Source organism: Saimiri boliviensis, chromosome 2, assembly GCF_048565385.1.
Source record: "Saimiri boliviensis isolate mSaiBol1 chromosome 2, mSaiBol1.pri, whole genome shotgun sequence".
In the NCBI taxonomy this organism is placed as follows: Eukaryota; Metazoa; Chordata; class Mammalia; order Primates; family Cebidae; genus Saimiri; species Saimiri boliviensis.
The window spans coordinates 107,421,652-107,493,740 of NC_133450.1; the positions used below are offsets into that span (position 1 = coordinate 107,421,652).

The 72,089-nt window shown below is 33.7% G+C and overlaps 1 long non-coding RNA gene across 1 annotated transcript; it reads left to right on the forward strand.

The window, feature by feature from the left end:
- The first annotated feature begins 18,494 nt into the window (after positions 1–18,494).
- On the forward strand, positions 18,495–50,053 carry LOC141582731 (uncharacterized). The gene is made up of 4 exons (XR_012515607.1): positions 18,495–18,556; positions 22,170–22,239; positions 34,352–34,404; positions 49,918–50,053. It is a non-coding gene; the product is annotated as an uncharacterized LOC141582731 (long non-coding RNA).
- Positions 50,054–72,089: the final 22,036 nt, after the last annotated feature.

Here is a 72,089-nt window from a genome sequence, read left to right on the forward strand (position 1 = left end):
AATTAGGCATTTTCTGATTCTTTTAACCAAAATGTTAAGTATACAGCAATTCTACATTATCAAATAGTAGCGAACAACATAAGAATCATGAACAGACAGGTCAAATTCCCAAAGTATCTATTCCTGTTGCTTATAGTCTCCTTTCACTCACACCTATATCTTAAGAATATAACTTATAAATTCCCTGTGTCCAATTAGTAGAGGAAGAAAAACCTTGTTTTTGTTTATAGATGGTTTTGTGCTATATGCTGACACCAACAAGAAGGGTCCTTTTCAGAATTAGAGTATGCTTTGAGTTGGCGTTGGCCTTAAAAGATAGGGGAAAAAGAGAACACTTACCCTTCTCTATGTACATCCCATCCCATGCCCTCTTCTTTACCCTCCCATGGTCACCTTCTTTTAACCATGCATCTGTTTTCTAGTTTGCCTAGATGGAGACAGGGTCATAGGAACAAGTTTTCCCTGATTCATATATACTGTCCAAGAATTTGGCAGGATAAGCAAGGAGTGGGTAAGAACAAGTTTGGAGGAGTGGTGTCATGAAGGGTGGATAAAAAGAATAAGATGTATCTGTCAGAATGGGCACAGATTATATCAATATTGTGTGCTATGGGTGGCACACCATACATCTCTCAGGGCAAATAAAGTATTCAACTTTCTGATAGAAATAGTTTTTAAAACAATCTGCCTGCCATTATCATTTGGAAATAGTAACATCTCAAGATATTAATCAAGTCAGCAAGGTTTTGTTTGTAAATATAGATGTTCAAAATTGTTGTTCAGATTTCTAATATATATTATTTGTTGTTGATTTTCCTTTTCCTTCCTTTTATTTTTATTAGCTTTTCTTTTTTCATCCATTTTTCTTTATGTTTAACAATGTTATTATTTCTTTGTGATATAAATTTTAGTTCACAATTATATTGGATTTTTAACCATCTGATGTGATTTATTTCTGATTAGAATGTGTTAGTGTTAGAGGATAATTTTTTTTCCTGATACAGATTCTTTGGATTATGGCATAGTTTCATTTTTATTAATGTTTATTAATTATTAATACATGTATGGCATATTATAGTTCAACCAGAGAAGTGCTGGTAACAGATAATTATTAATAGAATTAGTGTAAGAACTTGACTTATGCAGTCATGGAGTCTGGCTAGGAAAGTTGGCAATCCCTAGAGCAGGCTACTAGGAAGGGCAGCCTGGAACCATGGGCAAAAGCTAAAGCTGCTGTCTACATGCAGCATTTCCTTTTCAGGAAGTCCTCATCTCTGTTTTCAACCGATTGTATCAGGCCCATCTGGCTTATCTAGCATAATTCCAATTTCTTGTGGATTTTAACCACATATGCACAATAGCTCTGCAGCAACATCCTTATTAACATTTAATTGAATAACTGGAGATTTGTAGCCTAAGTTGATATATCAAAGCCACCATCTCATATGCTAATAAAATGGTATATTCTATATTATTTGTGATCAAACTTTATTTTATGCCTCTTTATATAAGAAACACATAAACTGATGTGTACCAGTTAGAGACATCAATTTAGATATAAATGTGTCGTTTATACCAATTACAACCTCCTACTTGTGCCTATTATTTTTCATATCAAGTTTGGATTTGTCAGATATAAATATTACCATTTGAGATATCTTGATGTTGGTCCACGGTATCATTTTCTGCTCCTTACATCATCAACCAAAGAAATGAAAAAGAAACCAGAAATTGACAAAAATGTTGAATATTCTATTTATTGTCATCTTAAGTGGTTCTCTCATAAGCAATGTATTTCTTTTTTTAATTGTAATTTTTAATTTTTGATGATACATAGTAGGTGTACATATATATGTATGAGGTACATGAGATGTTTTGACACAGGCAGGCAATGTAAAATAAGCACATCATGGAGAATGGGGTATCCATCTCCTCAAACATTTATCCTTTGAATTACGAACAAGACAATTATACTCTTCAAGTTATTTTAAAATGTACAATTAAGTTATTATTTATCATATTCAACCTATTGTGCTATAAAGTACTAGATCTTATAGCAGTGTGGTCTGAATTTTGTTATATCTAAGAATCTTAAGATTTTGTTGATAGTCATGGTAATGAAAGTAAGTACTTAAGTTTTACAGAGCATAACTCACTGAAAGCCATCCCTGAGGTTAATGAGTTTGTGCAATGACAAACAGAGACTCAACCCTATAAAGTCAACACCCAGTTTACCATCAGAGCACCTACTTCACTTTATATGTACTGTAAGAACTGCTTTTTTAAAAAATATATTATTTATACTTTAAGTTCTGGGGTACATGAGCAGAACATGCAGGTTTGTTACATAGGTATACGCATACCATGGTGGCTTGCTGCATCCATCACCCTGTCATCTACATTAGGTATTTCCCCTAATGCTATCCTCTCCTAAACCCCAAGCCCCCAACAGGCCCCAATGTGTGATGTTCCCCTACGTGTGTCCATGTGTTCTCACTGTTCAACTCCCGCTTAGGAGTAAGAACATACAGTGTTTGGTTTTCTGTTCTTGTGTTAGTTTGCTGAGAATGATGGTTTCCAGCTTTATCCATTTCCCTGCAAAGGGCACAAACTCATCCTTTTTTATGGCTGCGTAATATTCCGTGGTGTATATGGCTAGCCATATGCAGAAAGCTAAACCTGGATTTCTTCCTTACACCTTGTGCAAAAATTAAGAACTGATTTTTACAAAAGACTGACACCTATTTATGCTGCTCAAAACATGAAGTGGAGGAGAATTGACAACAGTAGGCCATATAACCTGTCATTATTTGTAGTCTTCTGCTCCCCTGCCAAGCAAGTCATTGCAGTTATGATACTGCCCCACTGCCTTTGCTGCCTTAGCTGGCATCTGCTGCTTTTTGAAAAGCAAAGAGGAAAACACTGATCCATGCAAGCAATGTAGGAAAAAAGCAAGTGAAAAGTTAGAAGTTATTTGTCACTCTAGTTTATAGTTGTGGGATCTAACATCTCTAACCCTCTCCGTCTTTAGGGTCCTTCAGCTCTCCAGTGGATCAGATATCCCCTAGAATCACAAGCACATATTTTATTTTATTATATTATGAGTAAAGTTAAAAATAAACCATCTAGTTGTATAAGCTAGAACGTTAAAACCTGCATACCACTCTCCAGATTTATGTTTTTAGGACTATGAGTCATTCTGCTACTCTAATACTTCAGTGATATTTATGTACATGTCAAAATATTACATGGAGTGACAAGATGGATTAAAGTGGCTTTTTAAAATATATTTTTACTTGGCTGTACTGTGAAATATTGTATACTTCTAAAGGCATGCAGAAAATATATTCAATTCAAAATGAATCAAACAGAAACATGATATTCTAAGTTCTTCTCAAAAAGAAATAAATTTATTATCTTAGAATAACTGTATTTCAAATGTGTATATACTAAATTATTATTTATGGCTCTAGACTAAGAGAATGGCTCTGCAACAGATTGTATGAAACTGATCATCCTCCCTCAAAACCCACTCACATTCTTTTACCCTCTTCCTCCTTCTCCTCCCATTTCAAACCCCAGTACCACACACACCTAATTTGTTTTTTACCTTTGCCTTGGAGTCTCTTCTATGGTTCACCTTCCACTCTCAAATTTCTAGACCCTTTTCAGGATTTTGTCAGAGACCCGAACACATCAAAACCATCTCTTACTAATTTACAAATGGCTTTTAATATTAAATGTTGGTAAAATAATCTACATAATAGTTAAAATAATTTGTGTAAGCATTAGAATTTCTGGGATAAAAATTCTGGGAAGATTCACATGATTCTTTCTTGGAGATGCTCTCAATTATAGTAATACAGCAGCATGCTCTTTGTGGTAATGATAAATAGTTAATTATAATATAGATGGATTAGTAAAAGAGTAAGCATGTGGCACATGCAACATCACTGTTTCATTATAGTTATAAAGTATTCATGCTAATATTTTAGTGATTGTGTTTAATTTGATAGGTGCAATTTCTTCATAGCTAGCTACAAGTAATTGTGATTTCATAGATGTTTTACAGTGGCAGTAAATTTACTCACATGGTTAATGATTAACAATATATTTTTTACCTGTGGTATTCAAATGTGGCAAAAGTAGTTCCCTTGTTAAAACTATTTGCACTAGAGGAGATATATCATAATTCTTAATATGAATCTGTGAATATATGATTAACATAATATTTACTTACCAATTTCTATTGAAGTCATTTATAGACTTTAAAGAGTACTAAATTTTAATAATCATTCAATTTATTAAATTTTAATTACACAAGTACTAGATAGCTATGTTCTCATTATAACATTTGTATATTATTAATGAAATTTAAATCACTCCATTATCATCATATCACGCCCTAGTCACTTCCCTTCTAAAAAATGATTACTATTTTTTGTATCAATTTTTCTGATATTTGAACTTTTACACATGTTAAACATATCTTTAAAATAATAGACATTATTTTGTATAATTTTCCATATGTTTTCAAATAAATGCTATGTTACTCTAACATTGCTCAGAAGGGTACTTTTTCTTTACCAACTTTTTTGTTTTTTAGAATATTCAGATTAAAACATGTAGAGACAACATGCTTTTTAGATGTGCTTTTTTTAGATTGTATGTTTTACCATGTTTACTCTACACATTTAACAGTAGCTGTGATAACAGGTGCCCACCACTATGCCCGACTAAATTTAGTACTTTTTGTAGAGACAGGGTTTCACCATGTCGGCCAGGTTGGTCTCAAACTCCTGACCTCAAGTAATCTGTCCACCTTGGCCTCCCAAAGTGCTGGGATTACAAGCGTGAGCCACCACACCCAGCCTACACATTTATTTTTGATGAACATTTAGATTGTAACTTTTTTGTTATTAAATGATGGAATTAACATATAGGATATCTTGTATATAGTTAGAAGTGTTTCTCAAATTTACATACTTGAGCTAGAATTCTGGGCCAAGAGAAGAAACATCCTCAATTTTAAAAGTTGGTTCTAAGCTACCCAGTATATTGATGTGTAAATTCATACTCTAAAAAATTTTGCATTAAAATACAATTTCTCTGTAATGCTGCCAGATCAATCGTGTTTATTGCCAACATTGTATATATCTAAGAGTGAAAAAATTTTAAATATTAACATCAGGAACTTTAATTAATTCAGGATCTCACATGATACTGCACTGGTGAAGCGAGAAAAATTCAAAAATAGATGCCAAATCTTATGACATAGGTTTGACTGTCTCTCTTCAATGCCCTGGAAGAGTGACATGTGTGTTTGGATTTATGGAAACCATGTATTAGGCTATACAGTTAGCCATTTATGGTGGGGACAATGTCCCTTGGCTTCCATGCATGAGTACAGGATAGAAAATGTCTCTGATAAAAACAGGAACAGAAACAGGATGGAAGCAAACTAGAATTTGGATTTAGAACCCATTTAACAAGAATCTCTGCATAGTTTAGTAGAATGTGGCCATGAACAGGTCATTCCAATTTCTTATGAATGTAACTTCTAATTTAATGTTGTCGAAATTAATACTACATATTGTATCTGTTTCTTTGGGCTGTATCAAAAGGAGTATGTCCCTAAGTTTATTTTGTATAATGGAGAGATTCATAGAGATTCGACCTCCAAGAGAGAGCTAAAATAAAATCCCATCAACTGCTTTTTAATTGGAGAGAAAACATTATTTCTTCAGCATAGGAAACTTTGGTGAGAATGTTTTTCTCCAACAAAGCAAGTTCATGTAATGCCATTGGAAAAATGTTTTGATTTAACTACCTGATGGTACATTTGAGAGTCCTCAGAAATAGATTCTTTTGTTTATATTAAACATAAGAACATTTTAAATCCAAGGCCTCCATTTGGGATTTACACGTATACTGTCTGACTGTGGCTAATAAAAGCATTTTGCTTTATTCTTTCATTTTAATTATGTGTTTTCTTCCTTTGGCTTCCTCTAGGGAATTCATTACTTTTAATATTGTCTCTAATTGACATTTTGGATGGTGTTTTGTAGACAATGAGAAAAAAGTAGGGTATTCATTTGTAATTTGGAAAAATAATGAGCATGCCATCATCAACTACCAGTAGAAGAGAGCATGCCCTTAGGTTCAGGACACACAATTAGCTCTCAGACCCACTTCTCTTCTCTCCATTGATCATAGTCCCTTGTTAGAGTTCTCAAGTGATCAATACAAGATATGATGAGAAACAATTCACATAATTCCCATTTAGGAATGACAAATACATTCAGTACCAGGGTTTTATTAAAATTTTAAAAAATAGAAAAAATCTAAAACTTATAAAATGACCACTCAACCACTTGGAGTAAACTTTTAGAGCTCTTTACTTGATTTTAGGCAACTAAATCTGATTAGGAGGTAATAATTCTCTATTAAAGAAAATGTAATCAAAGGTAAAACTTCCTGAGAATTATTATTTTCTTTCACAGCTATTAACACCTGTGAACTAAATAAATGTATACATTACAAATTTTTAAGGGGAAAAACAATATTGTATAGCCATATTTTAAAAGAAAATGAAGGTTTTGCATAACAATCTAACTTCTAAAAATAATAACTTTTATAACTTTGCAGTTGGTACTGCAAAACATTCCCATTGATGTCTAATGCATCTAAAGAATTTGCCATATCAAAATGCAGGAAAATAGCAGAATGTTTTTATAAGAAGATAATAGAATAACAGAAGCAAAACATCCACAGTTCATAACAGTTCTTCAGTGTATATTAGAAATCAAGTAAGGTATGTATGTGTGTGTGTGTGTGTTCATATATATACATATCCACATATGGGTATGTGTGTGCACATGTATGTATGAAAAAGAGTGAGAACCAACAAATAACAGTGATAGAAATGACCTAAATAAAGTTTCAAATATCCTGTTAAATAGAACAAAGAAAAAAGAAGCTTAGCATCCTTAGTTTAGAAATGCAGATTAAATAACAATGACATGCCTCTACACATCAAGAACAATGGCTATAAACAAAAAAAGACTAAAAATAACAAGCTTTGGTGAGGACATACAGAAACGTGAATCCTCTACATTTTTGATAGTAATATAAAATGATAAAATGGTGTATCCCTTTTGAAAAACTAAATGGAAGGTTTTTTGTTTTCTTGTTTTTTTAATAAGTTAAACAGAAATGTACTACATAATCCCACAATTTTAGTTCTAGGTATCTATCCAAAGAAAAGATAAATATATGTCACAAAAATATTTGGATAAATATTCAAGCTATATCACTACAAGTCATTTAATTGTACATTCCAATGTAAAAATGTGTAAATTTTATGATAACTAAATTACAACTCAACAAATCTATTCAAAGACATATTCTCTTCTCTTCTCCAACCTGTTTGGTAGCCTGGAGCTTGCTCTTTTAGTTCACTATAAAATCTTATTCATTAAATTAGGAGTAAATGCTTTAGAAGGAACAACAAAGAAAAATGGCATGTACTTAAAGACATCTCTATCTGAAGGATGACAAAATATTTATAAACCCTTTGAAACTTCATGGGATTAGTATAATAGGTGTCGTGATCACATTGGATGGGTTTGCCAATCAAATGACACCCTCGGATGTACTTGGATATACTTAAAACTGGTTTCATCTGTGCAGTAAAGATTCTGACTCTCTGTTTTGATAATTAACTGCTGATAATGCCTAAGCATTAATCCTTCCTCTTCCCCTGGTGCCACACATCTGGGCCAACTCACATGAAAAACTGAGTGTGCCCTCCTTCAGCCCAGGCAGGTGAGTCAAACTAGGCAAGTCATTCCCTCTAAGCAGGAACAGTAACCCTGGCCCCACTTCTTAACCATAGTAAACAGCCAGGCCAATCTCCATTCCTTGCTCTCTCAAGCTGTTTCACACCTGCTAAATTATGTAAATGATGTATCTTTGCATACTCAGGTGTCATCACCCTTGATATCTAAACCTGAACATTGGATCAGAGTCTATCTGCTTCCGCAGGCAACCATAAAAATTATCTTCTGTCATATTGGAACCTGATTATTAAAATGTTAAGAGCGAAGACAAAATAGCTCTTAATGCTTTAACTTGGACTTTGATTTTGTGTGTGGCAGTGATAATTATTTTCTTGTTAAATACTGCTTCTTCATATTTATTAAAATAATTTTACTTTTTGTTCCTGTTAGCAATACATCTAGTTATAAAAGAAAAATAAAATCTACATTGCCACAGATTCTCTTACAATGAAAAGCGTTCTTTAACTATGTTTTGACCAATGAAATGTAAGCAGATTTGCAGAAGATAAGATTTCTAGAAAATCTGCTATATGCCTAATTAGCGAAAATGTGGTTTCTCAATTGGCATGTTTATTGTCCTGTGCCTCTCCTCTTCTTCATGCCTGGAGAGAAGATATGATGCCCAGAGGTGTTACAGTCATGCAGTAAGCATAAAATGAGAGTGCCATGCTAAGTCTGGTGAACAGGAAAATGAGGTTATTGTGGAATTTCAGTCATGAGGTGCCTGCCTCATGATGTGTTAATGAGAGAAAACAAACAAATAAACAAAACCTCAATGAATACATATTACATACGTGTGTGTATGTGTGTATATATATATATATATATATATATATATATATATAATATATAAAATATACAAAATTACCTGACCTTCACTTGAGTATGAACTTCATTTTATTTTTTAATGGTTATTCTCTTAATCACACTATTATTGTCACCTAGGTAATTATTCCAAATTACCTGACTTTCACTTGAGTGTGAACTTCATTTTGTTTTTTAATAATTATTCTCTTAATAACACTGTCTACTATTGCCACCTAGGTCATTTATCAGAAAGTATAATTATGATATAATGATAATTTGTCATTGTTGTTTTTATCCTCAACCTATAAAATTACATGAGATTAAAAACAGAATGTTCAATCCAAAAAATTTGGAGGATGTAGTTTGAAGAGAAAGACATTGCACAACTACCTTTTGTCATTTTTATTTATTTTTATTTTTATTTTTTATTATACTTTGGGTTCTGGAGTACATGTGCAGAACATGCAGAATTGTTGCATAGGTACATACATGGCAAGGTGGTTTGCTGCCTTCATCCCCCCATCATCTGTATCTGGTATTTCTCCCCTTATTATCCCTCCCCACCCCCACTGTCCCTCCCCTAGACACCCCGCTGCCAACTGACTGCAGTGCGTGATGCTCCCCTCCCTGTATCCACGTGTTCTAATTGTTCAACACCCACCTATGAGTGATTAACATATGGTGTTTGGTTGTTGCGTTAGTTTGCTGAGAATAATGGTTTCCAGATTTATCCATGTCCCTGTGAAAGACACAAAGTCATCGTCTTTTATGGTTGCATAGTATTCCATTGGTGTATATGTGCCACATTTTCTTTATCCAGTCTATCACTGATGGGCATTTGGGTTGGTTCCAGGTCTTTGCTATTGTAAACAGTGCTATTGTAAACAATGAACATATGTGTGCATGTGTCTTTATAATAGAACAATTTATAATTCTTTGGGTGTATACCCAGTAATATGACTGCAGGGTCAAATGGAATTTCTATTTCTAGGTTCTTGAGGAATTGCCACACTGTCTTCCACAATGGATGAACTAATTTACACTCCCACCAATAGCATAAAAGTGTTCCTATTTCTCCACATTCTCTCCAGCATCTGTTGTCTCCAGATTTTTTAACGATCGCCATTCTAACTGGTGTGAGATGGCATCTCAATATGGTTTTGATTTGCATTTCTCTGTTGACCAGCGATGATGAGCATTTTTTCATCTGTTTTTTGGCCTCACGTATGTCTTCTTTTGTAAAGTATCTGTTCATATCCTTTGCCCACTTTTGAATGGGCTTGTTTTTTTTCTTGTAAATCTGTTTTGGTTCTTTGTAGATTCTCTGTATTAGTCCTTTGTCGATTCTCTGTATTAGTCCTTTGTCAGTTGAGTTGATTGCAAATTTTTTTTTCCATTCTATTGGTTGCCGGTTCACTCTAATGATTGTTTTTTTGCTGTACAGAAGCTCTGGAGTTTAATTAGGTCCCATTTTTCTATTTTGGCTTTTGTTGCCAATGTTTTTGTTGTTTTAGTCATGAAGTCCTTGCCTATGCCTATGCCTACGTCCTGAATGGTTTTGCCTAGGTTTTCTTCTAGGGTTTTTATGGTGTTCAGTCTTATGTTTACATCTTTAATCCATCTGTAGTTAATTTAAGTGTAAGGTATCAGTAAGGGGTCCAGTTTCTACTTTCTGCACTTGGCTAGCCAGTTTTCACAACACCATTTATTAAACAGGGAATCCTTTCCCTGTTGCTTTTTTTTGTGAGGTTTGTCAAAGATCAAATAGTTATAGATGCGTGGCATTGCCTCTAAGGCCTCTATTCTGTTCCATTGGTCTATGTCTCTGTTTTGATACCAGTACCATGCTGTTTTGATTACTGTGGCCTTGTAGTATAGTTTGAAGTCAGGCAGTGTGATGCCTCCAGCTTTTTTCTTTTTGCCTAGGATTGTTTGTGCTATGTGAACTCTCTTTTGGTTCCATATGAAGTTTCACATGTTTTTTTTTTCCAGTTCTGTGAAGAAGGTCATTGGTAGCTTGATGGGGACAGCATTGAATCTACAAATTACTTTGGGCAGCATGGCCATTTTCACAATGTTGATTCTTCCCAACCAGGAGCATGGGATGTTTTTCCATTTCTTTTTGTCCTCTCTTATTTCATTGAGCAGTGGTTTGTAGTTCTTGAAGAGGGCCTTTACATCCTTTGTTAGTTGTATTCCAAGGTATTTTATTCTCTTTGTAGCAATTGCGAATGGGAGTTCACTTTTCATTTCGCTCTCTGTTTGTCTGTTATTGGTGTATAGAAATGCTTGTGATTTTTCTTTATGGCAAAACCAGGGTTGGCCATCATTTCCTTAAAGTTAAATGTCTCTGATTCCAAAATGGTCTTTTGTGTGCTCACTTTGGCAGCACATGTGCCAAAATGATCTTACACTTTCTCTGAATTAAAGGGTTTTATGAGAAAGAATCTTCATAATAAGACATTTTGGGGAAGTGGAATTCATATAACCCGTTATATGAGAGTATAGAAAAATAAAAGAGCCCATGATGTATAACGTAATTTTGTACACGTTATTTTTAACATAAAAGTGCTCAAGACTGGGCTAATACTTAAAGAAAATTAGTTGTGTAGTGATAAGTGTAGAGCTGTGTATGCTACCTGTTGTGCAAAAGAAAATCCCCAGATGTTCTCAAGAATCAGTCTTTAATTTCATGCTTTTCCATGATACAATGTCAACTCCTCAGAATTATGGGTACCATATATTACTTTACTCTTTTTCTTAAAATTTATTTGTACCTGATACTGTAAGTCATCATATTCATTGTTTCTCTTTCTCTTCCCATAAGATATCCACTCTGTGAGAATATGGTTCTTTTCTTATTCTCATCTGCATCTTTTTATTTTGTTTTCATAACAATAATGCAATAGAGAAAACAAAATAAATAAATACACCTGCAAAATTCAAATATCTAAAATTTCCTTTATTTCCAGTGATCAGTGAGCACGGAGGATTTCTCAGCCATAGACTGGATTAACTGGGAAGATTCTAGAAACAATATAAGATTTGAATATTACTATCGTAAGTTTAAAGAATATTTTATTATTTGCTAACACATGCATTGCTGGATGTCTATATACCTCACATTCATTATTTTAACTACGTTCTATTTATCAGTTACATTCTCATGTGAAATGTTTCTTTGAAAGTATAATAAGAAAATAAAAAAGAAGAGCTAGATGAGTTTTTGTTCACATAATATAGTAACTCAATTAGTGTCCACTCTATTAACACAGTAATGAGATGCTTTTGCTTATAACTAAGAAAATAAGGTTGTCATATTAAGCAATTTTCAAATTACTTGGTGGAGGATTTTATTTTTTATAAAAACCTATGCTTTCCCCTGAACATGTAATAAAATTTTTTACTTACTTGGAAGAATTCTTTAACAAATATTCTCAAGTGTTATTGTGAATATCAGAAGTAGGATTGTGCTATTGTGGTTACCAAGTTTCTTACACAAGTGAATTATTACATTTTACATATTTTTTTCAGTTTCTTATTTTAAATATGTCTAGACATATCACCACTAAGTTATTTATATAGAACTATGAATACATGTGGATATATTAATTTGCAGATGGTTTATGGTAGTCTATGCTTATCTCCAAAACACACTGGCCATTATACTGAACTTTGGACAAGACAGAGATGAAATGCACTAGCTAGAGATTTATTTTTCTCTTTAACCCCTTAACAACTTGATGTTTTTATTGAAAATTTGTAGATTATTGACCTGCACTTGATTTGTGGTATCTCTTCCTGTTTTTGGCTACATAACCAATTGGATATTAAAGATCCCTCAGTACATGTGCGCTTTGGGTTCCCTAAGACTAAAACAAGACTGATTTATCTTTGTACCTTTTGTTTTATAATCTAAAGTTTGTCCTATAAAACTGAAAGTGGGTCTTGGCAGCTTCTCCTTCATGGATGGCTTGTATGATTCCATGTTTGTCTATGTCTTAATTCTCCTCTTGTATTGTACTCTTTGTCTCTAACAACACATAATATAACAATTCTTTATGAAGTCTCATGAGTTATTTTAATTTTCTAACCCTGGAATTGCTGTAGTTGACACTGACAAAAAAAAATCATTGAAATGATTTTTCACTTAATAATTTATATAATCACCATTGCTTATTTTGGGAGAAAGATGAAGAATAGAGTGATGATTTAGAATAGTTGGAGCCAGGCTAGCTGGAGAAAAAACCTTGCGTGAAGTGGCTCAAGAGCTGCCACCACCACCAAGAAGAAGAAAAGCATATCAATGGAATTTGGAAGTGGTGGATCCACATATAGGAAATTTGTGGAAAAATAGTTCAAGGGTTTTAAAAGAAATTTAAAAGGGTCAGGGGGGTTGGGAAATTAAGCCAATAATTATGTTCCTTAGCTGTTTGTAAACATGATAGAACCCAAGACTTCGAAGTCAGCTGAATTATAGGCAAAAATGTCTATAAAGGAAAGGGACATGCTGTCAAAAAGCAAGTGTGTGTGTGTGTGTGTGTGTGTGTGTGTGCGCACGCACATGTAAAATATAATTTGACACGTCTCCCACCTCACTAAAAATATTATATAGGTTATAGGTTACAGAGGCCTGGCATGAAGGAAGGGGGTGAACATGCTATGCCATGTTCAAAGCAGCATTATTTACAATAGTCAAAAAGTAGAAGCAATCCAAGTATTTAACCATAGATGAATGGAGAAACAAAATATGGTGTACACATAAAATATTACTCATCCTTAAACAAGGAAATTTTGACACAAGCCACAACATTGATGAACCTTGAAGATACGAGAAATAAAATAATCTTGTTACAAAAAAACAAATGTGATATGACTTCTCTTATATGAGATTCCTACAGCAGTAGAATTCATAGAAGCATAAAGTGGGAATGATGGTTTCCAGGGGCTGAGGGTAGTGAGGAATAGAAAATTCGTGTTTATTGTATACAGAATTTCAGTTGGGGAAAATAAAAAACCATTGGGGATACATGGTGATAACTGCTGTGGAACACTATGTATTTAATACTGCATAATCGTATTTCAAAAATTGATAAATTATAAAACATGATATGTGTATTTTACTTCAATAATAAAAATAATAATATGCAAGAGAAGGAAGGTAACTATTGTCTGCATTAGATAGTGGAATCTATCACCTGCATCAACTCTCTGTCAGGAATTTATCTAACGTCAAATTTTGGCAGATTCGACAATATACTTGGTTACTGGAGGATGCCAAAGGACAAAGTAAATTATAGACAGTAACATAATCATGAGGAACAACACTTGAACTAGAAGGTAGTTGCATTGCATTCTTTTGATATCTAAACACTGACAGAATAAGGAAAAAATAGTAAGTTCAAAAAGTAAAATGATGAGTAGCACCCCTTGCAGTATCAGAGGATCTAAATGATAATAAAAATAATGCGGTATGGATTTATATTGATTCTTGGTCCATAGCCAGTAATTTGGCTACATGGTCAAGAAATGGTTTTACTATATTGGAATTTACATTACTGGAAAATAAAAGGTATTCTGATATGTGGAGCTATGTTATGAAAACTACGTAGACATAGAAAACACTACATAGACTTAAGTAGGACTTGTTGATACTCATAAGATAAACTCTGTTCTAAACTTAGGAATTGGAATCAACAAGTTATACTCTAGCCTGTGCCCTGGAGATGATTTATTTTGTGTCTAAAATAAGCAGATGAGAAGTGACAGGAACATCCAAATGATGTAATAATTCATAAGAAAAAGTTATATTTTGCTCTCTGAAGCTAAACATGTAATGAAAAAATTTTTTTCAACATCTGTGGGCCTTTTATAGAGAGTATCTGATGCTTCCAACATTCCTTCCATGTGTCTGACTCTGGCTCTGATACTTGCTGTGTCTTTTTATATATTTATTTTCTTTTATTTATTTTTTGAATCAGAGTCTGGCTCTGTTGCCCAGACTGGAACGAAGTGGTGCAATCTCAGCTGACTGCAACCTCTGCCTCCTGGGTTCAAGCAATTCTCCTGCCTCTGTGGAGGCAGGACTATAGCTGAGACTACAGGCTCATGCCTCCACACCAAACTAATTTTTGTATTTTTAGTAGAGACAGGGTTTCACCATATTGGCCAGGCTGGCCTCAAACTCCTGATCTCGTGATCCACCAGCCTCAGCCTCCCAAAATGCTGGGATTACAGATGTAAGCCAGCGTGCCCGACCTGCCATGTCTTAGTATAATGCTTTACATTTGTCTTTCAGTGTGTCTTTTAATTATTTCTTGATAGCTGAACATGAAATACTGGGTAAGAGGAATTGCTGGAAATAATCTTTTAGTAATGTGGCGAGGTTTTGGGGAGGGGAAGTGTTCTATAATCCTATGAGTAGGTCTTAGTCTCTTAGTGTGCCTGCACACCCGCACCCCTGCATTGAGAACTTTACTTGTGCTTCTCAGTTCATTGGCATGTCATCCATCATGACAATATTTCTAAATATAATAGCATGAATTCCTAAAGAATGGTGGGGTGAGTTCTTCTTTCTCCTCAGATAGGGTCCAATATTTCAGACTCTTGAAACCTAGTTAACATGTTAATGAGATAAATCTTTAAGGTTATACTTACACAACCTTACTCTGTCCAACTAGAATGAGCCAATGGGGAAACACTAGCCAGATTCATATTGCTGCCACTTTATGGGTTAGCACTCTTATTAAACCAGATGTTTGTACTCTCAGGCAACAGTAAGAGAGAGAAGAGGTGGGGATGAAATGTAATGATACATGAAAATGAGAGGAAGTGATTGCTGAAGGACAGAGGGCCAATAAAAGCATAACACAAAGAGGTAAATCTAATTTTTCTTTGACGCTTTGTGATAGTTTGAAAGCAGGAAAATAGTATCGTCTCTTAGCTATATTCTCAGAAAACAAGAAAAGTAAAGCTATTTGATTTCTAAAATCATCATTACTAAAAAGTTAAAGTGATAAATTAGAATCCAGTAGACCTTAGGAATATTTAAGCCCATATGACTCACATGAGACAGTTTAAATAATTAGAAAATACATTTCTAATACAGATTTTGAATGTTTTCAGTATGGCAATATAATTTGACTTAAATTTAACAGGTTATGTCTATTATTAAGGAAACCTCCTAGGAAGCACATGAATGAGTTTCTGCCACCAAAATAATCACAATGGGATTTATTCAGTATTAGACTTACTGACTACTATATAGTTATTAAACTGAGTAGTAACTTTTTGAGAAAACTGCATAATTATGATGAATGGAGACTGTTAGACATATGCTTTGACTGTCTTAGAATAATGTACTGTGATGCTGATAGGCCTTGTTTTTTTAGATGGAAAGCAAAGACCAAGATGCAAACTGTTTGGCACAGCAAGAGTAATATGTACCTAAGTGTTACATGGTAGGCTTGCATAACCATAATTGAAAGCTTTGACATTTACTCAAGGCAGTCATGGAAAGTGATTTGTTGCATTTAAACTAAAATGTGTGTAAGATTTGTTTACACTCAAATGCCTTTCTCTTAAGAAACAATATTTGTCTGAGACAAAATATATATCTGATTTAAATATAGAATACTAATACATAGTGAAAGCAATATATATGATCTATAAACCAATACTGGCCAAAACACATCAAGTGATCCTGGTGCTGGCCTATGACACATAAAACAAACCAAAATTATGTAAATTTGAGAAAATCCAATCAGGAAAAAAATGTTAGCTTGGATAGGCTTCTAAAAGGGATGCTATTTTAGGAGGATAATTATGGTGATAATTATGGTAATATTTACCTGGATAATTATGGTCATAATCGCCTGGATGGAGAACAACCTCTGCCTCCTAGGTTCAAGCAATTCTGCTACCTCAGCTTCCTGAGTAAGGAAATTTTTTTTTTATAAAGTACTTGTTATTCTAAATCTTAAAATATTTTTTTTATTTTTAAATGAATTCATAAGATGTTTAAATCTTTGTATTCTAGTTTTTTTTATTATATTTTAAGTTCTGGGGTACATGTGCAGATCGTGCAGGTTTCTTACATAGTTGTACATGTGCATGATGGTTTGCTGTACTCATCAACCTGTTATCTACATTAGATAATTCTCTTAATGCTACTTAATGCTATCTTTCCCCTTCCCCCCCCAACACCCTGACAGGCCCTGGTATGTGATGTTCCCCCAACTGTACCTATTTGTTCTAATTGTTCAAGTCCCACTTATTAGTGAGAACATGATGTGTTTGTTTTTCTGTTCCTGTGTTAGTTTGCTGAGAATGATGGTTTCCAGTTTCATCCATGTCCCTGGAAAGGACACGAACTTATTCTTGTTTTTTTTTTTTTTTTTTTTTTTTTTTTGAGACGGAGTTTCGCTCTTGTTACCCAGGCTGGAGTGCAATGGCACGGTCTCGGCTCACCGCAACCTCCGCCTCCTGGGCTCAGGCAATTCTCCTGCCTCAGCCTCCTGAGTAGCTGGGATTACAGGCACGCACCACCATGCCCCGCTAATTTTTTGTATTTTTAGTAGAGACGGGGTTTCACCATGTTGACCAGGATGGTCTCGATCTCTCGACCTCGTGATCCACCCGCCTCGGCCTCCCAAAGTGCTGGGATTACAGGCTTGAGCCACCGCGCCCGGCCTATTCTTGTTTTTTAATTGCATTTTAGGTTTTGGGGTACATGTGAAGAACATGCAAGATTGTTGCATAGATACACACATGGCAGTATGATTTGCTGCCTTCCTCCCCATCATCTATATCTGGCATTTCTCCCCATGCTATCTCTCCCTAACTCCCCACTCCCTGCTGTCCCTCCCCTATTTCCCCCTGACAGACCCCAGTGTGTGATGCTCCCCTCCCTGTGTCCATGTGTTCTCATTGTTCAACACCCACCTATGAGTGAGAACATGCAGTGTTTGGTTTTCTGTTCTTTTGTCAGTTTGCTGAGAATGATGTTTTCCAGGTTCATCCATGTCCCTACAAAGGACACGAACTCCTCATTTTTGATGGCTGCATAATATTCCATGGTATATATGTGCCACATTTTCCCTGTCCAGTCTATCATCGATGGGCATTTGGGTTGGTTCAGGTCTTTGCTATTGTAAACTGTGCTGCAGTGAACATTCGTGTGCATGTGTCCTTATAGTAGAACGATTTATAATCCTTTGGATATATACCCAGTAGTAAGATTGCTGGGTCAAATGGAATTTCTATTTCTAGGTCCTTGAGGAATCACTACACTGTCTTCCACAATGGTTGAACTAATTTACACTCCCACCATGGCCATGATTAAAAAATCTGGAGACAAAAGATGCTGGAGAGGATGTGGAGAAATAGGAACTTACTCTTTTCTATGGCTGCATAGTACTCCATGGTGTGTATGTACCACATTTTCTTTATCCATTCTATCATTGATGAGCATTTGGATTGGTTCCAAGTCTTTGCTATTGTGAATATTGCTGAAATAAACATATATATGCAAGTATCTTTACAGTAGAATGATTTATAATATTTGGGATATATACCCAGTAATGTTATTCCTGGGTCAAATTATATTTCTGGTTCTAGATCCTTGAGGAGTTGCCACACTATCTTCCGCAATGGTTGAACTAATTTATGATCCCACCAACAGTGTAGAAGCATTCTAATTTTAAGTATGGAAAATATCAACAACTCACTGAAACATCACACATTTGGCACCCTTACTAATTTATTACTTGTATAAAGAGAATTTCTGAGACCAAATCTTTTAAGAACCTTGTTTTCTATTTTTCAGGATGTCTGTTAGCTTGTATATAGGAGATTACGACAAGTAGACTATCTTCTTGAACATTTCCACACCCTCCCCAACAGGACAGGTAGGGATCACAATTAAGCTACTTAATTTCTTCTTTCTCAGTTATATAAACTACTTGATTCAGTCATCAGAAGAATATTTTACGGATACGTCATATATAACATTCTATAACACTTAGTTATATCACGGTTCTCTCACACAATGTATCTCATCCTCACTACATCCCAGTAAGATAGTAAAATTCCTCTGCATTAATGCAGCACTATTGTAAACATTGAAGGAGAATACAAAAGTGCAGAATGGAAGGCTCTATCTTCTAGGAATTGAAAATTTACTAAAAAGAAAATTTTAACACCCAGTTATGATACAAGTATTTAGTTAAATGTAATCATATGATAAATTGAAAAAATGAGTGTCACTAAATTTCAGAGACAGGGTGAAATGTTCTTTTACATGTCTAGGTTGTATTTCACTCAATAAGGAAGAATTAAGGTAAGATAAATAAGAGGAAGTATGTGTTGAAGTGTGTATGAGGAGTGGGATGGAAAACAATTGATTCTGTTTGAGATATATTTAGGTAAATTTATCTTATTGCATTCCAGTAAAGACACCTGATAGGCTGCTTCATAAACTTGTCTGAAGTTCAGAATATATGGGAATCTTGATCTAAAAATTATTTGGCTGTTAAAGTTATAGAAGATGATGAAAGGAAAACATGAAGAGTGGAAGAAAAACAATATATGAAATCTTGCAAATCACCAAAATTTTAAGAATAAGCAGATGTTAAGTAGAAGTCTACATTTTCATGTTCTGCAAACCTATATATATATACATATATATATATATATATATGTATATGTATACTCTGACCAGACTAAATTAAAATAGTGAATTTAGATTAAACATGATAAGCCTTTCTATATAGACATTTCATTGAACACTCCATGAAGTCCCTCTGGAACTTAGGTAAAGACAGAATTTTTTGGTCATGCTCCAAAATTTTTTTTCACAGCAATAATGAAACACATTTTTAAAATAAATTATTTTGCTCAACACAAGTACATCATATATTGACATGGGTCTGATACATAGAAACCTGCTAACAAATAATGTGAAATGCAAGATAATATTTTAAGTGAATGGTCAGAAAAATAAAAATAGAAAAAAAAAAACAAGTTTTGTCTTTTTCTAATTTTGGATGACATGTGAATACTGTGGAGAATTTCTGAAATTAATTATTTTTAAATTTGTTTTCAGGATATAATTTGTAAAGGTGACTCAGCTACCATAATATAAACTTAAATGCTTGAATCTATATCCCCTAAAGATATTGGATATGAGCCATAAATTGGGGAGAAATGACAAAGGTCTTTTCAATTTAAATCAGATAAGAATAGCACCATGCCTTTTTTTCTTTGCAAACTTCTAAAAATATGGTGAGATATGGGTATAATAAAACACATTTAGATGATTCTTGCACCTGTAAGTGAGGATAATTTGGTAAGAGAGATCTTTGAATTTGCAGTCAAAACAACTAAGTTATAATTCTGCATTATTCTTCTCTAGCGTATGCTCATGAGTGATATATGTATGTATGTATATTCATACATACAGACACATATATGTATATAAAAATAGAAATGCTTAACTTTTAGAGTGTTTTGAATCAGATAAAATTGCATATCTGTAATCACTTTTTAAGAAAATACAGTTATGGTATTTATTGACTACAACACAGACTTTTAATAAACAAAAACCCAGATTCCAAGAGAATGAGACATATTTCATTGTCCCTCCTGGTTGTCAGGGAGCTGTCTGCTTTTGGTCAGTGAGGAATGGAGAACATACTGTTCATGCTTTTATAGTCTTTGGAATTATGAAGTAAATAAAGGCAGAAGGAGTCATAGTAGTAACCATGGACTAAATTCAATAAATAGATTAGAAACACATATTTCTATTAGGTACTATACTATGGTTTCTGGAGAATATGAACATACAATTGAGTAAAACATGGCTTCTATACTTATGTTTCATAATTTTAATAACAGCATATTAACACCTAATCATAGTCAAGTTTAAATATAATAGTTGTACAGGTATGGACAATATGGTATGTTAGTAAAAGAGATACTTTGTAATTTGGGGGATTAAAAACAAAATTTTAAAAAATTTTTCTCTTAAATGTCTTTGACACACAGATAGTAGCAGTTCAAAGAAAGACATTTTAGGCAGAGACTGACAAAGCACAGATGTGTGAAACAGCCTGCCAAGGTCATGGCAAGTGGGCAGTTTGGTTGTGTTCCACCATTTCATTAGTGGAAGACGAGGACTGATTAAAAGTGCAGCTGGAAATATAGATTGAAACTGCATTGCATTATCCTGAATAACTTATTCTGGATATGGAAACAGGTCACTAAAAATTTTAGAAGATTATGGTAACATAATCAAATATATGGTGCAAAAATAATTTGGTCATCAGTGGGTAGGATGATACAAAAGAAGAAGAGGAAAGAGAAACTAGAGAAAATGATAATATTTGAACATTCCCCTTTTAGTTTAAATCAGGGTTTTCTGTTTATAAATTGTAAAAATTCAGGTGCAGGATTCATTTTTTACTTAATTGTTTTGTTCTGTTTTACTAAGACACTGTTATCAGGAATATTTTGTGTTCTGTGAAATATGATAACATACACTTGAGAAATACTGTATTCTTTCAGAGATTCTATAATAGAGAATTCTAAGTAGTGTTAAAAACTCAAAGAAATCCTAAAGTGAAATGTCTGGAAGACTTTTATTATGGTACATGTATTGATGTACTTGAGATCACCAGTTAGAAAATTGTCCTGTGCAAGACAATGAAAGAAACTAGGACATCGGGAGTAGGAAGAGAAAAAGGATATGAACACAGGCAATACTGTGAAAGTAAAATAGATGGGATTTAGCTACTGATTCACGGTGGAAGATAAAGAAAGGAAAGAATCAGAGGCAAATTGATATCCCTAGCAGAAGCCTTCCTAGCAGCACCTACCCCAGAGTTACTGGTATTTTGTTAAATTTCTTAGTTTGCTTTATAGTCCCTGAAATTTGCTCAGTCTTTGTAGATGTAAGGATAAGAAATATATTCCATGTTTTCTTCCTGATACAAAACACAGAACAGCTATTTCCTTAGAATATTTAAAAATAGAACAACTATTTCCTTAGAATATTTTAATGGAAAATTAGGTAACACTTAAGTATAGTAAAACCAATTATGTTCACTTGTAAAATAAACTACACATTATTATTATTTTTCAAGCTATTTATATATAGATAGATAAAAACATATACATATTTTGTAACATTTTGTAGTTACCACATATTTCTTATCCATATTTATTTTCTCCTTTTTTCTTACTAATAGAAACAAGATTTTGTTCCCAGATAAAATGTATGTCTTTTATTTCTAGCAGTGATTGGTATAACACATGATATGTTTCTGGCTATTATATATTTGCAGAAGTCATTGGTGCAATATGTGTATACACATACATCCATATGTATTATGCATGCATATAGGCATGCGTGTTTATATCTACCTATCTACTCATCCTATGAGAGATTTGCTAATACATTTTTCTCTTTATCTTTCTCCCTTTATCTCTTTTTCCAAATTGGAACTTGGTTACACGAACTAGAATTGAAATAGCCATCTTGAGACAATGAAGAAAAACGCCACAAGCTAAGAAAGATTCATGAGGAACACAGGTATTTTTGATTCTTTGAGTATTCTCTCCAGTTCTGTATGTTTAAGTCACAGATTTTTAAATAATGTATCTCTCACTAATAAATACTATATATGATTCTAATAATATTAGTCTAAAACTTGAAATGGTAGAATAATTATAATATGTATATACCACAAATAACCTTCTTATCACTAATGAGACACAGCATAGTTCAATAGTTCCAACACTAATTTAGGAGTCATAGCTTTAGTATCTTATGTAAGCTCAAGTTCTGGTCTGTCAGTCATGCAGCAGATGTAAAATGGAGATACAATCTAATAAAATAAGCTAAATGATTATATAAATTTATTACAATTAGGCTACAAGCAGTAAAAAGAAAGCATTCATTATTCAAATGTGACTGAGTGGATATTTTATTACATACTGTTTTCAATGTAATAATATCTTATGAATGTATATGGAAGATTTCACAGATCTCAGTAAAAAGTTCAAACCAATTTTAGAAATTAATAAATCTGGCCATGGGAAAACTAACACATCTTACAACCCTAAGCTTTTACGCATAATTCAGCAACTTGGTAGTTAACTGAATTTTAGCTGTTAAATCTATCTGAAAATCAACTCGTATACCCATTACAGTTGAGAGAATAAAATTAAATCAGAATTTAACATTTTTAAATGTTTTAGAGAATACAGTGTATGAATTTTGCTACATCTGAGTTAACTTTAAGAATACCTTTGTTTCATAATAGTAATAGTTATTTTAGGAGTCAACTTGACTGGGCTAAGGGATTCCCAGAGAGCTGGTAAAGTATTATTTCTGGGCATGTCTGTGAAGGTGTTTCTGGAAGAGATTGGCATTTGAGTCAGTGAATTGAGTAAGGATGACTTGCTCTCACCCAGTGTGGGTGAGCATCATCTAATCCACTGAGGGTCCAGATAAAACAAAAAGTTGGAGGAAAGGTAAATTTACTTCTGCCCATCCCTCCTCCTCCCCTTGTCTGGATCTAAGACACTGTTCTTCTTCTGACCTTGGACATCAGAACTCCAAGTTGTCCAATGTTTGGACTGCAGAACTTGCATCAGTGGCTTGCCAGATGCTTAGGCCTGCAGCCTTAGATAGAAAACTATACCATCAACTTGGTTTTGAGGTCTTCACTTGGACTGAGACATGTTACTGGCTCCCTGGTCCTACAATTTGCAAACAACCTATTATAGAACTTCTCAGCCTCCATAATTCTGTGAACCAGCTCCTCTAACAAATATTCTCTCATATGTCTCTATTGATCAATAGATCTATCTATCCATGTATCCATCCTATTGGTTTTGTTTCTCTGAAGAATCCTAATACAAAATCATTTTTAATTTTGCCTTTTTAAACTTTACTGAGGTATAATTGGTGTATAAAATTGCACATATTTAATATATTTATTTTGATGAACTTGGACATATGTATACATCCATGATACTAACACCATAATCAAAGTATTAAACATATCCATTACCTCCAAAAATGCCCTTATCTTCTTGTGTGTGCATGTGCATGTGTGTTTGTGGTAAAAGCACTCATGGTGAGACCTATGCTTTTAACTTATTTGAAAATGTACAATACCATATTGTTAATTACAGGTACAAGGTTTTACAGCAGATCTTTAGAACTCGTTCACCTTGCATAACTGAAGCTTCTGGATTATGTCTGTTACTGCAAGTGAAAAGCAATATAAAATCAAACATGGGAAATTTTATTCTATTTGTGGTATATAAAGTTTTTATTTTTAGAAGTTAATACTTTAGGTGACCACACTTTAATGAAGCACATTCAAATCGTAATGAAAATACAAGGCAATTCATAAAATTACTTTGTTCTATGAAATTTTATCTTAAAAGAAGAAACTATATTTTGTGACAAAACAGTGTGCTTCTTTAGCACTTTCTCTCCTACAGTGACTCATGAATTACATCTTTTAAAAAATATCTTTAGTATAGTTTTGCATTTAATTTGTGTGCATTTTAAGACTGTATTATAGTCTCATCAAGATTAATCATGTACATCATTTATTTGTCTATTTAAGCATTTTAAAATTGAAACGAATATTTTCCTCTTAACATGTTTTAGAATTTTTATACTGAATAGAGGATCTTAGAGATTCTCCACCATACCATGAGACGCATGCAGCTTCACCATCTCTGATGCCCATTTCATGAACATATAAATATGTAAGAATTTAGGACTGACTTACTATACTGACATTATATTATTTTCTGTTCATTCTTTTGAATATCAAATCAACACAGAGAATCAGAAGTAGTCTATATTTCATTTGCACAATAAAATATGACTGTTTAAAGTTTATTTCTTCTGGTATTTACCTCTGAAACTCTAAATGGATAGCAGTATAGTATCTTGAAATAGTAATTGTTTGCTTACTTTTTGGCATTTTGTGTAATTACTCAGAGGCACTTATTACACTGTCTGCAGGAGAAGGCCAGGTGCAGTGGCTCACATCTATAATCTTAGCACTTTGAGAGGCCGAGGTGGGTGGATCACTTGAGGTCGGGAGTTCGAGACCAGAATGGCCAATATGGTGAAACCCTGTTGCACACACACACACAAACACACTTGGACTGAACCATGTTATTGGCCTGCTGGATTTGTCTACAATTTGCAAGTAACCTATGATAAACCTTCTCAGCCTCCATAATCTAGGGAACTAGCTCTCCTCATAAATCTCTCATATATCTCTATCTATGCTATTACTTTGATTATTTTTCTGCAGAGAAAAAACTCCTTTGATTCTTGGATTCTTCTTCTCCTAGGAAAATTCTAAAGTTGGTTCTTTTTCTACAAAAGAATCCTAACTGTACATAGCTGGACATTGTTCTTTGCATTTTAAATGAACCTTGGATATTTCTAAAATAAGGACACAAAATTAATTTTACCATCACTCTGTGTCATGCCTTTATGTACATATACTTTCCTTAAAAATGTTACATATTTATTCTCATATTTACTACAATTTTTCTTTCTAAATTTATTTCAAAATATTTTTTAATTTTAATCATTATTCAGCAATAAAAATTATTTGTTTAAAAATTATTCAGGGATTTTAAGACATGATAAGTCAAAGACGGATACTTTTTTACAGTATTGAACTCAAAACTTGCAACAACTACCTGATTCAGAAAAAATACAGCTTTGTTTTATTGTTGGGAAAAGCAGCAAAGGATAAAGGACTTACAGAGTGTCTATATACATTGGTTATGAGTAACATATAAACAACGAACAGCAAACTGTGGAAGGCCACAGGAGGCCTCTGAGGAGGAAGGCCTCTCCATGCCTCATGTTCTGGTGCAGGGTGACCTAGACTGTTACCATAAACATTGTGCTCAAGGATATAAAACCCCCTCATAGCACTGTGACATAGCCAGACTTGTAGGCTCCTTGTAAGGTCATATTCCACCAGCTGTACATAGATAATAAGCTAAAGGCAACCACATGTTCTTGGTTTGTGAAACTCCCAAACCACCACTGTTATCAGCCCTTAGGATGAGACACCAATTGTGGTTCACTGATTCTCTTCTGGCTCACTGAGTCACTCCACCCCACCCTGTAGATCAAAGTTATTGTAACCAATGAATAGTGTGGATGATCAGAGCTTGGGGCCTTCACTGCCTCCGGTAATAAGTGATGGCCCCCTGGTCCCACTTTTCATCTGTCCTTTTCTCATTCCTTTGTCACCACCAAACTCGGGGTACCCATGGGTGATGTAGAGCTGGTTTCCTACATTCTGGTGCCCAACGTGTGGGGCTCATGGATCCCTACATTCTGGCGCCCAACATGGGGTGGGCTCGAGAATTTTAGTGAAGGCATGCCTGAGCATGGTAAACTGGAGGAACTACAGACAAAGAAACCCTGAGGACAAAACTAATCAGTGCTATGGGTGGGTAGACACGCTTGGGAAGTATACCAGAGTAACAATGGGAAGTACCTCTTAAGAAGAGGACAAGTTAATATTAGTTATTAGTTGCTTGTTCTGTCATTTATTTTCAATGAATCGGTGCTTTCTTACTTCGTTCTTCTGTTGCTTTCTTTGTTTTTCATTGCTTTATAAAGAAGGAGCTGAAAAAAAAGGAGTCTGTCTGTCAACTCCTCCTCAGTATTTTATCAAACATTTGTCAGATCCGCCTAACATTCCTTCCTTAGAGAAATCAGAGGTCGTTTCAAAAGTGAAACTTGCTGCTCCAGCAGCAGCATTCAAGTCAAACAGGCTTAGCTTAAGGACAGCTGCTGCTCAGGCAGGAGAGCAAGCAGCACAAGCAAAACGTAAACAGCAGGCAGCAGCTGGGCAGGGCCAGGTTCAGATACCTACACACTGCTCTCTGCAGGTGTCCCACAGTAAAGTTTTGTGTGTTCTTTGTCAACAAATAACATCCCAAATTGTAATTCTCTGATAAAATTTAAGTAAAATTTAAGGATTTGTAAAACCTTTAAATGTGGTTCTTTCAAAATCTGATTTAAGCAATAACCTCTGCAAAAAAAATTATAACTAGCCCATAAATTAGTAAGGAGCAATTAAAAGTGAGCCATATAGCTTTGCTCCTCAGTAGAAAAAAAGTCCTCATTAACTGATAAGTTGCAAAACCTGCTTAATATCTTTAAAGGCAAACTACTGGCACAAGCCTTATTTACCCTTAATTTTATAAATTTAGATAATAAATTTCAATCAGCTATAAGAGAAGGCCCATAAATTAGTTAAATAGCAATTAAAAGCTAAGCATGTAAAACCACACCCTTTAAAGAAGAACTTTAAACCAAATAAATATTAATGTTCAGACCCATGATACACAATACATTACTGACTTATGAATAGTCTGTATATGCATTTTTATAATAATGTTGTGACTATATTTTGTAATGGATGAAATTATGTGTAGATATGTCTTATATGCATCACTAGGAGACAATTGAAAAGGAAAATTATGTCATGGTAGAAATTACCTTCAAAATATGCACACACCTATTTTTTTCCTTAATTTTCTATATTGTGTTTTTTTATACTTATTAATTTAAAGAGAATTTTAAAATTTGTATCATAAATTATTCTAATTTTCTTTTTTATATACAAATAAGTTAAAATATGCTGACTACAATAGAATGATAGGTCAGGACTATTTGTCTCAATTTACGTTTCTGGAAAAAATGGCAATAAATTTAATTGCAGTGTACTGTAATTTAAATCATAAAATCATAAAGTTAACAATAACATCCCTATAATTTTTTTCTTGTTTGAAAATAACTATTATTATATATATATGTAGATATATGTATAATGGCTTATAATTTAATTTCATTCAATATGTGTGAATTTAATTTTACTAAAATTTGTAATCCAATTTTTTCCTGTTCTTATATGTATGTAATTTTATTTAAATATAAATTAGTTATTATAGACTTTCACTTCCCTAAACTTCTATTTTGGTCCAAAGACATCATTAAATAGCTAGCCTTTCCACTAGGGCTTCTAATAAAATAGATGGAAATGAAACCATTTATTTACTAGTAATTACAGAGCACTATGGTAATATGGATACCAAAATGTTTGCTCTGATGAGTAAGAGTAATGAGAAAGCTTTTTATTGCTTTGCTTATTTTTTTATGAAATGCAGTATAATAATAGTATTATCTATTTAAGTTGAGCTACCCTTTTTCATCTTAGACTGGTAAATGGCCCCCATGCTTTACATAATAAGTTTACCATGTGCACTGTAACAGAATCTATATTACCCCTGTATTCTAATAGACAAAAATAAGCAAGTACAGTACAAAGCCAGTTGGACTCAACGTCAAAATAACCTATGGAATAATGTCAAATGTAATGATATCTGTAAAATTACATAGCAATTATTAAATTATTTTATGTCTATTTTTATCAACCATAGTAACAATTTAAAAATATAAAAGTATTACAATGTGATAGATTGAAAGATCTCTAAATAATTTATATTTTATATAACTTTATGCATAAATTGACAAAGGTTAAAATAATTTGCATTGTTTTAATGTTGGAAACAATGTTCCACTTCCACAATGACATAAAAAATAATAAAGGACAGCAGTTTATGTCTCATTCAAAAATCATTTATTAAGTATTTAAAATATACAGCTGCTGTAAACACCATGGAATTGATAATGGATTTTGATCTCTACATTAAATGAGTTCACATTAGGGGGACAGTTGTAACCACTGGGTATAATTCAGTTTGACAATTTCTATGATAGACATTACTTTTGATACTAGCAAGGAATAACTCATTGGTGGATTTCCAAAAGCTTTCATGAGGATATGACTGATCTCCATATCTTATAAAATTAAAATTTAAAATATATATTAATTAGACAGTTTTGTTGCTCTCAGGGAAATGGTTTTTCAAGATAATCTAATTGAGCATGTTTCTGGAAAAAGACCAACTTTGGCTTTAACTCATTTTTTTTTTCACTTTTTATTTAAAAACATCATGCCATTTTTAAAAAATTCAGTTACCATCAGTACTTAACATGCTTACTATGTCCTGATTGGGAGCTTGAACAAACTAGAGTCTGATATTTATTCCTTAATTATAAGAGAAGCAAGTTGAGGTTACATTCCATTTGTCATATACAAACAAAAATTTATTTATTTTTATATTTTGCAATGGGAAACAATTTTTTAAAAGGAAAAAATGACCCTTAGTTTTTTTATGGAAACCATATTGCCATCTAATGAATTCTTCATATTAACCAATATTTCCTTAAAAACAAATCTGTCTACCTTTTCTACTTTTCAAATTTTTATAAATTAAATTTTTAGAGAGAGTTTTCCTATGTTCCAGACATTTATTTCTCTGAGCTAAACATTCCATTTTTTTTTAATAGTTCCCAAGAAACAAGTTTAAAAACCCTGGGCCCTCTTAACTAATACACTTATTAATTCATGGAATTTAAGAAGGTTACATTTTTTTCTTTGCTTACCTAAATTTACATAACACTTGAGATGTTATCAATATATCATAGAATTTTGAAAATCTACTTGGAATAGGTTGTCTCATCCATGTCCTATTATGATTTGTAATTGGATTACTAATTAATCTACAATTCCCATTAATAAGTCAACTAAACATATTAGGTGATTGTTCTATCAATATTAAGTACGTCATAAATACATAATAAATAATTAGATAGAAAATTAATAAAATATGGAATATATGATTTTCAGAGTGGATATTTTTCAGACATCTTCTCTGACAATTTTGAATTTATATTTGTGAATAAATAGTCAGATTTTTTGCATGCATTGGTACTAAATAAAATTTTGTAAAATTTATCCCATAGTGTAAATCTAAATTTTATCCTAGTTTTGTCATAAATTTTTATCACTAGCACCTTTTAGAAGTACATTGATATATCTTTATTCAGGTTATTAATCTAAGATTGTAGACTAGGTCAGGGAAAAGAGAAAACACTTTTTTTATTTTTAATTTTTTTTTATTTTACTTTAAGTTCTGGGGTACATGGGCAGATCTTGCAGGATTGTTACATAGGTATGCATATGCCACAGTGGTTTACTACCTCCATCCCCTCATCACCTACATTAGTTATTTCTCCTAATGTTAACTCTCCCCAATCTCCCCACCCTGTGCTGTCCCTCGCCTAGACCCTATCCCCCAACAGACCCCAGCATGTGGTGTTCCCCTCCCTGTGTCCCTGTTCTCATTGTTCAACACACTTATGAGTCAGAACATGCAGTGTTTGGTTTTCTGTTCTTGTGTCAGTTTGCTGAGAATGATGGTTTCCAGAATTATCCATGTCCCTGCAAAAAACATGAACTCATCCTTTTTTATTGCTGTATAGTATTCCATGGTTTATATGTGCCACATTTTCTTGATCCAGTTTGTCACTGATGGGCATTTGAGTTGGCTTCAAGTCTTTGCTATTGCAAACAGTGCCACAATGAGTATATGTGTGCATGTGTTTTTAGATTGATTTACCCAGTAATGGGATTCCTGGATCAACTGGTATTTCTATTTGTATTTCTAGATCTTTGAGGAATCGTCACACTGTCTTCCACAATGGATGAACTAATTTACACTCTGACCAACAGTGTAAAAGTGTTTCATTTCTCCACATCCTCTCCAGCATCTGTTGTCTCCAGCTTTTTTAATGATTGCCATTCTAATTGGTGTAAGATGGTATCTCAGTATTGTTTTGATTTGTATTTCTCTAATGACCAGGGATGATGAGCATTTTTTCATGTTTGTTGGCCTCATGTATGTCTTCTTTTGTAAATTGTCTACTCATATCCTTCTCCCACTTTTGAATGAGCTTGTTTGTTTTTTTCTTGTAAATCTGTTTTAGTTCTTTGTAGATTCTGGATATTAGCCCTTTGAAAGATGGGTAGATTGCAAAAAAATTTTTCCCATTCTGTTGGTTGCGGATTTACTCTAATGATTGTTTCTTTTCCTGTACAGAAGTTCTGGAGTTTAATTAGGTCCCATTTGTCTATTTTGGCTTTTGTTGCCAATGCTTTTGGTGTTTTACTCATGAAGTCCTTGCCTATGCCTATGTCCTGAGTGGTTTTGCCTAGGTTTTCTTCTAGGGTTTTTATGGTGTTAGGTCTTATGTTTAAGTCTTTAATCCATCTGGAGTTCATTTTAGTGTAAGGTGTCAGGAAGGGGTCCAGTTTCGGCTTTCTGCACATGGCTAGCCAGTTTTCCCAACACCATTTATTACACAGGGAATCCTTTCCCCATTGCTTGTTTTTGTCAGGTTTGTCAACGATCAGATGGTTGTAGATATGTTGTGTTGCCTCTGAGGCCTCTGTTCTGTTCCATTGGTCTATATCTCTGTTTTTGGTACCAGTACCATGCTGTTTTGATTACTGTAGCCTTGTAGTATAGTTTGAAGTCCGGTAGTGTGATGCCTCCTCCTTTGTTCTTTTTGCTTAGGATTGACTTGGCTATGCGGGCTCTCTTTTGGTTCCATATGAAGTTTAAGGTGGTTTTTTCCAGTTCTATGAAGAAGGTCATTGGTAGCTTGATGGGAATAACATTGAATCTGTAAATTACTTTTGGCAGTATGGCCATTTTAATGATATTGATTCTTCCTAACCATGAACATGGAATGTTTCTCCATCTGTTTGTGTCCTCTCTTATTTCATTGAGCAGTGGCTTGTGATGGGAGGGTCTCCCCTGAAAGTCTCTGACATGCCCTAGAAACATTTTCCCCATTGTCTTGGCAATTAACATTTGTCTTCTCATTACTTATACAAATTACTGCAGTGAACTTGAATTTCTCCTCATAAGTTTTTTTTTTCCTATCATATCATCAAGCTGCAAATTTCTGAACTTTTATGCTGTTTCTCTTTTAAAGCTGAATGCTTTCAACAGCACCAAAGTCACCTCTTGAACACTTTGCTGCTTAGAAGTTGCTTCTGCTAGATACCCTAAATCATCTCCACCAAGTTCAGCATTCCACAATTTTCAAGGGCAGGAGCAAAATGCTGCCAGGCTCTTTGCTAAAACATAGCAAGAGTCACTTTTACTCCAGTTCCAATCAAATTCCTCATCTCCATCAGAGACCACTTCAGTTTTGATTTAATTGTGCATATCATTATCAGCTACCTCAAAGCCATTCAGCAAGTGTCTAGGAAGTTCCAAAGTTTCTCACATTTTCTTGTCTTCTTCTGAGCCCTCCAAACTGTTCCAAACCCTGCCTGTTAACCAGTTCCAAAGTCACTTCCAAACTTATGGGTATCTTTGCAGTAGCACCTCACTCCTATTTCCACTTTATTGTTTTAGTCTGTTTTCATGCTGCTAAAAAATACATACCCCAGAATGGGTTATTTATCAATAAAAAGAGGTCTGATGGATTCACGGTTCCATTTGGATCAATCATGGCAGAAGGCAGAAGGCAAAAGGCACACCTTACATGATGGCAGTCAAGAGAGAATGAGAACCAAGTGAAAGGAGAAACCCTTTATAAAACCATCAGATTTTGTGGAACGTATTCAGTATCATGGAAAAAATATGGGGAACACCACCCACATGATTCAATGATTCTCCACTGGGTCCCTCCCACAACACATGAGAATTATGAGAGCTACAATTCAAAATAAGATTTGGGTGGGGACACAGCCAAGCCATATCATTTAGTGTTGTATCTTTTTGTTTTGTGGAAATTAATAAAAAGTATAAAATTTTTTTCTGGATTGACATGGCAGAAAATATAAATAGTATATATGGAATAGCACAAGGGTCTTAAGTTTGATTTATTAGAAACAAGATCTCTGAGATGAGCCTGACCATAGGATTCTAACTTCTTATCCTCTGCCACCATCACTTCTGTATTTAATGTAATGTTAAGGAAATTTAGAAACCATGAAAAGACACAAAAAGCTAGGTTTTAATGTAAACCTCAAATGCACATAAGGAAAATAAAGATACATGTTGGTATCTAGATCATAGGTTTTATCTTTGTACATATATACAGAGGAAAAAGTCTGACAAAATAGACATTGGACTCCTTCTTGAAAAGCAATATATTTATGTTGCTCAGAGAGGTATAAACATATATTAAAATTACCTTCAGAAACAATAAAAATAAGCTAAAATATAATTTTTTGCAAATCATATATCTGATGGAGAATTTTCATCCAGAATATATAAATAAACATTGCAACTCAAAAAAAAATAACAAAACAATTCAATTTAGAAAATAGACAAAACACTTCTGATCAAGGGAGACATACAAATTGTTATTAAACATTATAAAATGTTCTCAACATCATTAGTCATTAGGAAAATTAAAATTAAAATCACAATGATATCTTATTATACATGGACCAGAGGACCATAATATAAAAGATAGTCAATACCAAGTATTATAAGGATTTCAAGAAACTGGAACTCTTCTAAATTGCTGGTTCGAATAAAAATAGTACAACCTCTTTGCAAAAGTCCATCTGTTTCTTAAAAAGCTAAACATAAGTTTATCATATGACCAGCAATTTTTGTCCTAAAAATCTATCCAAGAGAATTAAAGTGGTAGATACACTCCCCACTGAAAACTTAGTATGCCAATGTACATAGATGCTTTGTTCACAATTGCCAAAAAGTAGAAACCCAACTGGTGAATAGATAAACAAATGTGATATATCCATGCAATGGAATACTATAAATAAATAAAAAGGAATAAATTATGTATATGGAAGATGATTTGACTCCAAAATCTTTATGAAAGAAGCAAGATACAAAATACATGTAGTATATGACTCCATTTATATAAAATATTCAGAACAAATTTACATAAATAGAAATCATAACTATATTTACCTGGGGATGTGGATGGATATGAGGATTGGCTTTAAGTAGGTTCAATGGAAATATCTAAATTAGACCATGGTAGTTGTACCACCACACAATGATATAAACTTACTAAATTGTAAATAACTAAAATGTATTGAATTGTAAATAACTATGTGTGAAAGTTATGTTTAAATCATACCTCAATAAAACTGTTGTGATACCTGAAAAAAAAAGTTAAAGAAAATTGGGCTAGATAGATACTCATAGTTATTTCTAAAACATTTTATGATATAATGCAATTGCAATATGGCTCATCATTTATGCAAATAAATTATAATATCATAACAAATATTGTAATTTGATAAAATCGTTATCAGATAGAGATAACTGTTGTGCCGCTTAGTTTTATATGACAAGTACTGATCATTTCTGTGAATAGAAGCACTATAAAGATGCAACCATGAATTTTCCAATCATTGTATTTTGAATATGACATACTTAAAAGAAAAAATATTGTATCTGTGAATACATTTGCTGAAATAACTACTTTATGGAGTGATCCCTTGCCAGAACTCTTAAAAATATATAGAATGAATAATGGCTGCTAACACATTTTCTGTTAGCATTTTTTACAGAATTATGATATATAATGTTATTTTCAGGAGCTAAGTTTCAGAAATAGTTATTACTGGTTTATGTTACTATCAACATAAGAAACACCATACTGTTAAAATAATTTAATGATTCATCATTTGCATCAACATATTCATGATCACATTTTATTTTTCCAGGTTTTGTATTGTTTTTATAGAGCTGCTCTCACATGCTTCAGCAACATTAGATGGTAAGTATGACTTGCAGGAAAATTATATGACATTTGCAATACAATTTTAATATTTATAATAGGGTGAAATATGATGAACATATAGAACTTACTTCATTTTCCTCCTGAGTAAATAGAAAGAACATATTTCCTAATTCCAGCTGTGTCTGGTTCTGACTAACAAATTGCTAGATAAAAAAGTAATATAACCCAGATCCATGTCTCGTTTATAAGTATATTCCATACAGAATCCTGCCCTATGCCTTTCCCTTCTGGTATAATCTTGGAGGAGAAAGTAAAAAATGGTGGTAATTCCAGGTTGAAAGAAACTGTAACCCTTGGTGATTTCATGAAAACCCTCTACCATAACTTCCAATCTCATTAGACTATGTGGTGATTAGTAGTAAAATTTATTATGTTAAGCCATTGAGATTGATAAGGCAGATTTTCTGTTACCCTGTTTGCAGAATTCTAACGTATTATTAGTTTCAACTTCTAATAAAATATTATATTGGAAATGCCTGCACATTACCATATTTCTGGCTAATAAGTTTATAATTCTTCTTTAGAGCCTCTAAAATGATATTAAAATATCCTCAAATATTTTATAAATACACATACACATTCAAAAATTATTTTGGAGTCTTGAACATTAGCTGTGTGCCAGATAGTGTCCACTATACTTTATATGCACTAACTTATTTAATCCCATCAGCAATCCAGTGAGGTTGGTGCTATTAACATCATTTAACATGTGAGGAACTTCTACATTAACATTAGACTATATTTTTAGTAAATGACATGGTTGAGACTCAAGTAAGGGTACTCTGATTTGAAAACATAAGCTCTTAATTACTAGGAAAACCAGAGGGGACATACATGCAAACATGAAACTAGCTTTGAACATTTCATTCTTTTATAATTCCAGTATGTATATAATCATCTTAAAGTCCCCTAAATAGATACAGCCATACACATAATTTTTCTGGTATCAATAAAATTATTAATAGCCTATGGTAGTAAAAATCACATAATTAACATAAAAATGCTTAAATATCATATGCACAGTTTTTTAAGTGTTTTCAACGTTAATATTCATAAAGTATCACTGTAAATAATTACACATTTTCAGATCAATAAATAGAGGCAGAATCGGATGTGGTAACTTGTTGACACATAAGTGCAGATCCAGATGGTGTAACTCCATACTCACTACAATATTCTTTCTCCCTGGTTAATTCAGTGTTTTTCGCCATCAAGTAGGGAACACAATTGTGAATAAAATGGCAACTAAAACAAAATTTCTGTAAGAGAATTCTATTTTGTGCAGTAGATAAAAATCTATGCCTATGTTTTACACATAGGTTGTTTTATCTTTACAACAAAATGGGAACAACAGGCTTTCCAAAATGACATTCACAATTCTTTTTTTAATCAAAATAGTTATCATGGGTAAAAATGGCATCTAAAATCCTAAACCACAAAACAAATCACTTTATTACTTTATGTGCTATACACCTTTAAAATAGTTTTAAATTAGAAACAAAAGTTTCTTTTACTAGTAAAGTTGCTGACTACGTAGGAAATACCTGATGCGTGTATCAGACAACTAGCTACATGTTGCCATTTGAGGACTGGTAGGACTTTTGAGTCCTCAAATATGTTCTTACTGATTTAATACCTAAATTCTAGGCCTAATGCCTTAATGTTGACAGTTAAAATTTATGTATGGTTTCTGGAAATGATAACACTGTAAGCTATTTTCAGCCACTTATCAATTAAATTATTAATGCATGTATTATATTATTTATAAAAGGAAATAGTATCTTTACAATATAATGGATAAACTTACTCTTCCTTTCATCATGATGTGTCTTTTATCTTTCACATCTACCAAAATAGATGCCCACAAAACAATAATAGATAGTTACTTTTACAGAACTTATATAGAGTAAGTCACTTACAATAAAGGTAGACTATATCAGAATCATGTAAGAAAGGCATGTAAAAATAGCTGAAGCACTTGTAAAGAAAGGCAGACTCAGATTCAATACCACAGTGAGCAGCTCCATGACAGGTGAAGAAACAGCAGAAAGAAACTGATTGGAGCCACATGTTTAAGAGTAGGGATTAATAACAAAGATGAAGATTAAACTAATTGAGAAGAGAAATGGGCATAATAATAAATGGTATTTACATCCAAATTTTGTTTAGGGATGATCTTCATGGGGTCATTCTAATGAATTTCAGAAATGTAAATACAAATGCCCATCAATGATAGACTGGACAAAGGAAATGTGGCACATATACACCATGGAATACTATTCAGCCATAAAAAACAATGAGTTTGTGTCCTTTGTAGGGACTTGGATGAATCTGGAAACCATCATTCTCAGCAAACTGACACAAGAACAGAAAACCAAATACTGAATGTTCTCACTCATAGGCAGGTGTTGAACAATAAGAACACATGGACACAGGGAGAGGAGCATCACACACTGGGGTCAGTTGCGGGGGTGGCTAAGGGAGGGATAGCAGGAGGTGGGAAGGGTGGGGAGGGATAACGCTGGGAGAAATGCCAGATGTAGATGAAGGGGGAATGGAGGCAGCAAACCAGCTTGTTATGTATGTACCTAGGCAACAACCCTGCATGATCTATACATGTACCCCAGAACCTATAGTACAATAAAAAAGAAGGGGAAAAAAGATGCAGAATTTTTAATAAGATATTTAGCAAATACTCAAAGAACAGGTATTTTCAATCAAGAACAATATTTTCAATTTTTTCCATTAGAACTAAGAAAAAAAGGAGTGTCACAACTCATTTTGTCAGGATAGTAAAACCTTTAACAAAATGACAGAGTAGATTTAAAAAAAAAAAAAAATCGTAGGTTAATCTCAGCATTGAGGATAGATTTAAGGTTCACCTACTAAGTATTTACACAAAAAGGAAAGCACCTAACACTGGAAATTAAATGCAGCTTATTTTAAAGTTTATTAACGAAACAAGTAGCATTTCAGACGTGAGGAGAACTGAAGATTACAAAGATATGGTGCTGGGAAAATTGATTAGTTATGTTGTAACTGAGCGAGTTAGAAGGAAAGCTCCATACTCTGAGTTCCAAATTGAGTCCTTTATTTGCTGGCAGCCTAGAGTCAACTTGAGCTCAAAATCTGTCGGCCCCAGAGAAGGGACTTGATTCTTTTTTATACCTTTATTTAGGTAGGGGAGGGGGAGCCTAGCTGAAGCAGAATTTTACAGAAGCAGAATAAGCAGGTTAGAGGAAGTTGCTGCAGGCCAGGATATTTCCATACTATCACAAAAAAGGGTTTGTTTTGTTTTGTTTTGTTTTTTTCACAACAGCCAGTGGGCTTGTTTACTGAGAACACTGTTAACCAAACTCAATAGTTCAAAGCTTTGAGTACAGCTTGACCCAGTAATGCATCTGAGGGGGCCAAGGCAGGGAGGGAGAGGCTAAGATGGAGCACCTCAGGCTCAAAGCTAAGATGGAGTCAGTTAGGCTAGCACAAGTTAGGCTATCACACTTACATGTTTACAAAAGAAAGTTGATTCTTTCCTGACATCTTACATAAATTTAATTCCACATTGATTAAACACTTAAACCACCTAATTGTGATTGGAAAGTAATTTCTAAACAAGACATAAAATAAAACCCAAAACCATAGAGTAAAAGATTGATTTGTTCAACTACATTAATATTGAAAATAGTAAATATGGATATCACAAAGATATATTTAAAATTCCAAAATCTCCTAAGATGTGTATTTTTAATATAATGTAATTATTTTAAAGTTACAAGAATAACAGATTCAACAGGATAATGGACAAACAACATCATCTGTTATTTGATACAAGAAACACAATGTTACAAAATATATGATAAAATTAATTTGACTAGAAATTGAGACAAGCAAAATAACAGGAGATAAATTTTCATACCCACTCAGCTGGAAAAATGAAAAAAAGGTAACTTAAAATGTTAGTGAAATATGATTTTCTTTCACAAGTAGACACACTTTCAATTGGTAAGCATATGTAGAAATACAATCTTTTCTTACTAAAGGTATTTGCAAATGCATACATCAGGTGATCTAGGAATTACAGTCATAGTATATCAATACAAAAAATCTTATGTGATCTAGAAGATATATACATGATTATTCCTAGCAACATTATAACAATAAAAAATCTTGACATAACCCAAATTTCCATCAACAATAAAATGGGTAAAGTGTTCAAAAACAAAAGATAATTTCACATAGCAGTGGAAATTAGTACTAATTTCTACATCCATCTCAAAATATCAATATGCAGTGATTAAATGAACCACAAAAGTCTCTTTACCTTATGATTTCATTTACATATGCATGAAAACACATAAAAATTAATTTGCATAAATTTACAGTGTACAAATGCAATTTTCTTAAAGAAGATTACATGTAGTGGTCAAGTCAGGCCTTTCAGGGTATGAATCACCCAAATAATGTACATTGTATTCATCAAGTAATTTTTAATTATTCATAACTTCTCACTTTATTACCCTTTTGAAGTCTCCATTTTCTGTTATTCCATTCTCTGTGTCTATGTGTAGATAAATATAATGAGGAACATCAGCTAAGATTTGCATTAAACTAATAGAAATCTTCTATTAACTCAAATAACCTAGAATCTTACTTTTTAATTATAGCCTGGAGATTCTTAATCCTGGCATAGCAGAGAGATTTCACTAAAATTTTTTTTTATGCTGGTTTATACTTAGCATTGTCACTTATATTCAAGTTCAGAGAATGAATATTGAAGATCAGACATCAGGAACACATTTCAGACAGTAATAATAATAATAATAATAAGTTAAAAAAATAGGAAAGGGATTCTTCTAAGAATCCTACCCAGTGGAGTTTTCTTAGATCTTTCATCTCAGAAACCGCCATTGTCAGCCAGGCGCAGGGGCTCATGCCTGTAATCCCAACACTTTGGAAGGCCGAGGTGGGAGGATCACCTGAAGTCAGGAGTTGGAGATCAACCTGACCAACATGGTGAAATTCCATCCCTACTGAAAATACAAAATTATCTTCGTATGTTGGTCGGCGCCTGTAATTCCACCTACTCGGGAGGCTGAGGCAGGAGAATCCCTTGAACCCGGGAGGTGGAGGTTGCAGCGAGCCAGAATTGTGCCACTACACTCCAGCCTGGGGAACAGAGAGAGACTCTGTCTCCAAACACACACACACACACACACACACACACACACACACACACACACACACAGAGAGAGAGAGAGAGAGAGAGAGAGAGAGAAACTGCCACTGTCTTCAGATGAAGCTAGAAAAGCTAGAAAATGTGGTATTTTAGCCGGCTATATTGCCACCTCAAATAAAATCAGGCCTCTGTATTAGGAAAAAATAGTTGGGGGAAGTGTATGAGGTAAGTAACCATTGGACATATAGCAAAATGGCAAGGGCATGCAAGAGGAAAGTTAATGAAAAAATAGAGGATTTTTGCAAACTGGAAAAGGGATGCTTTGTACTTGGAATACAAATCAATTTGTATAATTAAGTAAAGCTTGATAATAGGTACCTGGATGCTCATTTTTAGTATGATTTTAGCACAAGTTTAGGTATACAACAAACCTGCACATGTACCCCTGAACCTAAAATGAAAGTTTAGATGAAAAGAACTAAAAACAAAATGAAACAAATGAAAACGTTTTCCCAATTAATGTTTCAATTTCAATGTGAGAAATGTAAATTTTTTTTCAATGGCTGCCAAAAATAATGCTATACGCCCACTAAGACTTTGACTATCTTCTAGGAACAGAGCCAACGTATGTAGTCCTGACCATGGCCAAATTACATGGAACAGTTCCACTGTCAGGTTCTTAATGTACACTTTATGTTCCTTATGTAAAAATAATAATAACCTATTTTCCTTTTATTAGCCGTAGATAATCTGTCTATTTTTGGAAGAAAGCAGAGGCTTGCTCATCTCAAATTAGCAGAAAATTGTTTTATCTATTTTCTTCAAAGAAACAAGAATGAAAACAAACTTAGCTTTAGATTATCTCCCATAAGTTATCTGCATTTACTCAAAGGACAGAGAAGGAAATGACAGTGAGAAAACTAGCATGTATGAAACACTTTTATGTGCCAGCCAGTGTGTTAGGTAACTAGCATTCAGAGTGGTTCCTTTCAGCATCACCACATCTCATATAACGGCTCTCACAACAAATTCTACAATAACATTGTAGAATTTCATAAAAATTTTGTGTGTGTGCTAAGACCTCTTAAAATCTACCCTCACCATTTTTCAAGAATATATTTTTACTAACTATATTCACTGTCATACAATAGATCTCTTGAACTTATTCCTTTTAAAAGAAACAATAGGCTTCATAAGATCGTCAAGGGAAGAGGGCTTTTAGATTCCCAGTCTGTGTTTTGTCCAAATAGAGGCATGCTGGAGCTAAGGCGCCCTGTTTGATATGTGGTGTATTTATGCATTCCCTAGAGGAACCCTGTCTCTCCTTATTGTTGTATCTTCCTGTATGATAAGTATGATAAAGCAAACTTATCTGAGGAGCGATACGTAAGCTTCCGGGACCCAGATAACCTGGATTCACTGCCGTAGGTTTAGAGGAGTCATGTGAGAAAATCAACTGTCTTGTAATAGTGGATCATGGTAACTGTATTGTTTGTTATATTTAAAACCTTGCATTGTACTTGAGGAATCTGAGTTCAGAGATGTTAACATGTCTGAGGTCACACATGTAGCACATTTCACAGTCATGCTTATGATTTCAAAGTCCATAGTGTCATATCAGGCTATACTGTTTTCCAAACTGAATATGATTGAGACAGCAACAGAGCTCCGTCAAATTCTATTTACTCTAAATTGTTTTCTTTTTTTTCCAGAATTCGAGTATTTATTTTTGAACAGAGCTTTATTCACACATACACATACCCACATATCTCTATATATGATTCTAATACGTATTTCGCACGTGCACACACACACACACACATCTATATATCTATTTATATATAGATATATAACCTGCTGTTATACATAATATTGTGTTATAATATTGGTTGTAAGATTCATTATTACTTTGGCAAATTTTTTTGTAATGACAGTTATACTACAAAGCATGTAAAATAAGTAATTTCAAACAATTCAGAAAGAATGCTGAAAGTAAGCATTATATAATGTTTACAATCTGAATATTACAGATAAGTTAATAAAAAGTATAATATAATGTTTACATTTCTAAATTTCAATTTATTGTCCTTCATAATAAAATTATAATGTGAATAAAAAAACTTCAAAGTTTACCTATGTAAAAATCAAGAGGAGAAAATTCAGAAAATTACAATCAAGAATGCACTGTTGAAAGAAACACCAGTAAGTTGATTTTGGAGTGTGCTAATTTGTGAAGTTTAGCAATAGTTAGAGAGTGAGCTACTCGGAAACTATTTGACCAAGGTAGGTAATAGTCTGTTAACAGGTCAACATGAAAGATCAATTTACCTTTCAAACAGTTAGTTTTTCATTACCTTATCATAATAAATTTAACTGGTAAACTTCATCAGTCACCTACATGATTTTCAATGGAAAGAAACTGTGATGATATGATGCAAATAAATCATAGTTTTGAAACTAATGAATACCAATTTCAATAATATGTCAGACATATTATTATAGTTACATTCATTAGTCCAAAGAGTATGTTTAAGCACAGAAATGAATTTAAATAAAAATATATTTATCTTACTACCAGGAATATCACAGAAATGTAAAATTAAATATCAGGTTGAGACCACCTGATTATTTTTACATACACTTGGGAAAAATTTAGATTCCAGACAAAAGAAATTATTCAACATCTTACCTATTAAAACTATCTTGAAATTCAATGATGGATGACAAAGAAGATGAAAATCTGATAGCCTTAAAACATCATATGACTATCAATTTTACATTCCTTACTAAGATTTCTATTACAATATTTTGATAAATAAACATTGATTTATCAGTATGAATTTTACTGCAAGTTTGCAGTTCAGTGGAACTGCTCACCTAATGTGACTCTATTTCACTTTATACAGTAGATATGTAAAGTTGAAACAAAATAAAATATTTGCTATAATACTTTGTGTATCATTGTATTAACTACCAAGTAACTTTCATTCCTTTAAAGGATGTGAGGCTTTAGGAAGTCAATAAAATTTGGTGTATACAAGAGCCAAATTTAAGCTAGAAAATGTCTTCTGCCTTTGGGCCATACTGGAAAAGTTCCTATGAAATTGGTTAAATTATATTTAAAGGAACTATAGCCTAAATCTTCTCATAAAAATTGTTGATTTATAAAAGATATAACATACATTATAATACCAAGAGTTTTTGTAGGCTACCAAAACATTTTGAACCACACATTTTTTTTATCCTTATTTCCAAAGAGAGAATATACCTTTAGTTTCTTAGAATTTCAAAACCATCCTTCTCTCTTAGGAGAAGCCTTTTGTTTTTGTGTCCTAGATTTTGTTTATCAAGGTCTCAAAACTTACAAAGGTCCTAGTGATCTTTTGGGATAAGACATTTTTGTTGTATCATAGTCTGTGTGGAATGTACACGTGACAATGTTATCCTTGAAACTACTCGATCTATTCAATCATCAAAATTGCAGTGGCATACTTCATCTGACATGTCGTATATTTTTACTCTACTAGAAGAGTAAAAACAGAGAAGCATCTTTCCTCTCCTAATCTAAGAATTCTGTACTATTAACTTCAAGTTATCTCTAAGTGCATTTTTAAAAACCTAAAATTTCCCAATTTCTTTCTCCTGAATTCATCAACTCTTTTTCTCTATCTTCAAGCCTGAAATAATCCTTTCCTCGTCATGAATGAAAGGAGGTACCCTACTTCTTGTACCACTGCAAATATTAGATGCAATCAAAGGAAATTTGAGTGAATTCCTCCCACTATGTATATCCCGTCACTTGCTTCTGGCTTTTGTGCCCATATGGTCTGTTTTTATTTGTCCTGTTACTAAGGATCTAAAATCTTAGACCTTAAGCCAACTTTTCCTCTTGCTTACTGGATACCATTCCTTCTTTTCTACTCAAAGGCATAGCCTTAGTAATTTTTTGCCATCTACATCATGAATTCTTACCTCTTTGTTGGATAGTACCCTCAGGCTTACTAACATGCTAGTTTTTCTAATCTTAACATTTTACATTTCTTCCTAGAACCTCTCTCCAAAGTTCAAAATGCATGCACTTAATTGCTTACTCTTCTAATGAGTGTGCATTTTAAACTTGACATGTTCAAAACCTAAATCCTATTCTTTTTAGAAAAATAAATTTTTGTAGTCTTCTCCATCATTTTCCTTCTAGATGCTCAGAAAATATAATTGTGTATTTTAAAAATACTCAATGTAACAATTTTTTCTTCTTTCTCTGAAAACATGTACAGTGGCACCACCATCTCTTCTTATCTGATTTATTGTACTTGCCTTCTAACAGGTTTCTCTACTTCTAGTTTTGCTTCTTAAAATCTATTATCAATGTAATATTCAGAGGAATCATTTAATACAATGCCAAGGATGCCATTCCTCTTCTCAGGCTTCCCCTGGCTTTCTCTCCAGCCCAAATACAAGACTAAGGCTTGCTGTGACTTAGTCTGGCTCCTCCATTCCACCCTCACTGTGTCTGCCACCCTACTTTTTTTGCTCACTCTGCTCCAGATGCTCTGACTGCCTTGCTATTTCTAGAAAAAGCCAAGCATGCTCCCGTTTTATGACTTTTGCCGTTATTATTCTCTTACTTCAACCATTTTCCCTCATGCAATATACATTCCACTGTATTATTTATTTCAAGACTCTATTCAAATTTCATCTTATTTGGATCTCCCCGACCACAATACAGAACATGCACACTTTCCAAATGATTTATCCTCTTCATATTATCCATATTTCTCCAAATAAATTGTTTATTTCCTATTATCTCTTACAATGTGGAGCTCCATTAATGCAGGTGCTTCTCCTATTTTGGTTCCTGATGTATTTCAAGGGGCCAGAGCACAATTTGGCACGTAAACGATTCTCAACGTGCATTACTGAATGGATTGAGCTATTTCAAATTTTCTGTTCCTTGCTTCCATAATTCTAATTATTTAAATAGTCATAACTTTCTGGGCGTATAGGCTTATTTCTAGGCTGAAACAAGGAAACCGTTAAGTCCACTGCAATAAGCTAATGTGCTTATAAGATCTTTTAGACACAAAGGATACTTTGCTTTCAGGACTTATCTTGTTCTCACTGGTAACATTTATAGACTGTAGGGACTAATAGTAGAAATGTTATACCACATTCAGAAAGAAGAAAAATGAGAGCCATGAAAATAGGCCCATTTCACGATAAAGAATGATGGAGAAGAGAGGTAACCACCAAGTAATGAAAAAACTAAAGAAATTCCCAGCATTCTGAGTTTTATAGTATAAAGAATGGAAAACTTGATAGTTATTAAACTTCAACATAAAACAAGATGACTATTCAAGAATATAATCCACCACTAAATAAATAAAATAAATAAACTACAAGAATCAATTATATTGTCATTAACTGAATATTATATTATTTTTAGATTTACTACATGTACTTAGAATTGTTTTAACATAGCATGTAATTTAGACTCCAATTTTACCACTAGCCAGATTAATAAAAAAGAAAAGAGAGAATAACCAAATTGATGCAATAAAAAACGATAAAGGGGATATCACTACAGATTCCACAGAAATCCAAACCATCATCAGAGATTATTACAAACAACTCTATGCACATAAATTAGTAAACCTGGAAGAAATGGATAAATTCCTGGACACCTGCACCCTCCCAAGCCTAAACCTGGAAGAAGCCGAAACCCTGAATAGACCAATAACATGGTCTGAAGTCGAGGCAGCAATAAAGAGCCTACCACCCAAAAAAAGCCCAGGTCCAGATGGGTTCACAGCGGAATTCTACCAGACATACAAAGAGGAGCTGATACCATTCCTTCTGAAACTATTCCAGACAATCCAAAAAGAGGGAATCCTTCCCAAATCATTTTACGAGACAAACATCATCCTGATACCAAAACCCGGCAGAGACTCAACAAGAAAAGAAAATTTCAGGCCAATATCCATGATGAACATAGATGCAAAAATCTTCAATAAAATACTGGCAAACCGATTGCAACAGCATATCAAAAAGCTCATCCACCATGATCAAGTAGGATTCATCCTGGGGATGCAAGGCTGGTTCAACATACGCAAGTCCATAAACGTAATTCACCACATAAACAGAACCAATGACAAAAACCACATGATTATCTCGATTGATGCAGAGAAGGCTTTTGACAAAATTCAACAACCCTTTATGCTAAAAACCCTCAATAAACTAGGTATTGATGGAACGTATCTCAAAACAATAAAAGCTATTTACGACAAACCAACAGCCAATATCATACTGAATGGGCAAAAACTGGAAGCATTCCCTTTGAAATCTGGCACTAGACAAGGATGCCCTCTCTCACCACTCCTATTCAATATAGTACTGGAAGTTCTAGCCAGAGCAATCAGGCAAGAAAAAGAAATAAAGGGTATTCAAATTGGAAAGGAGGAAATCAAACTGTCTCTATTTGCAGATGACATGATTGTATATCTGGAAGACCCCATCATCTCAGCCCAAAATCTCCTGAAACTGATAAACAACTTCAGCAAAGTCTCAGGATACAAAATCAACGTGCAAAAATCACAAGCATTCCTGTACACCAGTAATAGACTTCAAGAGAGCCAAATCAAGAACGAACTGCCATTCACAATTGCTACAAAGAGAATAAAGTACCTAGGAATACAACTAACAAGGAACGTAAAGGACCTCTTCAAGGAGAACTACAAGCCATTGCTCAATGAAATAAGAGAGGATACAAACAGATGGAGAAACATTCCATGTTCATGGTTAGGAAGAGTCAACATCGTGAAAATGGCCATACTGCCCAAAGTAATTTACAGATTCAACGCTATTCCCATCAAGCTACCAATGACCTTCTTCACAGAACTGGAAAAAAACACCTTAAACTTCATATGGAACCAAAAGAGAGCCCGCATAGCCAAGTCAACTCTAAGCAAAAAGAACAAAGCAGGAGGCATCACACTACCGGACTTCAAACTATACTACAAGGCTACAGTAATCAAAACAGCATGGTACTGGTACCGAAACAGAGATATAGACCAATGGAACAGAACAGAGGCCTCACAGGAAAAACAACATACCCACAACCATCTGATCTTCGACAAACCTGACAAAAACAAGCAATGGGGAAAGGACTCCCTGTTTAATAAATGGTGTTGGGAAAACTGGCTAGCCATGTGCAGAAAGCAGAAACAGGACCCCTTCCTGACACCTTACACCAAAATTAACTCCAGATGGATTAAAGACTTAAACATCAGACCTAACACCATAAAAACCTTAGAGGAAAATCTAGGCAAAACCATTCAGGACATAGGTGTAGGCAAGGACTTCATGACCAAAACGCCAAAAGCAATGGCAACAAAAGCCAAAATAGACAAATGGGACCTAATCAAACTCCACAGCTTCTGCACGGCAAAAGAAACAGTCAGTAGAGTGAATCGGCAACCAACAGAATGGGAAAAAATTTTTGCAGCCTACCCATCTGACAGGGGGCTGATATCCAGAATTTACAAAGAACTAAAGCAGATCTACAAGAAAAAAACAAACAAGCCCATTCAAAAATGGGCAAAGGACATGAACAGGTACTTTACAAAAGAAGACATACAGGAGGCCAACAAACATATGAAAAAATGCTCATCATCACTGGTCATCAGAGAAATGCAAATCAAAACCACATTGAGATACCATCTCACACCAGTTAGAATGGCGATCATTAAAAAATCGGGAAACAACAGATGCTGGAGAGGATGTGGAGAAATAGGAACACTTCTACACTGTTGGTGGGAATGTAAATTAATTCAACCATTGTGGAAGACAGTGTGGCGATTCCTCAAGGACCTAAAAATAGAAATCCCATTTGACCCAGCAATCCCATTACTGGGTATATATCCAAAGGATTATAAATCATTCTACTACAAGGACACGTGCACACGAATGTTCATTGCAGCACTGTTTACAATAGCAAAGACCTGGAACCAACCCAAATGCCCAACGATGATAGACTGGATAGGGAAAATGTGGTACATATACACCATGGAATATTACGCAGCCATCAAAAAGGATGAGTTCACGTCCTTTGTAGGGACATGGATGAACCTGGAAACCATCATTCTCAGCAAACTGACACAAGAGCAGAAAATCAAACACCGTATATTCTCACTCATAGGCGGGTGCTGAACAATGAGAACATAAGGACACAGGGAGGGGAGCACTACACACTGGGGTCCGTTGGGGGGAAATGGGGGAGGAGCAGGGGGTGGGGAAGTGGGAAGAGATAGCATGGGGAGAAATGACAGATACAGGTGAGGGGACGGAAGGCAGCAAACCACACTGCCATGTGTGTACCTATGCAACAATCTTGCATGTTCATCACATGTACCCCGAAACCTAAAATGCAATAAAATAAAATAAAATAAAATAAAATAAAATAAAATAAAAAGAAAAGCTACTTAGACAACTTTTCTGGAATTCTCCAAGAATATAAAAGAAAACATCATTTGATTTTACCAGGAAATGAGATATTAATGTATTTTATTTCCAAGGGTTTTTTTTTTTAATTTTTTTATTTGATTGTCTTACCAACATTAAGGTGATAGATGTTTACTTTCCAGAGCTGGTCCCATACCTTAGCACTGCTATCTGAAATTGTCATAATTGTGTTTGCATAGATCCTTGTGATATTAAAGTTATAAAGATCTTTAGGAAAAATGAGTCTAAAAATTAGATTAAACATTTAATCTAAAACATTATGAAAATCACCAAAATATTATTCAGTTGTAAATTACGAATAAGGAAAGAGTAAAGAATCTGGATACCAAAGGATGTCAGTTTAAAAGAAAGAATCGACTAGAAGAAACTATAGCAACTTTCCTATAATCTGTATACTTTAGACTTTCCTTGAACTAAAGTAAGTAGCTAAGGTATAAATATAACTGAATATTTTCTTATATTATCCCAAATCACTACCAGTTTTCTTGCTCATCTGGCCATCTTTATCTATAGAGCAATTTCATTTACAACTATAATTTATATGCAAGTGTTAGAAAACCAGAATATTATTCTTTTTCTCATTTGTAGTAGAGGCAAATTAAAGTTAAGCAGCTAATAATTTCTCTGCAAATAAAATATCTCTACATATAAAAATTAATTATTTCTAAAAGTATTTCATTTCTCTCTGTCTCTCTGTGTATTTTTCTTGTTTCTCCTTCTCTGTTTCTCTCTCTCTCTCTCTCTCTCTCTCTCTCTCTCTCTTTCTTTGTCTCTCTCTCCAGGGTAAGAAATATCTAAAGAAAATACTCTACAGTTTTGTTTTGAAATAATTTTTCTTCAATAATAGCAAAGTGATGCTTTTATTAATACATGTATTTAATCATTTATTTAATTAATATATATGAATATATATAATTAAAACATATTTTATATATTTACATATTTAATAAAATATATATCATCAAATAAATAAATTCACTAAATAAAAAATATTTATACCTATATATCTTGGGAAAAAAGTACAGCATACATGTTTCTCAAGTTACGATAATTAACCAGAGAGAGCATGTTTCATTTAATCTCTGGTGAATAAATTCTGGTAAAGAATTGTGTTTGCTGAAGTATTAAGACTAAGATAGTGATATTGATTATTACTATCAGGTAGCATTTATAGAAAATAGAGTAATTACTCAATTGTTGGTGGGAAGTGTGAAATGTGTGAAAAATTAAAATAAAATGATAAATATTTATGTCCAAAAATTTTTATTATGAAAAAAAATCAAATAATTCAAACTTACATTACCCTGATAATTGTCTCAGTTTTTTCACCCTGCAGATATAATCAAGAAGGCACAGTAATTGCATTTTTTACTAGAGTCTTTCTATGCTTTTTAACTTCTGTGAAGAAATTCAATCTCAGTAACTCCTATAACTAAAACATTGACTATTTATTACTGCTTTATTGGTCTGTTCAAGTGCTATAACAGAATATAAACTAGGTGGCTTATAAACAAAGCAAATTTATTTCTCACAGTCCTGGATGCAGGAAAGTCCAAGAGGTACAGTTTCTATAGGTATAAATTTGTAAACAGTTTGGATGGGCAGTTCTGTCCCAAGATCTCTCATGAAATTAAAGTGGAGATGGTTACTAAGGTTTCAGTCATCTGAAGGTTTAACCAGGACTGGAAGATCTGCTTCCAAGGAGTTCCTATTGAGATGCCAGAGTTGTTTTCCACATAAATTTCTCCAGAGGGCTGCCTGACTGTCCTCATGACTTTGCTTCTGGCTTCCTTTAGGATGAGCGATCCAAGAGAAAACAAGGCGGGACTGTCATGTCTTTCATAACCTAGCCTCAAAGTTACCCATCATTACTTCTGCAAGGTACTGTTGGCTACACAAGTGGACCCTATTTAATGTGGGAGAGGAGTACATAAAGGGGTGAGTACCATGAGGTGAAAATCACTGGAATGAAATGATTTATCATTGGTGAAAATCTTGGAAGCTGTCTAACATATCCAGAATTAATTTATTTATGATTTATTTGAAGTCTTTTTTATTTATAATCTGTTTTACTTTGAATGTTTGGTTATCAGACTCAGCATGTTTTCAAATCTGTTTTTCAAATAGATGATATCTTGTTTGTCATTAGGTAAGTTTATCTGAAACCCTCAGGCAAGGCCCTCAGAACCAACACCTGTTGTAATTCCCTTATTTCTGATGTGATCTAAATTGTGAAAAGTCCGTATTTCTTTTGAAAAATCACTGCTTGTGTTTTGTCTCTGATATTAGCATGTTTTCAGGTAGCATTTTTGAAGTTAAATATATTTGTTGTTTAGAGATGACTTTTTGCTGCCCTTTAATTTTACATACAAGGATACTAGTAGTATCCAGAGAGGTCAAATGACTAAGGATACAAAATTTGAAATAAAGTTTAGGTTTTCTGACCCTTAATCTTTAGTCTTTCCTTTACAAGTTGCTCGTATGTGGATAGTTTTTAACAATTGCATGCCTCTATAAGAACACATTCATAAATTTAGCATTAAAGATTTGTAGGCTTGTTATAATGGAACACTGCCCAATGCCAGCAGCTATCAACTTTTCCCTGTATGATTTCCTTCTTTTCATTATGCTGGAGTTTCAGATCAGCATTTCAAACACCTAAGACAATGAAATGAGACTTACCCCAAGGAGAAAACAAAAATAGGGAAAATGTATGAAAAAATTGCAATCCTACAAATATGTTGATATCAAAGTCCTGAAAAAATAAAAATTTTAGAAAAATTCAACTGTATAATTACAATGTTATTTGATATTCTTTACTGAACAAATAACAACTAATGACTATAGAATCATTTGACTTAAAAATATATACATATATATTTCTTTCAACCTTTGATGTCAACTTAACACATGTAGTTTTGCAAATATATTTCATTCCTTTTCAAATAAAGCAAGATCCTTCTCTTCTCCAACCAGATTACTTGTGTTATTAATAAAAGCAGCATGCCTAAGGGTTGAATCACTTCAGGAGTTGTGAATCAAGTGTAAAATGAAAGTTCATTTATGGATGGAAAAACAATGCAGAAAGAATAGCAGATAATCAACTATTGAACTTAGTGTGTTGACATATGACCCATTTTGTGATTTTTTAGCAGTTCATCTGTTCCTGATTTTTGTCCTTTACAATAAGATTATAAAACAAGAAAATACCCCAACAAAAGCCAAAACAAAATAAGATTATGTAATAGGATGTCTTAAACTTTGTTTTTTACCACTTCATCAGAATAACTAATATGTGGTGGCATATCTGTAAAATGGTCATGATGGATGCAAAAAGAATTGCTTCATATGGCTTCATATTTCAAAATTAAGTGCTTTGTAAAAACAAAGAGCAACTTGTGTTTACAGTCAGAATTTAGCTTTTTAAATTCTTTTTGTGGGACAGTACATTTTACTCTGTCACCTAGGCTAGAGTGCAATGCAATGATCACAGCTCACTGCAGTCTCCATCTTTAGGGCTCAAGCCATCTTCCAGCCTCAGCCTCCCAAGTAGCTGGGATGTCAGGTGCACACCACCATACTTGGTTAATTTATTTTTATATTTTGTAGAGATGAGGTCTCCCTATGTTGCCTAGGTTGGTCTCAAACTCCAAAGTTCAGGTAATCCTCTGGTCTCAGCCTCCCAAAGTGCTGGGATTACATGTGTAACCCACCATGCCCAGTCAGAATTTAGCATGTAACATTTAGTATTTTGCACCAAATATAACATCTCATAATGCAGCACCATTTAAAAATAAACTTTAATTTTAGAACACATTTACATTTATGTAAAAATTGAGCAAATAGCCTAAAGAGTTTCCATATACCGCACACTGAGTTTTCTCTCTTATTAACATCTAACATAAATATGGACATTTGTTACAATTAATAAACCAAGGCTGATATATTATTATTAACAAAAGTACATACTTTAAAAAAAAGGGTTTTACTTTAATGACCTCGTCCTGTTCCAGGATATCATTTAGAAAGGCATTCAAATAGGAAAATAAGTCAACTACCTGTCTTCACTGATGTTAGGATTGTATAACTAGATTTCCTAAAGTCTGTGACAGAAAGCTCCTAGAACTGATAAATTTCCTTAGTAAAGTTTGAGGATACAGAATCAATATACAAAAGTCAATAGCATTTCCATAAGCCAAAATCCAGGCTGAGAGTGAAATTAAGAACACAATCCCACTTACAACAGCAACAAAGAAAATGAGATTTTTAGGCATATAGCTAACCAAAGAGATGAATAATCTCTACAAGGAAAACACAAAACAAAATCAGAGATAATACAAATAAATGAAAAAAATTTCACACTTATGGATTAGAAGAATCAGTATCATAAAAATGGCCATACTACCCAAAGCAATTCACAAATTTGACACTATCTCTATCAAATTACTGACACCCTTCTTCACAGAGTCATGTCACGTGCCACTTTTAGCTATGACACTTACTTTGATTTTCCTTGTTTATGATGACTTTCAGAGTTTTGTTAAATACAAATTAGTTATTGTGTAGAGGATATTCCTATTAAAATTTGGTGTTTTTCTTTATATATATGTATATATATTTTATTGTACTTTAGGTTCTGGGGTACATGTGCAGATCATGCAGTATTTTTGCATAGGTACACACATGGCAATGTGGTTTGCTGCCTCCATCACCCCCATCATCTATATCTGGCATTTCTCCCCATGTTATCCCTCCCCAACCTTCCCAACCCCTGCTGTCCTTCCCCTAGCCCCCACCAACAGACCCCAGTGTGTGATACTCCCTTCCCTGTGACCATATATTCTCATTGTTCAACACCCACCTATGAGTGAGAACATGCACTGTTTGATTTTCTGTTCTTGTGTCAATTTGCTGAGAATGATTGTTTCCAGATTCATCCAAGTCCCTACAAAGGACACAAACTTACCCTTTTGTATGTCTGCATAGTATTCCATGGTGTATATGTGCCATATTTTCCTTGTCCAGTCCCATCATTGATGAGCATTTGGGTTGGATCGAGGTCTTTGCTATTATAAACAATGCAGCAATGAACATACGTATGCATGTGTCTTTATAATAGAATGATTTCTAATCCTTTGGATATATATCTAGTAATAAAATTGCTGGGTCAAATGGAATTTCTATTTCTAGGTCCTTGAGATATCACCACACTGTCTTCCACAATGGTTGAACTAATTTACACTCCCACCAACAGTGTAAAAGCATTCCTGTTTCTCCACATCCTATCTCCAATATATGTCTTCAAATTTTTTACTGATCACCATTCTAAGTGGCATGAGATGGTATCTCAATGTGGCTTTGATTTGCATTTCTCTAATGACCAGTGATGATGAGCATTTTTTCATATGTTTGTTGGCCTCATAAATGTCTTCTTTTGAAAAGTGTCTGTTCATATCCTTTGCCCCTTTTGAATGGGTTTGTTTGTTTTTTTCTTGTAAATCTGTTTTAGTTCTTTGTAGATTCTGGATACTAGCCCTTTGTCAGATGGGTAGACTGCAAACTTTTTTCCCCATTATGTTGGTTTCTGGCTCACTCTGATGATTGTTTCTTTTGCTGTATGGAAGCTCTGAAGTTTAATTAGGTCTTATAGTTAAACTTGTTTGTGTTGTTGGAAGGAAGAGCAAAGATGCAAAAAATGACACTTTTTTTTTTTTGTCATCCATGTCATTGGCTGATTAATGTTATTGTAAATCTCTAGTCTGCCTATTTTGTGTTCAACTCCATAATGTTTCTATAAACCTTTGGACTTAAATCCACATAGTATTATTACTCAAGTGTGTGAGATTAGCTTGAGTTTCTTGAAGTATAGATAAATGCTTACAGGCTAGTTTGATACAATCTTTAGGCGTGCGTGTGTGTGTGTGTGTGTGTGTGTGTGTGTGTGTGTGTGTATAACTATGTGATTTAACTAACATAAATTTTGGAACCAGAAGCCCTGAAAGTTATATTCAACTTGATGACTGTAATACTGTAATATAAACACTGTCATTTCCATCAGTATTGTATATCTATAAAGACTCCATGTTTTGTTTTCAATCAGAATAAATGTCCTAAGCTAGATTCTTATTGAATTAATTTAACAAATGCTTATTAAATTATTCATTTGAATTTTATAATTCTATCTATATTTTTCTCTCACAACTATAAAACTCAATTTTGGTTAAGTTCTGAATATATTTCAGAACTATATCACCTATTAATTCTGTAAAATATTTCCTGAAGGGGAATTTCAGAAGACTTACACATCATTTATATTACAAGCATATAAGCCAACTGCTCTGGACATGCTAACTAGATATGTGAAATGTAAGAGCCTTTATAATGTGTAATAAAATTTATTTTAAATATACTTAGCATTATATTTTAGATGCCATATGAATTAATAAATATAAGGTAGAAAATCAAGTTTAGAAACTTATCAAGTTATTTTTAAAGTATTTCTTTCTTTCTTTCTTTCTTTCTTTCTTTCTTTTTTCTTTTTTTGGACCCAGAGTTTCACTCTGTTGTCCAGGCTGGAGTTCAGTGGCACGATCTCAGCTCACTGCAACCTCCACCTCCCGAGTCCAGGGGATTCTCCTGCCTCATCCTCCATAGTAGTAGCTGGGACTACAGGTACATATAAACTGTAACACACTCTATCAAGGCCCTGTGTATAAATTTTATGTGACAATAATCACAATAGCTGGATTATCACCTGAGACATCCAAAGCATCTAGCCTTTCTTTGAGAAAGAGAGGTTTTAAGAGTGAGTGCATAAACTGCCTACTGTTGACATTAGTGCTGCACTGAAACACTTGACCTTTGTTAAACTGTAGATAAGAATAGTACTTCTCAAAGTCACCCAAAAATGTTGCTAAAACACAGATTTCTTAATTTTCTAGGGCCCACACCTGGAAATTCTAATTCAGGCATTTGGCAGGGGCCTGAAAATTTGCATTTCTAACAAGGCCCAAGAAATATTGATGTTTCTGTTCTCCCCTTCATACTTTAAAAACCAAACAGATAGTACGAAACTCTTACAAGAGTGGATCTCTTCTTTTAGGGATAATATTCTGGGAATGAAGTTAGATAAGTAAGTTAAAGAATAATTTCCAAAGGAAAAAATGTAAATAGTTCCAGTGAAGTTTAATTAATCTGTAATATAAAAATTATTTGTGTTTTCTCATATAACATATATTCTAAAACAGCATATTCCAAAAGGCATAAAATAGTTTTGTATCATGGTGGTTCTGTAGGGTTTTTGCAAACAGTTTTCAAGAATAATTTACTTCATGAAGCTCAATATATGTTATTTCCCTGATAATAACAAAGAATTTAAGTGGACAAAAAATTAGATATAAATAATATAGAAAATAATGCTAATAATTGAGCTTTATTAAAATTCAATATTCCCACTTTTTTGTTGTTGAAATAGTATAAATTCATTTTTAACCTTTGTTTAAAGGAAGATTTTAATTATTTTGAGTGAGTTTGATGACTTCTTTTCATATTGTGATTTCTAAATTTGTTTGTACATAATTTAAACAATCAAAACATATTATTCCTAGAGAATTAAGTAACAGGTGCTTATATACCATCCAAAAGTAAAACATTGTAAGCAATTATTAAGCTATTGTTTTAGTTTAAGGTATTATGTAGAATAATAAAAAAGGAAAATAAATATTATTCTGCAATGTATGCATATCATGTTTATATTTCATGCATACTGAAATTAACTTCTGAATATTTAAATCACAATAATAATTAAATAATGCTCATTGTTTGAGATGATACTACTAATAGTATTATTCCAGCCTATGTTTTCAGTAATAGATACCCAGTTTAAAATCATCACTGGTTCAGAAATAATATAATTGATCCAAACCTATTTGCCTATAAGAAGTCCTAGTTATCTCTACAATTAATTCATGGCTTCCTACACTAAATACATATGTTTTCCACAAAGATAAATATATTTGTAAATCTATTCACAGTAAATTTTTCTTTATGTGTTCTTCATAATTTTGCTTCAAAGCATCATTCATCAAAAAGATACAGTTCACTGGAATAAATGGAATTGCTTTGAAATATGGTTTAGATGCTTTTATACTAAAATATATATACTTAAAAGCATATCTTTGAGAATTTTATGGTTTTCAGATAGTTTCATGCTATATTATTTTCAGTTAAGGAATAATTATGAAGAGAATCAAGCTATGGTGGGACAATAAACAAGATGAATGCTAAAATGCAATTTCCTGAGTTTATGCCAATTCTCACCAGAGCTATACAGCACTTTGGATATAAAATTATATGCAAAAAATTTAATGTTTCCAATAAAATCTATATTCTAGAATAAATAATATTTTATGTTAGTATAACTATAGATCAGTTTTAGCATATGAACAACATTTTTAAGAGTTATATGTATTTGAAAAGGTTGACCTTTATCTAATCTATTTGTATTTAATACCAATGAAGAATTATTAAAACATAATTATAAATTGTTTAAAATTAATTCAGAATATTAGGTGATGAAATTCCCAATATTAAGAAATTCTAACCCAAATTATATTATATTTTTTAACACTATTCTAAAATGGTATTAAACATTTTGATACTCTTTACAACCTGACCATTCTGAGGAAATATAAAACCTCTGAATCCATTTTGACAATTTAAGTAATGTACTGCACATTTTTTAAATCTGATTTGACCAATCAGGTGAAACTAAAAATTATAATCAAAGAACACAATGATTCTTTCATAATATAGAATAAATAACAGACTTGAAAATTGTATAGTTCCAAATGTATGCATCAGAACCAGATAATTTACAGACCTCTTTCTTATTATTATTTTATTTTGTTGGAAAGGAGTGAGGGGGGAAAATATGGCAGAAGTAGAGAGTGTGAGAACAGGGGATTTCTTCTGGTGATGCGAGAACAGGGATTTAGGGAGCCAGTTAACAATGGAGAAAGAGGTAGTATGACCAGTTTTGCTGAAACTGTGCTACAGTGATTATACACCATACATCCCATAAATTCCATTACTGTAGCAACAGGGGTGACGAGTCCTCTGAGTCATGTTTTGTTTGCTTCCTTAGCAATTCTGATGAACTTCAGGCTCTTCTGAATCTGCCCTTCAGGTGCTGTTTGAACTGATTTATTCTGTATAATGATGTTGATAGAAGGGCTTCAAAGAGAGACATTCCATTTTTCTTTTTCTTTCCTTTCTTTTTTTTTTTTTTTTTTTTTTTTTTTGTAGACAGAATCTTGTTTTGTTGCCAGGCGCCAGGCTGGAGTGCAGTGGTGCATTCTTGGCTCACTGCAATCTCCGCCTTCTGGGTTCAAGCAATTCTCCTGCCTCAGCCTCCCGAGATTTAAGCTTTTCTCTCTGGAGCTAACCCTTGATGCATGTGGAATTTGAATTATCTAATAAAAATTGTGTTTGTCATTTTAAAATCAAATTTCTTCCTAGCTTCTAATTTCTCAGTATGTAGTATCAGTTAATGAAATCTTGTTGCATTTTCATCTTCTGATTCTGGAACATCGGATAAAACTAGTCTATATTTATTTTAGTAAAGGTAAAACAGTAGAACTATTTGAGCTACAATAGCAGTTAGCTAATTTTTTCATGGATTTTTTGTTAGAAGCATTTACATTTTATATCTATGTGCACAACCTGAATCACTACAGATTCATGAGTAACAACCAACTAGGTCTTCAGTGTGATCTCTTAATATTCAAGTTTATTGATGTTAGTAAGAAATTTTACTAGTCACTCAAAATAATGCATGATTCCAGGTCCTAGCAAGAATCATAATTTAACACCAAGCATTCAAATAAGGATACTTTAACAAAGGTACTACTCTGATGCAAGGTCAAAATTAAAGAAAAACAAGAGATGGTAATGCACCCAGACGCCACCAATAGCCAGAAGGAATTATCCCTATGGTAAAGGAGTAAAGAAAGAAAATGTGTTACCAATACTAAGTGAAGTTGTAACCTGTGGTAGAGTCTGTCTGGAGCTGTGATCCTGAGAGGATCAACTAGGATAAGAGGCACCAACACAATGAGTAGGAAAGAAATGTTCCTTTTCCCATCCTCTGATCTTTTTAGATCAGATAAAATGATGTCTCACCCAAACAAAGGCCAACAAGTAGGAGTTGAGAAGATATCTCAGTGAGGCTCAGTATTCGAGAAACACAGCAGAGAAGAGGAAAACAGGTATGAGAATAACTAACAAAAGAAATAGAAAAGTGCATAGATAAGGTTAGGAAAAAACACACTGAACTCCCACAGCCCAGTTTCATCAAATGTTGGCTTTTTTTCTCCTATTTCTTTCCGACTTTACCATTAGCATTTCCATGTTTCTAAGGAACTTATGCTCCCTCTGATGCTTTCCTTTTAATACTTGGCTCAAGAGTCCTATTTTAGAAGTTTACCCCAATCACTCTCAACACGGAAATTTAGCAACCTAAGGACAAAAGGAAGAGATGGGTTGGGGATAAAGAAGAGGAAGGAAACCAGAAAGAACACTTTTCTGACATATTACATGTAAAACTTTTCTTAATGTGATTCATGCTTACCTAATCTCTCCTTTTTAATACTCCATTTAATACTCTAAGGCTTCTCCATTTGTGACTATGATGAGAGTAATTATACAAATAGATTATTGTCTTTTTCTTGTTTTTGAAATTTACCTTTATTGCTGAACATCATCTTGAAAACTGTACCTCACAAAAACATGCATTGCTGCCTTGTTGTCAATGTCAGTAGACTTGTCAACTTGGATTGCTTATCACAGTGACTCATTAATCCCCTCTAACAACTGTGCTTCAGTATCATGTGCTATTTCATCAATTCATCTATTTATGCTGCTAGCCAAAAGAGGAACATGAGCCACCTTTTGAACTGCAGCCTCCCCGAGAGTTCACTGCAAATATCCCTAGTACAGGGAGAATTAACACATCACCAATAGTAAGGGGCTTCTTAACTTTAGCAATTAGATTAGCCACTTAAGAATGATGTTCTCAGTGCAGACAAATTTGATAAAGTGATAACTTCACTGATATAAAATGTGAATAATGCTTCTGTTTTTGTGTTTATGTTTTTTTCAAAACTTCAAAGCCTTGTCTTTTAATATAAAGTGCTTTGTCTCCATGTGGTAAAGTAGTTTTGAAGATTTCATGGCCATTGGATAGCAGGTCATCACATATTTAACAAAGTGGGCTCATAGAATATGAATCACCTGTTGCAAAGAACCTACAATTTAAGTAGTACTTAGCATTTTCTTTTAAACACAGCTTTCTTTTTGTTGGCAATAAAGTTATCTATGAAGTTATCACTCTCTTTTTAGCTTTGCTTTATATTTGCTTTTCATATCTGAGTACTCTAGTGATGGGTGCATATGTAATTACAATTGTTATATGCTATTGCTAAATTGATTATTTTATCATTATATAATAGCTGTCTTTATTTCTTCTTATATGCCATTTCTTAAAATCTATTTTATCTGGTATATTCTTACTTTTTTCTTTTGTCTCCTCTGATTGTGTATTTTTAAATAGCCTATCTTGGAGTTCACTAATTAATCCTTCTGCTTAATTCTCCTATAAGAAGTTTATCTGATAGAATTCTTAATTTCTTTTCTGTATTATCTTGAATTTCTTGGAGTTTCTCAAAACAGCTATTTTGAATTCTCTGTCTGAAAGGTCCTATGTCTCTGTTTTTCCAAGACTGGTTCGTGGTGCCTTCTTTAGTTCATTTGGTGAGGTTATACTTTCCTTGATGTTGGTGATATCTCGCAGATGTTCTTTCTTGTCTGGGCATTAACAAGTTAGGTATTTATTGTAGTATCCTCAGTATGAGCTTGTTTATGTCTGTTCTTCTTAGGAAGACTTTCAAGGACTTAAAGGGAGTTAGTCCCCAGCATCAATAACATCATTTGGCAGACTCCTAGAGGTACCACCCTGGTGGTCTTGAATAAGATCTGGAAGAATGCTCCAGATTACCATGCAGAGATGCTTGTTCTTTTCCCTTACTTTCTCTCAAACATACAGAGTTTTTCTCTCTCTCTTTCTCTCTCTCAGTGGTGAGCCACCTGAAACTTGCGTGTGGTGTTGCAAACACCACTGTAACTACTACAACTGGAACCGACCTAGGTCAGTCCTGAAGCCAGTATAGCACTGTGCCATGCTCAAGGCCTTTACCTTCAGGGTGGTGAGCTCCCCTATGTCCTGGACATGTCCAGATATGCTATTTGAGAGCCAGGGATTGAATTCACAAACCTTTGCCATTTACCTGATATTCTATTCTACTGTGGCTAAACTGACACTCAAATCACAATACAAAGTCTTTCCCACTCTTCCCTGTCCTTACCACAAGAATGAGGTCCTCTCCCTGTGGCCATCGTTGCCACTGGTCAATGTTCTGCCATTCCAACACTGATATTCACTTAAAGCCCAAGGTGTCCCATATCTCCCCACCCCAGGCCCTGGTAATGGAATCCACGTTGGCTGGGGCCCTGGGTGAGAACAAGGCCTGGGGAATTCGGCCCCAGCTTCGGATGCTTCCTCAGTGCTGTAGGGTTAATGAGCTGTCACCTGGGTCACAGACAAAATTATCCTGCTCAAGCTACTCTGAGGGGCAGCCAAGGAGATTACCGCCCCAAGGGCTCTTTTGTCAGCTTGTGGTGAATGCCTGAACCTCACCCTTTAGAAAAACGGGGTTCTTTCTATCCCAGAGAAGGTCCAGAAATGCCTACTCCTGGATCCAGAGACCCTAAGATTCTACTGATTGGTCCACTTTACTATGGCTGAGCTGGTACCTACGATGCAAAACAAAGTCTCATTTTCTTTTCCCTCTGCTTTTCCCAAACAGAATAAATCTTTAACTACAGCCACCACAGCTGGGTATATGCTGTCTCCCCTGAAACCAGCATGTCAGAGACCCCAAGGCCTATGCCATATTCCTTGGGCATCATGGTGGTTATTCAGGAACCAAGGGCTCACGATGAATCTGAACAGGATTTGGTTCTTCCCTTCAGGGTAGCGATTTTTTTTTTTTTTGGTTTAATATGTGTCTAGAAACGTCACCCACCTCAGCCTGGAATGGGGGTCTTCTCACCACTCTGCCTGGTGCCCTATCCTACTGTGAGCTGGTAGTCAAGATGAAAGACAAAGTCTTATTTACTCTTCAGTCACTCCAACTTAAGCCTAAAATAGAAGTCACTTTTCTTGCTAAAACCTGCACTGCCTATTGCTGGGGGAGGAATGACACAAGCCATCTTTTAGCCATGCCAGTTAGTGTCTCCCTAGGTCACATGCCACCTTTGTTCAGTGGCTCTAAGCCCAGTCTAGCACCAGGAGTTACCTAGGAATTGTGTTTTATAGAGTCAATATTTTTATATCATTTGAGAGTGTCAAATAATTTTAGTCAACTTTTTTTATTATCTATTAACTTGCAATTTTATTTTCTATAATCTATTCCATTTTACTTTTTCATATTATATATACATACATATTACATATATAATATAATGTATATAATACATACATAGTACATGCATTATATATAATGTAAAAGGAAAATGGAATATATATAATATGTATGTATAATATATGTATAATTATATTATATATCATATATAACATGTGTATATAATTTCTTTAATAAATATTATATAATATAATATGTGTATAATATAATGTATATAATACATACATATTATATACATTATATATAATGTAAAAGGAAAATGAAATATATATATGATGTTAATTACTTTGAAAACAGTTGTATATGTTTCCTACAGGTCTTTCAGCTTCACTGTTCCTTGCTTCTGCAAACTGTTAATGAATTTCTTTTAGTTTCCTAGGTATGCCATGAATCTAAAATTCTGTTCCTTTGTACATATTCATGTTCTTCCTTAGTCTCTATAGTTGTCTTCTCCCTTATTTACTGTTGATCTCTGAAAATGCACAAATCACAAACAATTCTATTATACATAGTATCTCATAAAAACCTTTTCATATTATGCAATTTCGGTTTTCTGCTGCCTCAGGAAATAGAACTCTATCAAATCATCATCATACTTCATTTCACTTTTATGCAAATTTACCGATTGTCTCTCTAAAGTGTAAATTGAGGACATAGTATACTTTCTTAGAATACTGCCTGAAAGATAATAGCGCCTCAATACATGACATACTTATTTGGAGATATTTGAAAGAAAGTTATTATTCTATGCATAACACTTTGAGAAAATCAACTCTATTAATGTATACCTTATGTACAATACAATGAAAATGTTTTAAATATACTGCTTTCTGAGTTTTGACAAATAAGTATACCTGTATAGTCACCAAGCACATCAAGGTAAAGACCTTTTCTTTCATTCCCCAGGCCTCAATATACTCAATCCATCATTACGCACTTAGCAGGACCAAACAGATTTCATTTATGTTATTACAGATTAGCTTTAACTGTTCTAGAAATTCATATTAATGAAATCATAAAACATGTTTTATTTTACTCTTATTTTCTTTTGGTTAGCATAATGCTTTTGAGATTATTTCATGTTTTTCTATGCATGAATTTTTTTCTTTATATTGCTGAATACTATACTACATTTTTTGTATAAATATTGATAAACACGGTTTATTTTCCATTTGTATAATTATGAATATAGATGCCATGAACATATATGTAAAATTATTGGTAGTCATATAATTTTATTATATTGGTTGAAAATGAGGGGTTTTCATAAATGTATTTTTAATTTTTTTTTTTTTTGAGATGGAGTTTCTCTCTTTTTACCCAGGCTGGAGTGCAATGGTGCAATCTTGGCTCACCGCAACCTCCGCCTCCTGGGTTCAAGCAGTTCTCCTGCCTCAGCCTTCTGAGTAGCTGAGACTACAGGCATGCGCCACCATGCCCAGCTAATTTTGTATTTTTAGTAGAGATGGGGTTTCACCATGTTGACCAGGATGGTCTCGATCTCTTGACCTCGTGATCCACCCACCTCGGCCTCCCAAAGTGTTGGGATTATAGGCGTGAGCCACTGCGCCCAGCCTGTATTTTTAATTTTTTAAGAAACTGCTGAAATTGTTTTCTCAGTGAAAGTTCTATTAACGTTTGTACAGAACATACAAATTCTTATTGTTGCAATTTTTTTTAAGAGATGGGGGTCTCACAGTATTTCCCAGGGTTGTCTCAGACTCCTGGTCTCAAGTAAACCTTCTGCCTCAGCCTCCCAAATACCTGGGGCTATAGGTGTGAGCCACTGCACTAGATCAAATCTTTCTTAATTGTAGGCATTCTAATGTGTGTACATTGGCATCTCATTCTGGTTTTAAATTGTATTTCTTTAGTGACTAGTGATGTTGAACATCCTTTCATATAATTATCAGCTGTCCTTGAAGTATCTCTTAAAGACTTTGGCCCATTAAAAAAATAGATATTTTTTCACATTACTGAGTCATAAAAGATCTTCATACATTCCATATTCAAGTCCTTGGTCAAATATAAGTACTTGTAAATATTGTCTGCCAGTGTGTAGGTCACATTTTTTTTCTCTTTTGTATTTTTTAATCATTGTCTTCTTAAAGAATGATGTTAACAATTATTTTGTAAAGCAGTGTAATGTGCCGTTTTTCTTTAAGTTTTGTTTTTTGGTAATTAGCGCTTCCTGTGATCTCTAAAGAAGGTTTGCTTTTCTTAAGTTTGTGAAGGTTCATTGGTATTCTTGAAGACTTATAAAATTAGTTTTATATGTGATTTGTGACTAATTTTGAATTCTTTTTGGGGTTTGGGGTAATAATGTAGGGGTTGAAGTAAATTTTTCTCATATAGATATCCAGTGATACTTTACTGTTGATTTAAAATATTTAGTTTTTGAAAAAAAAACTTTCCTCTTACCCTCTTAAATTAGCTTTACACTCTTGCTAAAAATCATTTGACCAAATATGTGAGACTTTATTTCTAGAAACTTTATTTCATTTCATTGATTTGTGTCAATTTTTTTTCCAATTTTACTCTCTCCTGTGTGCTATTACTCTATAATATGTCTTTAACTCAGATAGTACATGTTTTTCCAATTTGTTCATCTACTTCATAGTTGCTTTTATTACTTTAGATTCTTTGAATTTTCATATAAATTATAGAATTAACTTGTTAACTTCTATAAAAATAGCATGTGGAGTTTTAATTAAGATTATGTTGACTCTAAACAAATTATGAGAAGTTGACATCTTTAATATTTTGAGTTTTCCAATACATGAGTGTAACATTTCTTTCCATTAATTTAAAGTATGTTTAATTTCAATCAGTTATGTCTTGTTTACACTGTAGGAATCTGTCAGGTTTTGGGGCATTTGCTTAAAAATATTTACAAATTTTGATTTTAATGTAATATAGTAGTGTAACATTACTTCAATGTGATTTCAAATTATTATTAGTAGTAAATAATTAATAGTAGTAGTAAATATATAACTGGATTTTGTAAATTGATCTTGTATCCTATCGCTGTCTGAAATTCACTTAACAGTTTATGAAAGTTTTATAAATGTCTTAGTTTTTTTTGTTCACAATAATGTGGCTTTTGAGAGATCAACCAAAGAGATTATCAAGACTCTCTTGTAGTTTGTACTTGCATTTGAAATGCAACTAAGATGGTCAGAATACGCTTGGAATGGGCTATGTCAATACAGTAGTGGGCTTGAATTCATCAAAAGCTGCATGGTGGAATCTGTCAGGGAAAAGAATGCATCAAAGTTTCCCTACAAAAGACTAAAAACAAACAAAAACAAAAACTAAAAAACAAATAAAAACTAAAAGCCTTGCACATGTGAAATCCTCAAAGGCAGTCTCAAAATGGTGAGAAGTTGACTCAGAAAAATCCCATGAAAATATTTAGTGGGAAAAGTATGACTTTACCATGTTCTGAAGTCAAGAAAGATAAAGCCAAATGTAGCAAGAAATTTGGGGATCTGTTGCCTTTTTGGTTTGAATAAACCTGCATATTCTTTGGCTTCAGGAGGTAATTAGACAATTTTATTTAAATTATACCATCCTGGAAACTTAATAAGCATCTGTACTATTTTACTTTCAGGTAATGTTAAATTGTCTAGTTAGTAATTAAAATGTCCTGTCTCATGAAATCAACACTCTTAATTTAAAATTAAGGCCTCTTGTTAATATTATTAAATGTATGTTCTAAATTTTTTTCAGCATTTACTTGACTTGGCATATTTTTCCCCTATTTTACATTTTTCAGACAACAGCTAGCCTATTGTACTGCCAGTATGGCTAATTATTGTGTTTATCTTATGTTCTAAATGATTCTTAGTCTCAAATGCACAAGACTTTTTTTACAACTTATTAGTTCTTTTCATGAACCAAATCAATCTATTCTGTTTTCTATCTTCACTCAATAATAGATCTGACTGCTTTATGATTATATGTTATATTTACAAAATACCTACCATTTGCCAGGGAATCTTGTACATTCCTTACATTTATTCTTTGCAACAGTCCTGTGATGTAGGATGTATGAACATGTACATTTTATGCATGAGGAATTGAGGCACAAAATTTTTTACTATTTGCTCCTGGCTAAGTAGCTCATAGCAGGAGACACAGGATTTAGGCTCAGTCTGGCTCAAAAATAGTCCTTGCAACCAGAATGCTGTTTCTTTCCCAAAGAAGTGAACAGTGAAACATCAGGTTTATGAAAACTCTACATCAAAATTACCTATAGTCTTTGATAAAATGTTTACTCCTGGACTCACCTGCTTTTGTATCCTTTTAATAATCATTTAAACAAGATGTGCTGGTGATTCTAAGATACCCTAACATTTAAAAACCAGTGACATAACGGTTACTTTCATAAAATAAAATAAAATCTTTTTGATTTTTAAACTATTTGGTAATATTTACTTTAATTTTGTTTGCTTCGGGATTGTTTTATAATTTAGAAGATATCTGTTTTCTAAAATGCTTTTGAATATTCTCATATCTATAAATAACACAAATAAATAATATTTTGCTCTAGGAGACAATATTTTTATTATAGAAATGTTTTTGTCTGTGCAATGGCTGAAATTGATAAAGATTTGTCTGTAAAATTGAAAGTAAAATCCTTTGTTTCCTCTCTGCCTTATTTCATGCTCATATTTTCTATTTCATGTATTTAAGGTGGCAGCTGAATCTTTGAAATATAACCATGTTTTATGCAGGAAAAGGGTAGAATTTAAAAGGAGAAATGCTTTATCAGTTCAAAATACACCCTTTTCTCAAGGATTCCAAATTGTTTCGTATCTAAATTACATGACATGGGCATTCTTTGTTAGAATGAACTGGCAGAAGACATAATTAAGTGTTTAGTCAGCAATCCATGGTGCAGGCCAAAGACAACTTCTATTAGTATCCATTATCTACATTCACTGCCCCCTTACATAGAACATTTCACTTCCTTTTCTACATAAGAATGACCCTAAGTATCATCCAGTTACTCTATGTGGCCCAAAATTTGATGTAGTGTTACTATTAAATGTGGATGTTGTTTCTAAGGATCTGGGAGCCTATAATCTAAAAAGACAATTTATCTTCAGATAACTCACATGATATATAGTGATAGCAAAGGAAGAGGAAACAAGCCTTCCATTCACAAGGGTTAAGAGGAGAGACCCTGAAGTAATCACTTATCTCTAGCCCAAGTCAATTTTAGTGAACGTCTGTGAGGAAAACCTGCTATTTTAGACAATATAAAAACCTTAGTTTTGCCTTTAGAAGAATCTGACTTAGGTATTACAATGATTGTCCCTTTAGAATGGATCATTGGGAAGGATACTCTTCTGTCAGGCTGCAGATTTAGAGGCCTTTTTGAGTTCGTGGAAATTGGGGTCTTAGAAATTGCTTTAAGGATTGAACAATTACAGGCTGTAGAAGGCCATACCTGAGATTTCATATTGACAAAAGAACTGTCTCAAGACTTTTAAAAGTTTATAACCTATTATCATCTTATCATTTGCACTTGTTTATAAATACAGCCTACATATTAAATCAACATAGCCCTATAGTCTGAAGACTCTATTTTTTGTTCTGAGTTCTGCCTGCTGGTTCACGAGTTAATGGCTGCTGCTTTGACCACACCATTCTACTTTTTCACTACAATATACTAGGTTCTCTCCACCATTTTATTTGGCAGAACAAGTTTAATGGATGGTGCTTAGAAAAGTCTGGACTCCTAGTTGTAGATACTGTAAAAGCTGCCACTTGACATTCTCTGCTTCTAACAGCATCAGTACACACAGAACAGGTGGCTTTTTCAATCTGGAAAGGCTCTGAGCGAGGGAACTTTCAGACAATTTAGATTTCAGGCTCCAGGTAGAGAGTCCCTCTCTTAGTAAAGCTGCTTTTATTCTCTGTTATCTCCTCTGCAAGTCAGGTTAATTCTAGTTTCAGTTAATTCATCTCTTCTAAGACTTTTCCAACAGGTGCACAAAGTCAGCAAAATCACACTAACATTTTAAATATTCTACCTTTTTTTGTTTTAGAGGTTTTTTTTTAACACTTCTTTTAAATTCTGGTGTTATTGACTATGTGGTCTGCATTCCAATGTAGAAAGAGATTTTGACTTTTTTTTTTTTAATCACATAACAGTGGGTTGGGCGACTTTTCAACCTGCAGTAGGTAAGCACTCATTCTCCCACTGCCTAACAGAGTAAATCAGTATTATTTTCTCTCACTGCCCAGTAATTTTTGAACATATTCCTATAGTTCTGGAAAATTTCCATATTATCTCCCCAATGTAGAAGCTAGAACATTTGCACCTGTAGGCTTTTTGCAGCATGCACACTAGCAGTTGATTAACTAGGCCTTTTGTAAAGGACAGTCATATCACCTTAAACAATGTGAAGAAGCAGAAACAGTGCAAGAGGAAGGTAGAAATATAAACACCCCAACTCTGGAAACATCATTGTTTGCAAGATTGCATCCATGATGCAGAAATGGCTTGCTGCTTTGTGGCAGTAGGAGCTGCTAAAGATCATGCTCATGGCGGCAGCATGCACACTACTGTAGCTTCCTGATCACTGCATTCACATGGCAATGACAAAGGCATCAAGAGATCTCCCACCAATTATTCAAAGTAGACTGAGGCATAATTCCTAGAATCCTAGCTTCACGACCATTTCTTGAGTCCTCCCAATGTTCCAGTAAGATAAATGCCCTTTCTTTTATTGCTTTCCTTTTCTACTTTGTGTTTACTTCTGTCAGCCTCAAGATTGCTTGAAATTAAGGACATCGATAGAGGAGCATCGAATTCTAATGAGGCATATACTTGAAAATATCAAACATAACTGAGTAAGAATATATATGTGAATATAAATTTATTAGATTATTTAAAATTGTATGTGCATGTATTATGTATGTGTATATAAATATATGTGAATATAAATTTATTAGATTATTTAAATATGTATGTGTATATATTATTTATGTGTATATATATATATACATATACACACAATTCATCACATGTTATAAATGCTATTGACTTTCTGTTTTGTAATATCCACACATTGATACACATGGGTGTACACACACACTACATAAATAAATACATAAAGAAATAATTATTAGCTTGAATTTAAATAATCTTAGGCAGGCTGAGCACGATGGCTCACTCCTGTAATCCTAGCACTTTGGGAGGCCGAGGTGGGTGGATCACCTGAGGTAAGGAGTTCAAGACCAGCCTGGCCATCATGGTGAAACCTCATCTTAAAAAATAAATAAATAAATAAATAAATAAATAATCTTAGGCAAATTGATTGCAGTGATGGAGTTACTTTTTTGTTTATTAGAGCACATTGTTCAAAGTAAACTTACGCTTTAGGCAAAATGTTGTCATGCTTTTTAATGCAAAATATTTTAAAATATGTAATATTTCTCTATGTTTTATGTCAGTGTCCAGGCAAAATATAACTAATCATGATTGACTGATGAAATAAATTTTAAAATAACTAATACAAATTTTTTATTAAACTGTTAGTGGAGAATTTTGTTTTAAATAGTTGTTCCTCATTTATTAATGTTTCAAATTTTTTATAAAATGAGTAAAGTATAGTTAAAGTATACACACACACACACACACACACACACACACACAGATACGCATATGAATATACTGGATATCTCCACTTGGATATGCCTCATGCATGTCACCATCATAATGTTCCAAAATAATCTCAGTATCTTTTCTATATTGGCATCCACTGATTTTCAATTTTTGCTTAGTAAGTTTATTCTGACTTAGTCACCTAAGCCAGATGTCTGCAAATTATTCCTTATTTCTTCTTTTCCACATATTGCTTGTTCAAGTTTGCTGGTGAAGAGTTAGGATTGTAGCCAAAAACTTTTATTAAGACTCCATTTGTTTCTGAATATGGAGAGCCGGTACTCTGCCTTATTCCTCTTGTACTCACCACTGCGATGTATAAAACTAAGAAATAAATATTAATGATAACCTTTTCTTCAGGAAAAAGAAAAGTTACTTTTTAATAAACAAGCATAGCTCATTTTATTGTGTGTTGCCTTATTGTGCCTTTCAGATATTGATTTTTTTTTTTTTTTTTACAAATTGAACTCTGCATTGAGCAGGTCTGTCAGCACTATCTGTGGAAAAGCATGTGCTTGCTTTGAGTCTCTGTGTCACATTTTGATAATGCTCACAATATATGTTTTCATTATTAATATATCTGTTATAAGTAATCTTTGATGTTACTATTGTAATTGTTTGGGGGTGCCCCTACCTGTGCCCATATAAGTAAGAGAACTTAAATGATAAATGTTATGTGTGTTCTGAGTGCTTCCTTGATCAGCTTTTCTTCAATCTCTTTCTCCTTAGGAATCCCTATTTTTTATTACACAATACTAAAATTAGGCCAATACATAACCTTACAATGGCCTCTAAGTGTTCAAGTGAAAGAAGTTGCATGTCTCTTAATTTAAATCAAAATCAAGAAATGATTAAGCTTAGTGATGAAGACCTGTTGAAAGCCAAGATAGGATAAAAGCTAGGCTTCTTGTGAAAGACAGTTAGCCAAGTTGGAAATGGAAAGGAAAATTCTTGAAGGAAATTAAAATTAACATAGGAATGCCAAGAAAGCTAAACAGCTGTATTACAAATAAGGAGAAAGTTTGAGGGATCTGGACCAAAGATTGAACCAGAAACATCAATCCCTAAACCAAAGGCTAATCCAGAGCAAGGCTCTCTCATCAGTTCTATGAAGGCTGAGAGAGGTAAGGAAGCTGCAGAAAAAAATATGAAGGTAGCAGTCGGTTAATTTATAAGGTTTAAGGAAGGAAGCTGTCTCCATAACATAAAAGTGCAAGGTTAAATAGCAAATACTGATGTAGAAGCTGCAGCAAGTTATCAAGAAGATCATTGATGAGTGTGGCTACAGCTTTAAATTGGAATAAGATGTCATCTAGGACTTTCATAGCTAGAGGGAAGCATATGTTTGGCTTCAAATCTTCAAAGGATGGCTGACTTTCTTGTAACAGTGTAATGCAGCTGGTGACTTTAAGTTGAAGCCAATGCACATTTACCATTCCAAAAATCCTAAGGCCATTAAGAATCAGGATAAATCTACTCTGTTTATGCTGTATAAGTGAAACTACAAAGCCTAGATGACAGCACATCTATTTACAGTATGATTCACTGAATATATTAAGCTCATTGTTGGGACATACTGTTTAGGTCTCAACAAAAGGTTTCTTTCAAAATATTACTTCTCATGAAAATAAACTTGGTCATCAAAGAGCTCTGATGGATATACTCAAGGAGACTCATGTTGTGTTTATTCCTGTTAACACAACATCCATTCTTCAGCCCACGGGTCAGGGAGTATTTCAATTTGTAACTCTTACTATACAAGAAATACATTTTATAAGGCCATAATTGCCATAGATACTGATTTGTCTGATGGATCTAGACAAAGTCAGTTGAAAATCTGAAAAATGTTCACCATTCTAGATCCAATTAAGAACACTGTGGCACATACAGATCATGGACTACTACACAGCCATCAAAAAAAGATGAGTTCATGTCCTTTGTAGGGACATGGATGAATCTGGAAACCATCATTCTCAGCAAACTGACGTAATAACAGGAAACCAAACACCACATGTTCTCACTCATAGACCGATGTGGAACGATGAGAACACATGGACACAAGGAGAGTAGCATCACACACTGGGGTCAGTGGGAGGGGTCTAAAGGAGGAACAGTGGGGGCTGGGGAGGCTGGGAGGGATAACATGAGGAGAAATGCCAGTTTCAGGTGACAGGGGGATGGAGAAAGCAAATCACCTTGCCAAGTGTGTACCTATGCAACAATCCTGCATAATCAGCACATGTACCCCAGAACCTAAAGTACAATTTAAAAAAAAAAGAAATCCATGATTTATGGAAGGAGGCCAAATGATCAACATTAATAGAAGGTTAAGAGAAACTGAAATCAACTCTCACAAAAGACTTTGAAGTGTTCAAGACTTTAGTGGAAGAAGTCACTGTAGATATGCTAGAAATAGCAAGAGAACTGGAATTAGAAACAGAGCCTGAAGATGCTAGTGAATTGCTGCAACCTCGTGCTAAGACTTGATCAGATGAGGAATTGCTTATTGTAAATACACAAAGAAAGTGGTTTCTTGAGATGAAATCTACTCTAGGTGAAAATTCCATCAACATTGTTGAAATGACAACAAAGTATGTAGAATGTTAAACAAATTTGATAAAACAATGTTAGAGTTTGAGAATACACTCCAATTTTTTTTAACTTTTACTTTTATGGGTACATGTGCAGGTTCGTTATACAGGTAAACTGCATGACAGAAGTGTTTGGGGTAGAAATTATTGCACCA